This window comes from Helianthus annuus, chromosome 11, assembly GCF_002127325.2.
Source record: "Helianthus annuus cultivar XRQ/B chromosome 11, HanXRQr2.0-SUNRISE, whole genome shotgun sequence".
NCBI classification, from domain to species: domain Eukaryota; kingdom Viridiplantae; phylum Streptophyta; class Magnoliopsida; order Asterales; family Asteraceae; genus Helianthus; species Helianthus annuus.
The window spans coordinates 26,505,368-26,577,456 of record NC_035443.2 but is presented as its reverse complement, the minus strand read 5'-3'; the positions used below and the strand labels follow the sequence as shown (position 1 = coordinate 26,577,456).

The window sequence follows — 72,089 nt, the reverse complement described above, 5'->3', positions numbered from 1 at the left end:
GTTAGATCATGTGGACTCCGCCAAAAGAACAGATGATTGAAAGCCAAAAGATTCTACATCATCTGATTAGAAATAACAGTGCTTAGAAGAACATACTCCTCCCAATGGCAAAGGCATCAACATCTGCTACAACCAAAAGTCGGCTAAAAGCTAAAGTCTGTTGATTACAAGGTCTGCCAAAGTGAACCACTGATGAAGACAAAGTCTGCTGAAGAAGACGAATTCTGATGAAGCAAGGTCTATTGAGGCTCAATAGATGATAAAGCTAAACTGATGATGAATCAACAGAAGTTGTATATCAGAGTTTTCAATATAACAGTGTTTTAGTCCTAGGAGATGTTAGAGGTTGTTAGAAGTTGTTAGATGTCACTGTCTAGGTGACGTCAGCCTAGATTCCTCAGATGTTTGATTATACTATAAATAGAATAGTGCATGTACTGTTCTATTATCACTTCGCCTTGACATTTTATACGAGCAAATCAGAGTAATCTTAGGCTGAGGGGGAGTTTGTAATTCATGCATACGTGAACTATTGTATTTTACAATCTTTCTATTAAAGTATCATGATGAAAGCAAATCTTCCATTGTTTGTGATTTAAAGTTTATTCTTCCGCTACATTATTTCCATATTTGTTAACATCTTCCATTGTTCATCTTAAACATTCACAAACAATTCAAACTCGGATCTAACAATTGGTATCAGAGCTTGGCCAATCAAATTCGATTTAACAATCAATTTGATATAAAAGATCAGCTCGTTCCACTGATATCGTTTGTTCGTAGGAATTGAAAAACAGAGTAAAAATTTTATTCACGTTCAAAGTAGTTTAAACAAAAACTTTGTAAAACAATCAAAATGTCTCAAAACACACAAGATCCGCACAACACTAGTACCTTGTATAAACCACCAATGTTTGTCAGATCGGAGTATAGTATCTAGCAACGTCAGATGGGTCATGTACTTGCATAGCAAAACACCGGTTGTTGGAAATCATATCTTCGGACCACATGTTCCGATGGTGCCGAGTGCTGAAGATCCCAAGGTCCAAGCACCTACGAAACCTGAAAATTACTCCGAGCAGGATTTTCAGAAAATTGAGTTAGATGCCAAAGCATTTAGCATTGTTGCTACGACACTACCCAATGATATCTATGCTAGCCTGTTACATTGTAGCAGTGCTAAGGAGTTATGGTATGCACTGAAAGAGCAATTCAGTGGTACAGAGGAGGTTATTGAAAACAATAGAGAAGTTTTGAGCCAACAATATGAAATGTTTTGTCATGTGAAAGGAGAGTTATTAACCCAACAATTTGAGTGGTTTTGTTGTCTGATTAGTGAGTTAAAACTAGTAAACATTAAGTATGAGAATTCTACTTGGCGTCAATTTTTTATTAGTTGTTAGTGGGTGGTAACTAGTCATTAGTGGTAACATGTTGTAGTAACAACTTGTGCATTAGTAGCAAGTTGGGCAATACTACTGATGAGGTTTCTGATGATAATTTGTAGCAAATCAGAGTAATCTTAGGCTGAGGGGGAGTTTGTAATTCATGCATACGTGAACTATTGTATTTTACAATCTTTCTATTAAAGTATCATGATGAAAGCAAATCTTCCATTGTTTGTGATTTAAAGTTTATTCTTCCGCTACATTATTTCCATATTTGTTAACATCTTCCATTGTTCATCTTAAACATTCACAAACAATTCAAACTCGGATCTAACAATTGGTATCAGAGCTTGGCCAATCAAATTCGATTTAACAATCAATTTGATATAAAAGATCAGCTCGTTCCACTGATATCGTTTGTTCGTAGGAATTGAAAAACAGAGTAAAAATTTTATTCACGTTCAAAGTAGTTTAAACAAGAACTTTGTAAAACAATCAAAATGTCTCAAAACACACAAGATCCGCACAACACTAGTACCTTGTATAAACCACCAATGTTTGTCAGATCGGAGTATAGTATCTAGCAACGTCAGATGGGTCATGTACTTGCATAGCAAAACACCGGTTGTTGGAAATCATATATTCAGACCACATGTTCCGATGGTGCCGAGTGCTGAAGATCCCAAGGTCCAAGCACCTACGAAACCTGAAAATTACTCCGAGCAGGATTTTCAGAAAATTGAGTTAGATGCCAAAGCATTTAGCATTGTTGCTACGACACTACCCAATGATATCTATGCTAGCCTGTTACATTGTAGCAGTGCTAAGGAGTTATGGTATGCACTGAAAGAGCAATTCAGTGGTACAGAGGAGGTTATTGAAAACAATAAAGAAGTTTTGAACCAACAATATGAAATGTTTTGTCATGTGAAAGGAGAGTTATTAACCCAACAATTTGAGTGGTTTTGTTGTCTGATTAGTGAGTTAAAACTAGTAAATATTGAGTATGAGAATTCTACTTTGAATAGTAGATTTCTTAGATCAGTACTAGAAAAATGGGACACTATAGCCTTTGTAACCCGAAACTCTGTTGGTTTTAAGGAGATAAGTTTGACTCAACTTCATGGTGGGCTCCTCACCTATGAGAGAGAGCTTAACCAGAAAAAGAAGCTACATGAGTCAGGAAAAGTGGCTGATGACTATGCTTTTGGTAGCACAACACTTTTTGGTCAGGAAGAAACATCTGGCGGTAGTAAGGATCATAGTTATGATCATTTCATTGACATAACATCTAGTGGAGCATTCAACTCTGATTCTTACTCACCCAACTATGCTTTTACAGCAAATGGGGAAAACTAGGTTTCTGACAACTTGTCCTTTGAGCTAAATGACTTTCAACATTTTGACCCCACAGATCTGGAAAAAATGGACATTTTACATCAACTTTCATTGTTGAGTATTAGAACAAGCAAGTTTTACAAGAGAACTGGTAGGAAATTTCCATGGTTGCATGGGAATATAAAACATGGGTTAGATAAATCAAAGATTAAGTGTTATAAGTGTAATAGGCTTGCTCACTTTGCTAGAGAATGTCGGAGCCAAACCAGTGGTCCTATAGTTACACACCCAAGTCCTAGACCTCAAAACACTCAAAACAATGTTCATTATTTCCAATATACCCCTACACCTCACATGCAAAGCACTACTCACTTTGCACACCCCATATACATTGTTCTTGTTCAGTATGTCTAAACCAATATTCCTTAAATCCAATATGTTCAAGCCCCAGCCCCTCAGGTCCAAGTGCAACCTGCACCACAAGCTGCACAAACATCTGCTTAGGCAGAGGCCAGTCAACAGAGCTTCTTTACACGAGGCTTTGTTGATTAGAGCAGCTTACCTGAGGATCAAACTGATGAAAACTTTGCTCTAGTTGCTAATTCTGATAAGAAACCTAATGAATTCTGTTTTATGGCACTAGAAATAATACATGAAGGGCTTGAATCTGAGGAAGTGGAGTCCAACTCTGAGGTGGTATGTGATGATGCTGAAACATCTGTTTCAGAAGAAAAAGTTGGTGAACAACTGTTAGAAGAAAAAGTTGTTGAACAGTTGTTGGAACCTCTGGCATCCCAGACCCATGGGATGCCAGTGTATGTGATAGAGAATGTGATTGTGCCATGATGGTTGCTGCTCAGGTATCACCTCAAGTCCTCAAAGACTTGTGTTCAGGTAAATGCATTATTGTTTTTGCTAACATCAAAGAGGTGAATGAAAACCTTAGAAACAAGATCTTAAATGATAAAGTACAATTTGAGAGAATTTTTAAAGAGTTAAAATCAAAATTGTTTGAAAAAGAAAATGAAATCAGCAGTCTCAAAGATGAATCAAGCATAACCAATGATCAACTCCAAACAATGGTAGAAAGTTACCAGAGTTGCAAAAAAGGAGCTTATGTCTACCCAAATCACTAGTGAAAAATGGGTAGAATCCTGTAAAGGTTATAAGTTGATGCTTGAAAAGCAGATCAAAAGCAATGTGAAACTTGGCATAGGGTTTAGGAAAAATGACCAAGTTTCTGAAAACACTGCTGTAAATGAATCTGGCTTAGTTGAAATCATTCCCACAATTTTGGTTGATCAAGAAATAAAAGTCATAGATCCTAATGGTAAGAAAATTGTTTTGGAAAAATCTTTAATTTCCTCAACTTTTGAGGAAACTGAAAAGTACCAATTCAAACCCACTTGGTCTGATGAGTGTAACATTCTTGAAAATTTCAAGCCAATGGACTTCTCAACAATTGAGGGTTTCAAAGCACCCAAAGTCAAAATCATTCCCTTAAAAGACCTTCCAGCAGATGTTATAACATCTGTTGAAAAGGAGGCTGAAAAAGGGAAAAGGAAAGAGAAGGTCAAAAACTTGTTTTGTGATTTCTGTAAAAAGAAGAATCATGTCACTAAAAACTGTTTTCTTCTAAAAGCATATGATATTAACAAAACAAGTGTGACTGTGCCTACACCTCATTACACAATCTGTGAGAAAAAGAACCACAAAACTCAAGAGTGTGTTTATCTCAAAACTTTTGAAGTCAAAGGAAAAGAGTATAAGTCAAAAACACTGGAGAGTTCACAAAAATCAACATCCAAAAGTCAACAGACCTTTGTCCCTGTCAGAATATCTATTACCAAACAGCTGAATGCAACCTCTACTCCCAAAGAGGTTCAAGTAACAGATGCACCATCATCAAACCAATTCCCAAGTGGATATGGTTAACCACTGTACCAAAAGGTGCCACATGGTTATGAGGCCTACAAAAGGCCTTCAAAACCAAAAATGAACAGGCATCCTTATGGTTACCATCATCTGACAGGAAAAGGTCCCGATCAGATGTTATAAAAATCTGCCCAAACCACTAACAACTCTCCTGGACTTGAGGCTGACATGTCTGTGACCCCATCCAAAGCCATTTTGGCTTTGGAAACTTATCTAAACTAATATTTTACTTGATGTGCAGGGAGTTTCTGCATGCTTAGATAGTTTATGGTATGTGGATAGTGGAGGCTCCAGGCACATAACAGGATGTAGAGCACTTCTCAAAGATTTCATAAAACATGGAGGGGGTGATATATCTTTTGGTAACAATTCAAAGGGGAAGGTGTTGGGGTCAGCGACTGTACAGGCTGGGAAACTCAAGTTTGAAAATGTCAATCTTATTGCCAATCTTAAATTTAATCTTTTTAGTATGTCTCAAATGAGTGACAGGGGCTATGGGTCATTCTTCACTAAGGAAACTTGTAAGATTGTTAGGCCAGAAGTGGTTAAAAAGATTGAGGAAATCATAGCTGGGAGCAAAACACAACTTCTTGCTCAAAGGAGTGGCAATGTGTATGTAGTTGATATGTTAAAGGATAATCTAATGTCTAATGCCTGTCTGTTCTCAGCTGCCTCTACCAACAGAACTATGGCACATGAGACTTGGACACACAAATATTAAAACAATCACCACACTCTCAAAACAATGCCCCGTAAGAGGCCTTCCACCAAAACTTTTCACTTGTGATGAACATTGTGTTTCCTGTTTAAAAGGTAAACAACATAAAAGTTCATACAAGTCCATTAAAGAGTCCAAAACAAGCCAGTGTTTACAATTGTTGCACATGGACTTGTTTGGCCCTGTAAAAATCATGAGTTTGAAAAGGAAGAGATATTGTCTTGTTATTGTTGATGAATTTTCAAGGTTTACAAGGACTTACTTTTGGCACTCCAAAGATGAGACTGCAGGTATTTTGCAGGACTTTGTAAAACAAGTTCAAAAGCAATTTGATCTGCCAGTAAAAGTCTTTAGGAGTGAATTTGGAACAGAGTTTAGAAACAAGGAGTTGGATGATTTCTGTGTGTCAAAAGGGATTGTAAGGCAGTACAGCATCCCAAGAGCACAAGAACAAAATGGGGTGGTTGAAAGGGAAAACTGAACATTGGTTGAAGCTGCCAGAACAATGTTTGCAGACTCAGGTTTACCCATAACCTTTTGGGCAGAGGCTGTAAACACTGCTTGCTATGTGCTAAAACAGAGTTTTAATCAACCCCAGACCTAAAAATACTGCCTATGAAACTCTCATCAAGATCAAACCACTAATATCATACTACAAAATCTTTGGCTGCCCATACTTCATTTTAAATTTAAAAGATTCAATTTCAAAATTTGCAGCCAAAGTAGATTGTGGTTATTTTCTGGGATACTCAACCACTGCCAAGGCCTATAAAGTGTTTAACACAAGGACTAGGTGTGTGGAAGAGACCTTGAATGTAAAGTTCAATGAACTTTCTTCATTAAAAATCCCAGCAAATCGTGCTGAACTGTTTGACCTAGATAAATTTATATTTGAAGATGTGTCTGTCAAGACTAACCCTGCAGGTGCACCACAATCTTTCTATCGAGATCATGGAATTGACATTGTGATTCCACAATACAAAGTCACTTCCACCACCAGAGAAGCAGATGCTTAAAACAGCAGCCAAAACTCTGCCACTGCTGCATCAACAGTTGTTGATCAAACCTCTGCCACTTCATCAAGTCAAACCTCTGTTGACAAAAGTCCATCATTTGTGGATAAAAGTCAACACAGTTTCACACCCATTCCTCTTATTCCTCCACCTCCATCTCCAACAGATGTTGGCTCTTCGAAATTACCAACAGATGTTAGCTCAGATGATTCACATCTGCAACCTTCATCTCTCAATGCAATTATTCCATACAAGGGAGATCTTATCTTCCTTAAATCTCATCCACCAGATCAAGTTATTGGCAACATCAATGAAGGGGTTCTCACAAGAAGTCAATCCCAAAACATTTGTCTTTTTGCCGGCTTTCTATCACTCATCCAACAAGTCAAGTACCAGGAGGCACTAAAAGACAATAGTTGGGTAGAAGCCATCCAAGAGGAGCTCCAGCAGTTCAGAAGACAACAAGTATGGGAACTTGTAGCATTGCCAAAGGATGTATGTCCAATTGGCAGAAAGTGGGTCTTCAAAAACAAAACTAATGAAAGGGGAATTGTTGTCAAAAACAAAGTCAGGCTTATGGTTCAAGGCTTTAGACAAGAAGATGGCATAGATTATGATGAAACCATTGCTCCTGTAGTAAGACTTGAGGCCATCAGATTGTTCTTAGCCTTTGCTATCAACCACAACATCAAGGTGTACCAAATGGATATCAAATGTGCATTGCTATATGGTAAGATTCAGGAAGAGGTATATGTTTGCCAACCTACTGGTTTTGAAGATGCCATTTATCCTGATCATGTCTATAAGCTCAACAAAGCTTTGTATGGATTGAAATAAGCACCTAGAGCCTAGTATGAAACTCTTTCCAACTTTCTTTTATCCATTGGGTTTACAAGAGGTAAAATTGATCAAACACTGTTTTTAAAATGGAAAGGAAAGGATTTGATAATTGTCCAAATTTATGTTGATGACGTCATCTTTGGATCCACATGTACCTCCGTGTGTGAAGAGTTCAGAAAACTCATGACAGTAGAGTTTGAAATGAGTGCTATGGGTGAACTTCAATGCTTTCTTGGTCTCTAAGTTAAGCAATGGCAAAATGGAACATTCATTCATCAAAGCAAATATGTCGAAGAACTTTTAACAAAATTTGATATGAATGATTGTAAACCATGTAGTACACCAATGGCAACCACAAAGCTGGTCACTGTAGATGAGAAAGATGACTTGGTTGATCAAACACTTTATAGAAGCATGATTGGGTCTTTATTGTACCTAACTACATCTAGGCCAGACATTATGTTTGCAACATGTGTCTGTGCAAGATCCCAGTCAGCACCTAGGAAGTCAAATCTCATAGCTGTGAAAAGAATATTCAGATACATAAAAGGTGCTCCCACACTTGGTATCTGGTATCCTGCTAATGGGAATATCAAGCTTTTAGATTTACTTTGTTGAGCCCTTCATCTGATTTCAAACATGGTGAACATGTTTGGTTACCACTATTATTGAATTATTTCGATCACAACGACACCTTGTGGCGTCGGTATAAACTTGTAGCTTGGGCTAATCATGATCGAGCGTTTCATGCAAAACCATGTATGCTTTTCGTTTGACTCATCATTTAAATAGTCTTAATGCAACTATGTATTAAGACGATGATACACCAGATTTGGTTGTATTTCGGTGTATCCTTGCAATTCAATAGTTTCAACACACTATTTTCCCTCATGTTATGGTTCGAAAATTTGACAAATCATTTCCGTGCTTCTATTTCATTGAGCCTATTGATTCTAAGTTTCATTTATACAACAACCGACACAAATTTCTGTTGGTAGTAAATTCTATTGTTTCAAAATTCATTTGCAGATTGTGAACATTCAATTAGGCATCTATTGGTTGAATTCCTTTTTCGTTGGACACCCGTAAACTTAGTCACATTGGTGATTGTATTATTACACCTCGTTCACTTGGCGTCAATTTTTGAAACACATTCAGTTGAACCGTTGGGTTCTTATTATTGTAGCTTGTTCCGGTTTCCGCATTGTTCAAATAAGTCTCGATTCGATTATGCGGCCATTCACTTTGTTATTATTCATACCTACCTACGCATGACACAACTCTAAGGAGATAACATAGTCTAAATTTCGATGACAAAAGTTCTTCAACAGGGGGAAAATGTGACAACCAGTAATTTTTGGTTTATAATTACGCGTATAATGAGCATTAAGACAATAATAAGTAATGTTTTAAGACACAAACCAACTTAATTAGGCCTTTGGAGTGCTTATGAACGTCTATCAGGCTTTACAATACGCGAATGGTGAATTGCGGGGAAAACTGCTGAATATGAAACAGTAATGAACTGACACCAGACAAAATACTAACAGCACTAATAAAATACGAGTTTTACATGTATAACTTATACATATGAATGTGGTTTTGCGAAAATATCATGCTTTAGAACGTCACAAAACGCATACGTGAAAGAAAAACGCGACTGCAGGAACACACCGACAATGAAACGGAAGCATCAGACGTGTGTATCACCCTAAAACCTTAAATATTATGATATATTTAGCTTTGTAATCGAATTTTAATATCCGCAGTCGAAATCGGACTGAAAAACGGAGTAGAAACGACAACGGAAGCAGTTTACGCGATTTTAACGCAACCGACGAATGAATGCGTCAAACGTCGACTACCGACACTATTTTACAAATTTTTTTATCTTAAAATGATATTATACGACATTATACATAGTTTGGGTTTGAAAACAGACCTCGAAAATGCATTCGGGCCGCAAAAAAACACAAGGAATGGGCTAATGGGTCTTGGGCCTAACCCACCTAAACCCTAGCTATATAAAGAAATTTATAACACATTTCCCTCATTTAACCCCCACACTTTCTCTCTCTAGCCCCCACTCTCTCTCTCTCTCTCTCTCTCATTTTCCCTCTCGAAAAGAATCCAGTCACTGGAACCGGCGAGAGTCCGACGACATTCGGCAGGTGTGACACAATCTCCTTGGATATTGGTACCTGTCACTACACCAAGTGGTCAGAACTCTTCAAATTTCACTGCAAAGCTTACAGGGTCTATAAACACCTTCAACCCAAATTCATTGATGCCACATCCTCTTTGGATAAAGACATAGCCAAAAAAACCTACAACTGAATCATGGGACCGATAGACTCCATTGTTCTACAATGGGTATGGAACCATCTCTACAGACCTCTTACATACCATTCTGAAGCTTGACACTTACATTGTGTGGACAGCTTTGGCAAATTTGTTTCAAGACAACAAGGCCACTAGAAGCATCGATCTCAATAAAAATTTCTCTAATACTCGCCTTGACCAATTCCCAAATTTGTGATGGGAGAAATCAACAAATTGGGGTGGACTATGGTGAAACATTTAGCCTCGTAGTTAAACCAACAACTATACGCACCATTCTTTCTCTTGCATCATTCATCAATTGGATATCACAAATGCATTTTACATGGTAATTTGAACAAAACAGTATACATTATCAACCCATGGGGTTTCGACATCGTTAATTTTCATATTAAGTGTGTAGACTTAGAAAGTCGTTATATGGTTTAAAACAGGCACTTCGAGCATGGTATCAACGATTCACTGACTTTGTCACCACCATAGGGTTTATATAAAGTCGTTGTGAAAATTCTCTTTTTACAAGTCACCATGGAGATAACACTACTTACTTACTTATTTATGTTGACGACATCATCTTTACTACTTCAAATTTACTTTGTTGAGCCCTTCATCTGATTTCAAACACGATGAACTTGTTTGGTTACCACTATTATTGAATTATTTCGATCACAATGACACCTTGTGGCGTCGGTATAAACTTATAGCTTGGGCTAATCATGATTGAGCGTTTGATGCAAAACTATGTATGCTTTTCATTTGACTCATCATTTAAATAATGCAACTATGTATTAAGATGATGATACACCAGGTTCAATTGTATTTCGGTTTATCCTTGTAATTCAATAGTTTCAACACACTGATTTTCCCTCATGTTATGGTTCGACAATTTAACAAATCATTTTCGTGCTTCTATTTCATTGAGCCTGTTGATTCTAAGTTTCGTTTATACAACAACCAAAACAAGTTTATGTTGGTAGTAAATTCTATTGTTTCAAAATTCATTTGCAGATTGTGAACATTCATTTGGACATCTATTGGTTGAATTCCTCTTTCGTTGGACCCCTGTAAACTTAGTCAAATTGGTGATTCTATCATTACACCTTGTTCACTTCGCGTGAATTTCTGAAACACATTCAGTTGAACCGTTGGGTACTTATTGTCGTAGCATGTCCCGGTTTCCACATGGTTCAATTAAGTCTCGATTCGATTACGTGGTCATTCACTTTGTATTATTCGTACCTACCTACGCACGACACAACTCTGAGGAGATAACATAGTCTAAATTTCGATGGCGAAAGTTCTTCAACAGGGGGAGAATGTGACAACCGGTAATTTTTGGTTTATATTTACGCGTATAATGAGCATTAAGACAATAATAAGTAATGTTTTAAGACGCAAACCAACTTAATTAGGCCTTTGGAGTGCCAATGAACGTCTTCAGGCTTTACAATATGCGAATGGTGAATTGCAGGGAAAACTGTTGAACGTGAAACAGTAACGAACTAACACCGGACAAAATACTAACAACACCGACAAATACGAGCTTTACATGTATAACTTATACATATGAATGTGGTTTTGCGAAAATGTCATGCTTTGGAACGCCACAAAACGCATACGTGAAAGAAAAACGCGACTGAAGGAACGCACCGACAAAAAAACGGAAGCATCGGACGCGTGTATCACCGTAAAACCTTAAAATGATATTATACGACATTATACATAGTTCGGGTTCGAAAAATGCCTTGAAAATGCATTTAGGCCACACAAAAACACAAGGAACATGCTAATGGGCCTTGGGCCCAACCCACCTAAACCCTAGCTATATAAAGAAATTTATAACACATTTCCCTCATTTCACCCCCACACTTTCTCTCTCTAGCCCCCACTCTTTCTCTCACTTTCTCTCTCTAAAAGAATCCAGTCACCGGAACCGGCGAGAGTCCGGCGACGTTCGGCGGGTGTGATATAACAACCCTCGGTAAAACCGACACCCTCATAATAGTTCCGACACCCTAATATATCTTTAAATATCTCAACATGTCTTTATATGCATCCCGTATGTGAAAACCGAGCCCAAAGTACAAATATAACATATAAAATAAATTAAAAACAATAATTATTAAGTTGAGGCGGGCCGCATTGACCTCACCTCAACTTAACGCGGGCCGCATTAGAATGCAACCAGACTCCGCTGAAATCATAAGTTCATGCGGGCCGCGTATAAGATAGCCTAAGTTCATGCGGGCCGCGAGTGTCCTGAATTGTGGCACGACCCGGAGCTGACACGTGTCAACATCGTGTCAAGCCTAGTGGTGACCGGACCAAGCTACGCCGTTGACCCATGTTGACGCGGGCCGCGTAAGGGTTAGCCTTACTTAACGCGGGCCGCGTGAAGACGCGATTACAGCCCTATAAATAAAGGCCATCAGCCTTCAGTCCGTCTCGCTCATTTCTTTCTTTCTTTCTCAAATTTTCTGTAGTGGCGTTATTATACCCGGGCGTTATACCCCCTAAAATAGCGAGGTTCTGCTATGATGTAAGTATTGTAACCCCTGGAGACGTATTAGATACGCTGCCCGATTGATCTAGGGTTCCGTAACGGCTGTCGTGGTTCTGCCCGACGTAGTCGTTGGAATGCCGTCTCGGGGAGGGTATTACTAATGTTAAAATGGGTTATTATACTAACACACGTGCATTTGTGTAATTTATAGATATTCACCAGGAAACCCTAAAGAATAACCTAAGACAGCAATGTGAGTTGATCCACTTTTTGTTTACTGTTTTTACAAAACCTCACTAAATTAAATATATACAAAGCAGTTATTGAGTATTTGTAAAGAATACAATTATAGTGGATATGTTGGGGTTTTGTATACAAAATTGGTTACTGGCGTGGTAACATCCCATAAGTTGAGTATGACCGTACCACTGATGTTAATTGTGATGTCTTGGAAACAAATGTAATTGCGGATGTGCCCTCAGTACTGCAAATTGGTTTTTACTTAAACTTGATTAAACTGGGATTCACTCACCAGTATTTCCACTGACAAAATGTTTTTAAAACGCGTTTCAGGTAACAAAATGTGAAAGCCAAATAGAAGCCAGCTGGACAGCACTGAAGGCTTAGAAAAGTAGCAATAAAAGTTACCTAAGAATAAATTGGATGTTTTTATTAAATAAATAGGATTTATTTCTATAAAATGTGTGTACTGGAAACTTGGGTTTTACCCATACGTTTAATATTATTAAACGAGGTGGTTTACTCTGATTTAACATTTCCTAACTACGGTCCTGATGAAAATTTCCGCTGCCAAATTGAATAAATAAACGTGATACCACCGAAACTGGCTCACGGCCGCCCGTTCCCGGGAACTAGGGATCGGGGGTTGTGACATGTGACACCATTCTCCCTGGATATTGGCACCGACCACTACACCATGTGGTCAGAACTCTTCAAAATTCACTGCAAAGCATATAGGGTCTATGAACACCTTCTACCCAAATTCGTTGCTGCCAATTTAGCCCGGATTTTTGGCCACTGATCTTCACTAAGCCCTAGACAAAGAGCTATTGATCGAAATCCACAATTTCCATCAAGCTCAATATCTTGTATAGATGCGATGTAAGGATGAAAGATGGCTGGGATTTCTTCCAATAATATGTCAAAATTGCTCACATGAGAACTACGTCTCCGTGGTGATAGTTTCAAGTCAATAAAATTATATTCAATAACATCTGACTTGGTTGAACAACTACGTCCCAACAGTGATGTCTTCACGTCCATAAAATTAAATTCAACAACATTTGGCGTGGTTGAACAAGCACGTTTACAAGGATATTGTGGATCAGCTCGACTATTTTGTTGTTTCTTCAAGCTTGACCGTCCACGAGTATTCTTCTTAACGGTAGGTTCTTCATCTGAAGGTTTACTTTAATTAGCTTGACGTTTTTGCTGTTTTTTCTTCAAGCTTGGTCGTCCATGAGTATTTATGTTAAAAGTAGGTTCTTCAATTAAAGGTATACTAGGATCGGTTATGACTTTTAGATGTTGTAGCATAATTTTCTTTCCAAGCATCGACTGGTTGTTAAAGACTTGTTCAAACTTTTTCAATTCGACGTCACAAGTAATGTTTTCATTTTCCTCGTCTTTTAATGGTATCTTATCAAGTTTATGTCAACCGAATCCAAAGGAATACATTGACCTGTATACAGATTAAATCATTTTTTAGTTATATTACAATAAAAATATTTATTAAAAACGTAATCAACCGAATATATAATAAAACTGGCCTGCTACTGGAATACATTAAAGCTTCACAAGCACATGGTAATCCGTAACTTTTATGAAGTTGACAACCACAATCTAAAGGGTCTTGCTTGATCTCTTCTATTATTATATCTAACGCTTCATGGGAAACAAAACCATGTAATAGTTTCAAGATTGATAATTTGTGATGATGTTGTAGAATGTTTTACTTTTTCCAAAACTTGCTTAAATTTCCGTATCTTGTGATTCCACAATTTCATCAATACGACGAACAAACTTATATAAGGTAGGATTTGATGTCTTCAAGTATGCTTTTAGCTTTGAATGTTGGCTCTCAACTCTATTTGTTGTCTGATTTTCGAAGTGTAGGCATTTATCAGTCCAAACGGATACACACATTTCTTTGTGTTTTTTAAACCAAGTTTCCTCCAGGTAATCTAAAACACCTGTAAGATTATGAATAATAATAATAATAATAATAATAATAATAATAATAATAATAATAATAATAATAATAATAATAATAACAATAATAATAATAATAATACCTGGATATTCAATCAACAATGATTGAAATTGCTCATAATTTTTCTTGAATGATGCCAATATTTGAGATTCAATTAGTAAATTCCACTGTGAATTTATGGAGTCCCATGCATGTCGAGATTTGATACACGGCCGACACTTTTTAAATATCGCTTGAGAAATGTGCCATCTACAAAGTAATCGAGCAGCATGTGAAAAGTTCGTTGGCATGCATTCATGAAAGCGTACTCTCTGTCTGTAACTATTACACGCGGTTGCATGCCCACATCTAGTATTGACTGTAAGTGCTTTAATACCCAAACGTAGATCTCCTCCGTTTCTTTATGCATAAAGGCAAAAGCTATGGAAAATGTTTTGCTGGTAGAACTTACACCAACAATTTGAACAAAAGGCTTATCATACTTGTTTGTCTTGTATGTGACATCCATAATCATCACATGTGGAAATGCACGTAATAACTAATATGATGTTTCATGAACGAAGAATAATGATTCCAGCTCATTTGTTAAACTATTAGTAGAGGGATAAAAAGTATAACCATTATCATGTAAATGAGACATAAGAACCTCCATTGGAGTTTGCCCTTTATGGTTCATCTCTAGGATTTTGTCGCATGCATTGTATATGGTTTTAATCTTAGAGACATTATTTTTGTTCTGCTCCTTTACAATACCCATAATATCTTTTGGCTCCACATGTTTCTTTGTCAACTCCGCAACCAGTTGAAACTCATTAACTGATAACCGTTCTACGAATGGATGTCCCTCCAGAAATTCAGCAGGTGGATGATTATGTTCATTCTTTGTCACACATAACATCCAAGAGTTATTAATTTTTGAATATTGTCCTATCATTTCAAACGGACAATTGGTTTTTTTGGTGTCGGTTGCTTTAGTAGAATTTTTAAGCGATTTATAGACACCGCCAAGATCGCACATAAGAACGACTTTATAAACATAGCCCGGCCTAGCTTTTGATCTTTTAGTAATAATCACATAACCAAGAGTGTGTGCAATATTTTGAACCCATCCTATCAAATCTTCTCGAGACTTGAACTCCTGATCGGTAAAAAAATCAAACATCTTCACGAGACTTGAACTCCATATGATATAAAAATATATAAAAATTCGAAAATAGTATCTACATGCAACGTGATATCAAAGTTGTGATGTCAAACCTGATCGGTAAAAAAATCAGACATCTTTTTGTATGAGTTTTAATGTCAAATGACCGGTTTATGCAAAAGCGGTAATGGTTCTTGAATAGACCTTTGTAGTAATATCCGACTATAAAACATGCAACACTATGACTATAAACTCATAATAATTTTCATAAGTAAATAAAAATATACGACAATATTCATGTTTATATGACAACAATATAATATCACGAACGAAGATCAACAACAGAGGCATACCTTTTTTTCACTTTGTGCTTAGTACAACCAAGAATTGTATACCTCTCTTTTAACTTTGTTCATCCAAAGAAAAAAGAATTATATGTTGATGTAATTGACAGTTACATGTATTATTGTTGAAGAAAAGCCAAATTCAAAAGATGTAGAAGATCGACAGAGATAGAGATATTATAATCTTTAAAAGTTAATTTGTTTAGTATATTATCGGTAATCTTTAACAATAATATACTACACAGTAATATAAATTTAAAAGAATCTTAATCTTTTAGAAGAGCTTCTAAACAATAATATAAATTTAAAAGAATCTTATTCTTTTAAAAGATTATATATAAATTTAAAAAATGACATTATTTTAGCAAAAAAAAAGAAAATAAAATGTTGGAATTGTATTATGTGAAAATTTAAAGGGGGGGGGGGGGGTGTTATGACTAGTAAAATTAATAAAGAGGGGGGTATGTTTAGTAGCCCCATATAAGTTTATAGCATGTTAAGATACAATGGTCATGTTTTGTGGGCTGGTTGGTGACAGATTTATTGTCACTAGGTCTATCCATAATGACTAATGAGTATGAATGGCGGAAAATAAAACAAAGTTCCCTTTCAAAGAAAGAAAATATTGCTCAAGTATTAGTAATCAAACTCCCACAAAATTTGACGTTTACTTTCTTGAATTACCTACAATGGAATTTTGTTTTTAATATTTCTTGATATGTTAATGTAGGAAATAACAATGTCCAAGATTAAGTTGATCTTTGGCTTCCTTACACTTTATGCATCAATACTTCGTACCCATGCTGCAGACACCATATCTGCAAACCAAATCCTTAGGTATAACCAAACAATTACTTCGCCACAAGAAACCTTCGAACTTGGTTTCTTTAGCCCCCCTAACTCCACAAACCATTATGTGGGAATCTGGTACAAGAAAATATCCAGCGGAACCGTTGTATGGGTAGCCAACAGGAACACACCACTCACAGATACATCTGGTGAGCTGACACTCACCCTTCAGGGAGTTTTAATTCTCCGGGATGCCACCAAGGGTAATGTAGTATGGTCGTCAACAAACTCACCAACGATGTCAAAGAAAAATCCGATTGGTCAGCTTCTAGATACAGGCAACTTTATAGTTCATGAGGAAGGTGAGGGCATCAATCAAGAAGATCCCGTATGGCAAAGTTTCGACTTTATAACAGATACTTTACTTCCTGGAATGAAGCAAGGCTGGAATTTGATGACAGGGCTTGAAAGGCGCTTCACGTCATGGAGATCCCCCAATGATCCTGCTTTCGGTGAGTTTTCTTTTTGGATTGATACTAGAGGTTACCCTCAGCTGATTCTAACGAAAGGCCGGGAAATAAAGTTCAGGGTAGGTCCATGGAACGGACTCAGGTTTTCTGGAATGTCTAATTTGAGATCCAACTCTTTGTACAACTTTACTTTTGTAGTTAATCAGAGAGAAATTTATTACCAATATAATCCAATAGATACTTCAATCATTACGAGGCTGGTGTTACAACCAAGTGGTCGTATAGAGCGTTTGGTATGGATTGATAGCAAACAAGAATGGAGCCTTTATATGGCGGCTGAAATCGATCACTGCAATCAATACGCGCTATGTGGGCCATTCGGGAGGTGCAGCATTGACAAGTCACCAGTTTGTGAATGTTTGGAGGGGTTTCAGCCCACGTCCCCTGATCAGTGGAGGGATACGGATTGGTCACAAGGTTGTCAACATAGTGTCCCTTTGGATTGTAACCCAGGGGAAGGGTTCAACAAATATTTAAATCTGAAGTTACCGGACACTCGGGGGTCATGGTATAACCATACCATGACCCTTGTAGAGTGTGAGCAGATGTGTAAAAGCAATTGTTCGTGTACTGCTTACGCAAATTCGAACATATCTGGGAGGGGGAGTGGTTGCTTCCTATGGTTTGGTGGACTAATTGATATCAGAACGATTGCTGACGATGGAGACACTATTTATATACGATTGTCGGCTTCAGAGTTAGGTACTTTAAAAAGCAAATAGTATTATGTTCATTACTTGCATCATAGTTAATTATCTTTAGCTTAAGACATTATGTTTTGACACAGAGTCCATAGAAGACAGTAATAGCTCAAGTCCAGGGAGAAGACCGATACGAATTATAGTCCCCATGGCATCTGTCGTTTTGGTCATACTAATTTCAATATACTTATTTTATCATTTTAATAGGAAGAAGCAACCCATGGCTTTATAGCCTAGTGGTATCTTGGTGGTGAGATAAAACTTTGGACCAATAGGTCCTGAGTTCGATTCTCACAAAAGGGGGTTTTCCCACATTTATTGGGTTTCCTCCTAATTGGTGTATAGGCATTATGCCTAGTGGAGATGGATATGATCGGGTGGTTCTGCTGGTGGCACAATGATACTCCAGTGGTCCGTCAGTGATCCAAATTTGCCGTTCAAAAAAAAAAAAAAAAAATAGGAAGAAGCAACAACAGAAAGGTATGAATTTTGAATACTAATTACTAAATATTTCTCTATTATGAATAAGTCGGCTCAGGTTATATTTTATGTTTAACGCGACAAAAGAAACCATTATATCAGATTCAAAATGTATTTTGACTTGCATAATACATACAAAATCATATTAGTAAAATAAATCATTATGTAAATACTGAAATCATGAACTACATAAATGATTTGATGTTTGGAAAAAAAAGGTATTTTAATCAACCAATCTGGCCTTGTCGTCATAAAAAACAATCGTAAACCAGCCACCATATGTTGCCACATATATGTAGCAGTGTTACTAGTTCATACTTCATTCTATAGAAGTTGTGCTTATCCACTTCACAGGGACATCCAGTAACAAGTTTAGACATGATCCTGAAAATGAAAGTGGTGATGAAGATTTAGAGCTACCATTATTTGGCTTGTCTACCATACTTAAAGCTACTAACAACTTTTTAACGAACAACAAACTTGGTGAGGGCGGTTTTGGACCTGTTTACAAGGTATTATATCACTCCATGACCTTCTATAAAGTGAAGGTGGTGTTCATGTGCTATTACAGAATGATTCTTAGCAAAAAAAAAAAAAAAAAAAAAAAAAAAAAAAAAAAAAAAAACATGTAAAAGAATGCTTTTTTTTTGCCCTACTCCTTATAAGGTTATGTTTCAGGGTGTACTTGAAGACGGGAAAGAAATAGCAGTGAAGCAACTAGCAAAAACATCCACTCAAGGACTTCATGAGTTCAAGAATGAAGTCATCTCGATATCAAAACTACAGCATCGCAATCTTGTAAAGTTCTTAGGCTGCTGCATAGAAGGAGACGAAGTAATGCTGATTTATCAATACATGCCAAACAAAGGCCTTGATTCCTTCATATTCGGTAAATGATATAATAATAAAAACGACATAGAAAAATATCAAATCAACAAGAGCAAAAACTAAAATTCAAACTATTTATAGATAAAACCCGAAGGGGACTCCTTGATTGGCCTGCACGTTACCACATTATCATTGGAGTTGCTCGTGGGCTTCTTTATCTTCACCAGGATTCTCGGCTCAGAATCATACATAGAGATCTCAAAGTTAGCAATATTTTGCTTGACAAAGACATGAACCCAAAGATATCAGATTTTGGCACGGCTAGAACTTTTGGTGGTAATCAGATAGAAGCAAAGACAAATAGAGTGGTTGGGACATAGTAAGATTCATCAAATCCTAAACTCAATCCAATTCATTTAGCTAATCTCTTACATTTTCTTGATTCCTCATAGTGGCTACATGGCACCAGAGTATGCAGGAGGTGGTGTCTTTTCGATAAAATCAGATGTATATAGCTTTGGTGTGTTAGTACTGGAAATTGTGAGCGGGGAGAAAAACAGAGGATTCGTCCACAAAGAACATTGCAATAACCTTGTTGGACATGTAAGTTTGGGCATGTTAATTTTCGAAGTGAAAACTGCAATGAAAGGGTATAAAGCTTTTGAAACAGCTAAACATAATACATGTGTTCTTTGTTCTTGACAGGCATGGGTACTCCATAATGAAAACAGATCCTTGGAGTTAGTTGCTAAGTGCCTAGGTGAATCAATCAATGTGTCTCAGGTTTTACGATCCATCCATGTTTCTTTGTTATGTGTTCAACGTTGCCCAGAAGATAGACCGACTATGACTTCTGTGATCGTGATGTTGGGGAGTGAGGGTCCATTACCTTCACCCAAAGAACCAGGATTTTACGTTGGAAAAACTACGCAAGAGAAGACACAATCTTCAAGGTCACGTGAAACAAGTTCTAACAATGAACTAAGCATTACAGTGTTGAATGGTAGATAAAATGAAAGCTGCATGTATTAAACATTTCAGATTCATGATATGTTAATCAAGGACTAAAATCACAATATTTATGTTGCCATGCACATAGTCACAGGAAACGCTGAACTACCCGCGATCTATGTTCCAGATCGTTTGTACCGGAAACGGGTACAAAATCGTACCGATTGCCCAAGGTACGCGATCCAGATCGCCAAATTGCACCGTTCCCAACTATTAGAATTTACGCTCCGTTTCAACAAAAAAACGCGTTTCTGATTGATTGGGTCGGTGATTGGGAATGTCCAGATACACGTACCAAATATGAAAATCCAATTTACACTTCAAGTTGGAACGATATATTGGGTCTGTGTTTTTTCCCGCTGTTTTTAATGGCCGCAAATTCACACACTTGTCCAGATCGCCGGTATGTCACGAGTTTTTTTCTGCTACTTTAACGGCCACCAATTCCCACGACATTTTGAATTGAAATCTAATGAAAAATATATATTATACTTTTTGTATTTGATACGATGTACCTGACTTGGCGTCCCCAAATGAACATACCCCCAAGCGTACCAAATTTTAGAAATGCATGAACCGCGTACCAGTTTTTGTAGTGGTCACGGATGGCTCAAAACTCTAGGTTACACTGATGACACATAAATTGTTTGTGATCAAGTATCTCCACAATAAAATGCACCCTTAACATAAATAATCATATATATTTTTCTTAATATTTAACAAGATTTACCAGTTAAGACTTGATAGATCCTAATCATAAGTAAATGGGTCAAATTGTCAAACAGCCTATTCTATTCATGACCATTTTAATGTCTGAAAAAATCAATATTTCATTGATAAAGAAGAGGCAGACTTATACAGAGAAACTCTTCATAAATGGATATTCAACATCTTTAACTGTAAGTTTTGTACAAGAATTAGACATTACTAAAAAAGGGTTAAAGGAAAATAAACATAAAAAACTTAAAAAAACCGGGTTTGTAGTTATGATAAACGGGTATTTAGTTTCAGGTAATCATGTCGGATATCACCTAATCCCATACCAACAAAAAAGTTTTTTTCCAATCTCATACCCATACCCAAATACCGATCCCGGATTGGTTTCAGGCATCCTGTTGGGCTCAGGTTTTTTGTTTTTTTGGCATTCCTAGCTCCAACAATAATCAAGGATGAATGTGGATTTTGCATTTGCAACATATGCTTGGGCCGACAAATCATTATATACGACTGCATCGTCTATGGCACATTGCTTTACAAAAAATACAATGCTTAATCTTGTAACCTGTGTAGTGTAGCAGTAATATAGAAATTTGTTTAACAAATAGATATTTTCTATCTAGGTTGCAAATGTGTGACACTTAAGTGGTTGGATGAACTCCATTCAGGATTACTAGATGAAGATTCTGCTTCTGCTGGTCTCCTTCTTTCTGTATAAAAACCAGGTTGTTTCGGTTCAGGCAATGGAATTTCGCTACCTAGCATAAGAACCACCATGGTCATGTCCGGCCTGTCTTCAGGATACTTTTGCACGCATAATAAACCGACATGAATTGACCGTTTCACTTCTGAATGCACATAGGAACCCTTGATCGCCCCGTCAAGCAACTCCAACTGCTTCCCATTCTTGTACAGCCTCCAGGCCTGAGCAATGAATGTCAGTTTAATATAAAGATAAATGCAGGATAAAGGTCACTAGTTAACCCTTCAAAACTTACATGTCCAAGAAGATTGAGATCATGATTCTCATGACGAAATCCTCTATTTTTCTTTCCACTTACGATCTCTAGAACCAATACACCAAAGCTAAAGACATCAGACTTCGTTGAGTATATTCCATCAATGGTGTATTCCGGTGCCATATATCCGCTACACAAAACCAATGAACAAATTAATTAGGTTTAGTTAAGGTATTAATTAAGTTTAAGAAAGCAAATCAGCTGGCTCCGCTACCAGCTTGAGTTCGGTTCACATTTTATTAATTTGAAAACATCGTGTATAACGGTTCGGTTATTTTCTTTATAAATGGAGTATGTAGTTATGCATAGCTATAAGAAAAAAAAATGAACTACCAAAAACCATTTCAGCTGGTTTAATTAGTAATGGCTACCCAACCAACCCGACCAGTTTGGTTTGCCGTTTTATAAAACAGTTGTCAACGGATCGACCTAAAACTTTGTAAAAAATCGCTTGACTATGAGCACCCCTAACTAATGTTGATAGAAATGATATTCTTACTAGGTTCCCATTACTCTTCTTGTATTTGCTTTGGTGTCACTTCCATCCAAACTTCTTGCCAAACCAAAATCTGAAATTCTTGGATTCATATCTTTATCCAATAATATGTTGCTAGCTTTTAAATCTCTATGAATAATTCTTAGCCTTGAGTCCTGGTGAAGATAGAGAAGCCCCCTTCCAATCCCAATTATAATGGTGTAGCGCTTTGACCAGTCCATTGACTTTCTTTTTCCTTCATCTATAAGTCACATTGATGAAAAGTGAATGGTATGTTAATATATTTGAACTTGTGTAACAAAAACAAATACAAAAATCTAGAGCAAAATGTACCAAATATAAAAGAATTCAAGCTTTTATTGGGCATGTACTCATAGATCAGCATTCTCTCGTCTTCATCAATGCAGCATCCTAAAAGCTTCACAAGATTTCGGTGCTGAAGTTTAGCGATACATTTAACCTCGTTTTGGAACTCGTCTAGTCCTTGTTTTGATTTTCTTGAATGCCTTTTCACAGCAATTTCTTTCCCATCCTCCAAGATTCCCTAGAAACAAATATTTTTGCTTAAGTGGATATTAGTTGATTTGCATACTACAAATTTTGTACCCATAAAATGAAAATTAGCTTCGCGAGACGGTATATTTCCCAATAAATACGTTATAGTTAAATGGTCAAGTAACATTTAAATTGAAACAAATTCAGAAAAGAGCAAACTTATATCATTGACTTAATCAATTTCAGATCTGAGAGGTGCATGTCTAATCTTGAAAAATCTGTAGTGACCCATCTAAAAGTGTGACCATTTGAACCTATCAAACGGGCCAAAATACAAAATTTAGCTAGAAGGGAAACGGGTCAAATTGGTTGAACAAGTCAAACCGGTTAAAGACAACTGGACATCAAAAACTCATACCACTTATTGTAATATTGTAGTTTCCATTTTCAAAAATAATAGATCTTGGTAAATAAAACATGATTAGGAAGTGGTTGCGAGTCAACCCAACCCGTTAGTAAGTTCTAAAAATGGCCCGTTTTAACCCAACCCAAACCCATCTTATGAGTAGTAATATTACCTTGTAGACAGGCCCAAAACCACCTTCACCAAGCTTACAATCATCTGAAAAATTGTTTGTTGCATTTGCTATTGTGTTGAAGTCAAACAATGGCAATTCCCAATCTTCCTTCTTTTTGTCACTGGCAAAGTTGTTTTCTCGAACCATAACAACGCTGTTTACTCCTGTCGATGAAAAGATCTAACGTTGTAAGTAATCCACGTGTCGTTTGAAAAAATTAAGATTTTTAGATATAGCAGAAACATTACCGTTCTTCTTCTGCTTTCTTTTCCTGTAAACAAACAAGCATATGCCCAATAGAACGGTAGCTGACACGAGCACAGGGACAATTATAACTCTCACCCTTCTCTTTGCTTTAGCTTTCGTATCTGTTGAATAAAAATTGTAAGAATCTTTTATTTCTATCACAAGAATCCGTTGCGGAAAACTCACATTATGACATAATACCCTGCTAACCGGTAACCATTAACCAAGGGAAATATGGTAAAACGCAATTTGCGCTGCAAAGTTCTCCGTCAAAGGGGTTAAAAGCAGAAAACCAGTGAAGCTGGAATTGAACTTGAGACCTCCTCTGTTAGAGGGCCTCAAGCGCTTACAACCGTGTCACTAGGGGTGTTTATTATTTGGTTTCAAGCCGAGTAAACCGAAAACTTAACCGAACCAAATTACATATTCACTTTTCGGTTATTTTCGGTTTGGTTTTTAGTTTCAAGACAACTGTATTCGTATCAAACTGAATAACAAATAATGATTATTTAAAATTTTCATTTAGCCCAATCCAATCACAACTTTTCGGTTCCGACCGAGAAAATTTTTCAAACCAAATGAACCCCCCTATGCATAACTCCCTTGGAGGTGGATACAAGAATCTTGGCCAAAGGTGTCCTAGTCTCAGAGACTAACACGACCCGAATTGCACAATAGATTACTCATTTTGACCTGTTACCCAACCAATACAAAAATGTAATGAATTATGGTCATACCTAATTCCGAAGCCGCCATTCGTATAAAGATATCCTGCCCATCTTCTGCATAGGATCTAATATCAACCAAATCATCAAACCAAATCAAGCATCCACTTCTTGTCTTAATATCCAAAGTTGCATAAGCCGTACAATTACAATTCGTTAAACAAACTCTCTCACATTCTTCAATATTCATACTCACATTATACCAACTTCTTCTTGTATCCGGCACCTTCACACCCAATCTTTTCACAAACCCATCTCCCCCTTCACAACTCAACTCAACTCTCCTCACACACCCGTTTGACCAATCGGCCCGTCTCCATTCCTCCGGTTCCCGAGGCTCAAACCCACTCAAACACGCGCAAGCCGGTGAATCATTAATATTACAAATCCCATACGCCCCACATAACCCGTAACGGTCACAATTATCCATCTGTCCAGACACATAAAGCCGCCACTCTCCCGCCCGTTCGATCCAAATAAACCGCTGTATCCGCCCTTCCGGATTTAAAATCATCCGCGACACAACAGAATTACTTACAAGCTCATACTTATAATAAAGCTCCCTCTCGTTAAACTCGAACCCGAAGGTATATATATCATTCGGCTTCAAATTCGGCATCCCACTAAACCGCAACCCGTTCCAATACCCGGAGTTAAACTCCACTTTCGACCCTTTTCGCATTAGAATTTGCGGGTACCCATCCGAATCAAACCGATTCGTATACTCCCCTATAGAAGGGTCATCAACGCTCTTCCATGAAGTCAAATATTTATTCAAACCTTTAACAAAATCAATACCAAACTTCATGCTCGGTAGAAAAGTATCCCCAGGGTAATCAAAACTTTGCCACAAGTAGTTTTCGACCGCCAAGTCGTTTTCGTTCCTGATCACAAGATTTCCAGTGTCCAGCAGCTGTGCTACTGGAATATTGTTGTTGGCGGTTAGCGACGAATTTGATGACCATATAATATTATGTGTATGGTCAAGGAGCATTAGAGTTCCTTGATCATTGAGTGTTAAGACACCTGAGGTGTCATTAAGTGGTTTTTCTCTATTGGCAACCCATACAACTGTTGTGACTGAAATTTTGTTGTACCATATTCCGAAATACCGGTTGTTCGATCTTGTTGAGGGGCTGAAGAAGCCCATTTTGAAGAGTTCATCGTCGGAAATGATGGTTTGACCGTCGCTAATGTTTTGGTTTGGGGTGATGGTGCTTATTGATGTTGTTGAGGTTAGCAAGAGAGTTGAAATGGTGAGGAGAAATGGGAATATGGGAAGGTGTTTCATGTTTGGTTGGCGGGTTATGATTTGTTTTGTTACAAATACTTTGTTTTGTAGTTTAAAGAGTTGACTTTTAGGATTTGTGATTTGGTGGTTATCATGAATACCCTTCGAGATTGAAGTTCATATTTGCAATTATTTGGTGGGTTTTATTTGAAAGTGGCATGTAATATTTTAAAAATCGGTTTAAAGTGGTCGGTTGTACCGGTCGAATCATCTGATAGAGTTGGTTAAACTGCCCAGTACACTCGGTCGAATCGCCTGATACACTCGGTTAAATCGTTTCTGAACTAAATCCGGTATGGTATAAAAATCGGATTTTAAAACATTGGTGGCATGCATATCGGGTCAAAGTAGTTGTTTTCTAAACACGGGAAAGGAGGTAAGCCAATTTTGTTTTTCTTTTTTATTCTTGTTTACTAATTTATTTCACTACTTTAGATTTCATATATGTTTCGTGTTTTAAAAGTACTCCAACTTAGTTAAAGTATTTTGTGGATCGAAAAATCAATAAGCGTATAAATATCGAAAAATCAATAAGCGTATAAATAATACAAAAAGTGTTTTAGAAAGAACGGATTCTTTTTCCTTCAAAATGAATTGATTTTTTTGTGTTAAATCAGACCATACCAAAACCTGTATATAGAGGTTGCAGCATTACAACGATTATGTTGAATCATGCAACCCTTCATAAAAGGGTATGATAGTTGGGGTACAATAAATAACAGTTACGAATATTTCTCACTTATCAGTTATATCAGTGGAAAGCCTCAGAGTCACTACTTGTACGTACCACCGATGACATTAAGTCGCCAACGACAAGTATTTACCATCAATTGTCATTTGTCATTAATGGACATTTGCTATTGATAGTCATTTGTTACTGCTACTAATGATTAGTTACCACTTATTTCAGCTTGAATTGATCTCAATCGTTGCATTATGAACCTCAGTACAGCTCGATCCCGCCAAAGTCGTTGCATTATGAACCTCAGTAGAGGTCAGCGATCACAACATAAATAAAGTATCATATTTATTCATTTTAATAGATTTTAATAAGTAGGGGAGGATCAAATGAGAAGAAAATTATTGAAAGAAGAAAAGACATATTGGTAAAATACTATTTCATTTATAACTCATCTCGTTAATTTTTCTCTCTTTAATTAATTAGTCATCTAATCATTAATTATCCTACATATAATCTACAAAACCTACACATATCAAAATTTTCCTACATATACCTTACACATTATAGAATTTTATCATACACAGTCGAAATTTATCCTACACACATCGAAATATATTTTACACAACTCGTAATTTATCCTACACAACTAGTAATTTATTCTACACTTTAAATTAAGTTGTTTTTTTAATTTGAAAAAAAAATATATATTTTGAAAAGGAGTTACAAATTTAATTTAGTTAGTTATTAAAGGGGAAGAATACAAATTAATGATCTATGTAAGTTTATAAATATACACTTATATTAAAATTAAAAGCAAATATTAAAAGAAGTAAAATAAAACATTCTTATTGATTGAAACTTTTTCTTTTTTCTTTTTATAAAAAAATTCTTCTCATTTGAACCTTCATTTAATAAATATAACTTATAAAATAATGACAATCACTTTATCCTTGACTTTCTCAAACATAAATAGTTTATATTTACCCATATTACATATTTAATTTTTAAATTATTTATAATGTTATTTGATTTTGACTAGTCTTATTTATAATGTTATTTGATTTTGACTAGTCTGACTAATGCACCATAAAACAACCAATTCCATAACTGAATAATTATGAAAATATTGTTTTATGCTATACATGTTTCTTAGTGATAAATCATAGGAGGAAAGATACAAGCTGAATTATAACGTTACAAAATATTAGTTTATAAACATAGGTAGACGAGTTGAATATTAAAAAATATATATATAAATCATAAGTTTGTATATAATTTTTATAAGTGAAATGACTTATTACACAATAAAATAGTGAAACAAAACGAAAAGTTATATTTTCAAATATCCAAATATAATTGTATAAGTTCTCACCTCCATTTTAAGTCACTATTAAGTCCACTTATTATTTACGGTTGTAAAAGAGTAACCTTGATAAAATAAAAATAATGATAAGACTATAGGTGTTTTTAAAAATATGTTACAAGTTATAAGGTTGTGAGAAATGAAATAAAATAAAATTCTACTTTGTATATTAATGATATAATAATAGTTTGATATAGATACTAATTTAAAAAATAGGGATAATAAGACGAGACACGAATATCATCCTAGTATAGAAAATATTACATATTTAAAAAAATCATACTCTAAATAAAATATGTGTTATAGGATTAAGTCTTTAAAACTATAACTTTGAATGTTAGACAACCTCTTTAATCAACAGTCCGCATTTAAATATTCAAATTAAAAGTTATAATATTATAATGTCTTTATAATATCAAAATAATATGATTATAAGATACTACCTATTAAACTCGTGTATTACATGGGTTGAATATCGAAAAAATATAAATAATAAATTTGTATATAATCTTTATCAATCAAATGACTTATTACATAAAATAATAAAACAAAATGAAAATTTACATTTTACAGTTATCCAAATATAACTTTTTAAGTCTTATGATACAATATAGTGAGAAAGGATCCATACAAGACCTTATTCATGTACCTACGCGACATAAAGACGATGACAAGTGGCATGGGCTTGAAGGGTAGTTTAATCCTTTCTCACTTGAAACAACTTCCTCCATTAATTGCTATAACTTTTTATATGTTAATATTCAAAAAAAATACACAGTACGTATTAAGGAGCATTTCACTCTCTTTAATTCGAGCAGCCTATTCCTATTGTTTTCTTAAAAAAAATTACAGGATTTTGAATACACATTAATCCATTACGTGATTTTGAATACCCAGCACATGACTACGTAATTTTAAATACTTATTACGTGATTACACATTCAACATAAACCATTACGTTATTACACTTTAAATATAAATTCATTACTTGATTACACATTCATTATGATTTGTTATAACTAATGTTATTACAATTATGTTAATAATGTAATCACTCAGTGTGTTTCACATAAAATACTATAATGAAATCACGTAATCACGAAATGGGTATTTAAATTCACGTAGTCACTTAATAATACATAGTCAACTATTGTTACGTAATTACGTAATCACTTAATGTGGTTTCACATCCTATAATGAAATCACGTAATCAGTATTCAAAATCACGCAATCATGTGTTGGTATTCAAAGTCACGTAATACGTAATGGTTATTCAAAATCATGTAAATTTTTTTAAGAAAATTATAACAATAGGTTGCTCGAATTAAAGAGAATTAAATATCATTAATACAGTGTAATTTTGGAGTTTTTTCTCAAACTAGTGTTGGTGGATAAAATATTTACCAAAATGGTGTTCCTTGAAAACTATTCACCAAAATAGTGTTTTCAGTTGTATTTGCATTTTGTTTTTAATCTACATATAAACTTCTTTTTATATATTTCTTGTCAAATAATCGATTCTCTTTTTTTAAATATATCTTTTCTTTTTTTTTCTCAATCAATACGTTTTTTATTTCTTTGACTTATAGTTTTTTACCAATAATTCTTTTCTTTTTGTTATTTTCTCAATCAACAGTAGCTCTATACGTGAACCGAAAAATCCATAAACCGTTTAACGAAATGTCCTTCACATTCCATTCATTTAATAAATGAACGAACAGGAACACATTTTATTCATTTGATTAAACGAACGAACATGAACACGTATCTTGTCTGTTCAGTTACATTCGTAATTTACGTTCAAATGCATTCGTCTATGTCCATTCCATTAAACAAATCAATATGAAACGAATGATTAGACACAAATTTCCATTTAACCAGTCGTCTGACGTTTTATTTCTCCTATTCTTATTTTTTTCCATTTCAATTTCATTTAGGGTTTGTTTGGTATGGGGTAATGGAATGGACGAAGGAATGGAATGGACGAGGTAATGGAATGGACGAGGGAATGCAATGGATCATTACCATTCTATGTCTTGTTTGGTTACCATGTGTGAATGAAATGAATTATTATTGCGTATTGTTCGGTAGGCAAGAAAAACAGAGTAATAAAATCAGCGGTGAGTGGTGGTGGTGGTCGGTGGTAGTGATTGTGGGTGGTTATAGGCGGCGGTGGTGGGTGTCGGCGGCGGCGATGGGTGGTGGTGGTGGTGGCGAGTGGTGCGGCGGTGACGACAAGTGGTGGTGGCGGCAAGGTGGCCTTTGGCGGTGGGTGGTGGCGGTGGTGGTGGCATTGACGATGGTGGTGGGTGGCGGCGGCGGTTGGTCGCGATTGTAGGTGATAACGGTGGCGAGTGGGTGGCGGCGGCGGCGGTGGCTGTCGGGGTGAGGTGGCGGCGGGTGGCGGCGATGGTGTCGGTGGTGGGTGGTGGTGGTGGTGGTGGTGGGTTGTGGCGAAGGTGGTGGGTTATGGTGTTGATGAATGGAGCAAGAGGGGATGGAATGGAAAAAAAAACATGGGGGGTGAAATGAATGATTTTGAGGGAATGGAATGCCTTTTGGAATGGGTGATTCCATTCCATTGACCAACCAAACACCATTTTCTTCATTCCCTCGTAATCATCCATTCCATTCCACCTCTCATTCCTGTATAACAAACACTACCTTAATTCTAGGCATGTGAATTTAATTATTAAAACATTTGTAAACATGAATTTATAATATTGTTTGTTGTGATACTTTTAAAAACCCAAACCCTATGTGTTATGTATTGTTGTTGTTATGTTTGTGTTTGTTGGATTAGTTCTCAAGGATTTGTTAAAGGTGAAGAGAAACAAGAGATCTTGTTTTGTCAAAGAAAACAATACTGAATCCTAGGTATGTGAATTTAATTATTAAAACATTTGTAAACATGAATTTATAATATTGTTTGTTGTGATACTTTTAAAAACCCAAACCCTATGTGTTATGTATTGTTGGTGTTATGTTTGTGTTTGTTGGATTAGTTCTCAAGGATTTGTTAAAGGTGAAGAGAGACAAGAGATCTTGTTTTGTCAAAGAAAACAATAAATAAATAGACATTGAGTTGATTGAATAAGGATAATATAAAAGAAGGTTGATATGCTAGTTTAAGAAGAGAATGCAAATAAAAAATTAAATAGAAAACACTAGTTTGGTAAATAGTTTTCAAGAAACATCATTTTCGTAAATATTTTCTCCACCAACACTAGTTTGGTTAAAAACTCAATTTTTTAAAAATATTAACGTATGAAAGAGTTATAACTGTTTGAAAATCAATGGAGAAAGTTTTTAAGTGAGAAATGACCATAATACATTTCTCTATTTGTTTTTTCATTGTTTTAACCTTATATTTACAAAAACGCTACAACCAAGTTTTGAGCCATTGCTCTTTAGAGATAAATGGTTGAGTCTCCTACATTTCGTACAAAAATTCTCTCTTGTACATTATCGATCTCTAAACACAATAAAGTGGTCCAGCAAAGCCACGTCTCATTATCGCCATTATATTTTCCTTTCACGGGTTCCCAATGGCCAAAGATATATTAACATTCGCAAATATGAACACGAAGATAACAATTTAATAAGGTGAGACTTGTATTGTATATCAATCCTTTGACGTTGAAGAATTCAAATCAATTTAAACCACAATAGATTATCCCCTCATTCAAATATTTGACTTTTCAAATCTCCACGGTTGACTTTTGATCAATTCTCTAGTTTTATGCAACAATCATCACAAACAAAAAAGTTGCTACAATAATTACTTTGGTCTTTTGCTGAGTAGTGGATGACCTATGGTGAAGGGCATTGCATTGCTGTTTGGCATTTGTGGTTAAAATTTAATACCCACAATGCAACGTTAGTTATTTAGTACCCAACTTTAACACGGGATATGTTATTACAATGAGGGAAATTTGGCTAAAAAACTATCGCAAAGTTAGCGACCAGTTTTGTGGCTGATAAAAATCATCACAAATTGTAGTCCTTTTGTGACCGTTTTTGGTTATTCGCAACTTTTAAAAGACAAATTCAGTCCCAAATTTGATAGCCAATTTAAAAAAAATGTAAAACATGTCGTAAAATCCGACCGAAAGTACCCTGTTCCATAACCGGTCGCAAATTTAGCGACGACAACTGCGTTGCTAAAAGGGTTGGTAAAGCATTTTTGTCGCAAAACAGATAGCGAGGGAGTGATCATAAAAGGGAATATATATTCGTTTTGTGACAGTTTCGACAGTTTCTAATGCCCATTTTTGTAGCAGTGAGTGAAAAAAACGTTATATTTGTGGGCAAACAAGTTCGGAAATCCAGTGGTGGATCCAGGGGCTTCCTGGGTTCTCTCAGTTTGGAAAAAAAAGGAAAATTTTAGTGTAAGCCTTATGATTTGGAAAAAAATAGTGAGAATTAGTTTGAATCTAGAAAAAGAAACCCTCTGAAAAAATTTCTTGAATTCGCCACTGCTTCCATAGTCATTTTTCACATCTATAATGTTTGAAAGGAAACTTGACTAGGACGAGCAATCGAGACCAATTATTCTTGGGTTCGTCTTATCTTTTTTGCTTATAAGACGATAACAACCGTCCATTTCGTCTGAAGACGACTGGTCTTTGTTGAAGCTTATAAGAATCATCCATTTCGTCTGAAGACAACGGGTCTTTGTTGAATAACACCATTTTTTGTTATCATCCAAAAATGACTAGATCATAAGAATTGTTTTCATAACTATTTGACAAATGTGATGATTTTTGGTCATGTCGTGTCACATCTAGAGGTCCACCTTAGACTTTTACAAACGTTTGTCTCATCAATTCATTTACTTTTATATAGATACAAATTCAACGATTCTAGTAACACTAAAATGTAAGATTAAATATATTATGTTTTAATATTTAATTTACTAGTCATTATAATAATTTACATTATATAGATCAAAATATATAACCTATTAAATAATTAGTTTGTAATTGTTGATGGGCCTTATTACCCTTATTAACTAATTAGAGTTTCCTCTTGGATGCATATATAAGAAGACTTATGTAGAGGTTCTAAGGTTAGACACATAACCTAATTATCATAACATCAAATCGCCTCCACTCCTCAACCGATTACCCTTTATCGGTTCTCTCATCACCATCATTAGATTGCACCCTAAGGAGGAACCAGATCAAGCTGACAATCATATCAAACCTTATTGCTGCGTCTCCATCTGGATTCTCTACTGGCCTGTACTGCTGCAATCAGGTATGTTATTCATGTTTTCCATTATGCTTAAAACAGACTGATCAACATGTGGTATCATAGCATATGTTGATAAATCAGTTATGTTTTCGTATCCATTATTCTGGGATTGAAATCTGGAAAACAGAGTTTTGAAAACTTAATAAAATTTAAAAGTCTGTTTCGAGACCAAGTATCTCGAAATCACTGTTTCGGGAAAAACATAAATTCGAAACCATGTTTCGAGTTTTTCTTCATAAACAATTTCAGATCTTATGTTTTGATGTCTTATAACTGTTCCGAAATTATAACATATTAATTCACCTTTCCGAAATCATTAAAATAACAGATTTCGGATTCCAGAATTATGTTTTTTAATTTTAGGGTTCATTTATGTTCTTATGAGAAATTCGAAAATTCCCTAAGTTTTGGAATGAAATTTAGATTATTGGGTGTTTTCCTAGTTTTGATCTAAATTTTATCTCCTAAAATTTCGAAATTTGTTATAAAAAATAAATGGATATTATTTTGAAATATTTTGATAAATTTATATTAGCATTAAAATAGGAAACTAAATCCCATAATCCCTAAAAATTCGAATTTCAAACTTATCACAACTAACATCTTTTAATTAGTAGATTTCAAGTTTTAGAGGATAAGTTTCGAAATTAGGTGGTTTCGACTCGAAATCATAAGGGTTTCAGTCTTCATGACTCGAGACCACAATATCTCGACTCGAGACCATAAGGTTACAACTCGAGATCATAATGTTGCGACTCGAGACCATAAGGATACAACTCGAGACCAAGGTTGCGACTCGAGACATCATAACTTACTCGAGATCTCATAACTAAGTTGAGACTTCACTCGAGACCTCAGTCGAGATCTCACTCGAAACCTAAGACTAACTCGAAATCTCAACCTCATTATTTTAGGCTGTTTAATGTGAACTAATATTTAGCGATCCGCGCTAACAGGTGGTTTGCTATTAAATAATTGGTTTTTGTAAATACTTAGTTAACTAATCAGAATCAGATAATATTTTACAAAATCAAAATGGCTTAACTTGAATGAGCTTCTGATGTATTATTTCTGGCCAAAGCTGATTTAATACATCTATTTATCGTTCAAGTATTACGAAAGCTATGTTGAGTGTGCATTACAAACGTGAATGTCTTAATATCTGGCCAAAGCTGATTTAATTCATTCATGTATAGCATACTCAACTAGTGCATAACTAAAGTGATTGTCTTATTTCTGGCCAAAGCTGATTTGTCACGATTACTTTGCACACATGCTTAAATGATTACACTTCTGGCAAAGCTGATTTGTCTTTGTTTAAGTAGAATTTTAACTAAGTCTATTATTTTGATGTTAGTAATAGACATATCACAACTTCTTCATATAATGATCCTCACATAAATGATCCTTCATTAATCTTATTATCATTTTTGTCTGCCTAACTTTTAGCACCCATAACTTTACTCACTATAACTTTTTTCAGTAAATTAGTATCTCATCCACTCTAATTCCTAAACCTAATATGTTTTGCTTTATTTAAAGTTTCTATAAGATTAGCTCCTAAATTAAATCCTTGATTATCTCCTAAGACACGATAATCCTATTGCTCTCTTCTGATAAAGGTACTATAGATGAAAAGTAGAGCATGATGAATAGGACAAATCGAACATGATGTCTCTTATGATAATCAAGAACTCTCTAACATAAATGCTATCACTAAAGTTATTCCAAATTAAGTCTTCCCTAAGACAAATCTATCATTTCTGGAATAATCACTAGAACTCCTAAGATGCATGTTTTCATTTAAAATTCTAAATTATTAGGTTAAATGGCATTCATGAATACATCATAATGTGTAGTACCATGACCCATGAAATTAAGGGCTTACGTATGGAAATAAGCACATTTTCCAGTACATAACATATTAAGATTTTCACTTGTACAATTTGATGCCTTATAAATCAACTACAACACTTAAAAGTACCAAAGTCAAATGAGTGTGTTGGTAAGCAACATATGTACAAAGAAATAAATGTCTGAAACTGGAAAATAAGATGTTATTCACCTTACAACCACTGAAACCTTAAAAGAGGATAGTTCTAAGGTCCATAGTCAAAATACAAGTACAAAATCCCAACTCTAAGGTTCTTCAAGGGAAAATCTCACTCCATTATTCAAAAGAACAGTTGGATAAGTTAATTAGGTAGTCACTTACTAATGATATTTAAGTCTGCTAATTTTAATATTCCAATTAACACATGATTAGTTGACTCTAGTTCCATACGTTTCCTTACCAAAACTCGACAAATAACTAACATGAGAGTTATTGACAAAATAAAAAGTTAAGGCTATAAGAACCATAATAAGCAGTCTTCTAACAATGTTTTGTGATACCTTATATATATTCTGAAGATTAGTCAGAATATAGTATCATAATTAAGCAATGTTATGAAGGTTGTGAGGTTTGCATAGTCAACATAAAGTCACACTTACCATAAAGTCACACTTACCTTAAACTCTCATCTTATTTGTTCTAAATATCTGGATTGAAACATTACTAAGATGGAACTAGATGATACCTTACACTTTCACAACTTTTGTCATCATGCAAATAAGAATTTGACAAAAGGAAAATGAGACTTATAAATTTCATCCATTATAACCGAAATTCATGAGAAATCATGACATGGTTAATGAGGATGATTTTTTATCTAATCTCATTCTAAGTGATTTTAAATCATGACGTTAAAGCCCTAAAACATGACTTTGCTTAAGGAATAAGTATGGGTCCATCATAAGTCATTCATTGACATTCATGAAACTTATTCCAAATGGAATATTCAGACATAATTCATTTATCATTTAAAGACTATCAACTTGTATCTAAATTTTGTCGCATATGGCCCAATGTATTAGAATAAATCTATTCATATATATACTTAATAAGATTTCTATTAGATATGTCCCTGAGTTTTCTTATGACATCTGGACATTAAGGAAATCAAATAAATTCTAACATATATATGATAGGTTCCCACGTCACGTACCTCATTGAAACTTCTCTTGTAGCTTTTCTAGAGATATTAAAGATCAGTGAGAGCATTAAGTGTCTTAATAATAACTTGCAATAGTTTCAAGAGGTGGGGGAGTGAAAACTTTATATTACTTCAATTTACACCTCTTGTACAAGACACTGCTCCATCACGACACTGTTCCATCAAAACTTGTCTCCTTAAAATATAATGCTACACTTACAAAAGTTTCATTGTTGCATAATTGGGGGCACACTTAGATTTCTTACCTGAACTAACATAATCCTCAACAAGAGAAACTACAACGACTGACGTCATTAATTTGTTTTTCTCTATTAGAATTTGTTGGTCGTTAAATATTGACCCTAAGCATGCTGAGCTCCTAAAGATTTCTAAGGTCAGTGGGAGCAGTCAAAGTCCTTATCATGACTTGCAAGGAATACAAGAGGCGGGGGAAGAGTGTCATTAAATTTCACTCCGAATTTAACTCTGATTACACCTCTTGTACACCATACTGCACCAACTCTTACAAACTTAGAATGAAAATGATAGCAACCTAACCAAGAGCTAATCCATAAAACTGAAACTTCTAATAAACCCAATAATCAACTCAGGAGGTCATCTAGGTTTAAAAGCCTACTAACTTTGATGATTACATAACCTCCCTAACTGAAGTTGAAATGGATTTTGGAAAAGTTTACTGATCCTATCTCTTCTAATTAAGCCATCAGCGTCAATCAATCTTCTAAATGGAATAAAAACAGTTTTCTAGTAAAACTGATTTTATGTGTTCATATAACGTTTGGGATTTGATTGAATTACCTAAGAGTGTTCATAACTAAACCAAATCCTAGTATAAGCGTTAAGACACGAAGAGGCATGATTGATTGTCAAAGGTTATACTTAGGAAGAGACAAATTATCAAAGATTTCTTTGAGGATCATCACTGTTCTAGTAAAAAAAATTTCCTAACAAATGGCTAGCATATTTACATGTTCATAAAACAACCTGAAAGTTCCAAACTGAAGGTTAAAAGAACACTTTATTTGTAAGCCAATAAAATCCATGTATAGGTTAATGCAAACATCATAATGTGATGAAATCTTAACGTAATTATTTTCATCAAGAATCAAGTGGATTAATGTACCTACCTCAAGATGAGTGGGAGAAACTAAATTAAACTTGTCTATAGATGATATTCTTTTGACAAGTATATGTTACATAAGTCAAAATATTCTTAACACAAACTTTGATATAATAAATCTCAGAGATATCTCTTACATGATTGATATCATAACATACCATACCGAGATAGACCCAATAGGACATTAGTTACGTTCAATAAGTTTAACCTTAAATGGGTCCTTACATATGTAACAAACAATATTGCTCTCCTTTAAAGGATAATAGGATAAATGAGATTATTTCTTACGCTTCATTAATTAGAATCCTTATGTAAGTTCAAGTCTATACTCATTTAGATATTACTCACATTGCAACACACTAGATATGCCTAGATTAATGTGAAGCATCTAATGGAGTATTACAATATCTTTAAAAGAAACGAGAGGCTACAATTTAAAGAAGAAGTGAGAACTCAAACCGGTTTATTACTCTAACTTTGTAATATTAAAAGATGACAAAAATGTAATTTCGGGTATATCCTTATGTCAGCAGACAAAACCTATCTCATGGAGGAGTCATAATAAACTGATAATAACAACCTAAGTTATAACGACATAATATAGTCACTAAATATTGTTGGAAATTTATCAGTGAACTCATAAGTTTATTAACTCCATATAATTAATGTATTGAAGACTTATTGTGATAAAGTCAGCTACCATGTCTCCTTAAACAGTAACAGTTTGAGAGATGCTGCATTAAGTTTCGATACACAATTAATTATTCGTTTATGAACGAATTGAGGAAACTAAGTCTTTGTATCGAATACATTCATGGTATGCTTAAGGATCCTATAACTGAAGGGCTATTACTCATAAGTCTTATTAAGAGAGCTCATAGACGGGTATTAATTGATGGCCGTGCGCAACTGCATATCGTATGATGAATGACTAAATATTAGTTAATTTTCCTCATCAGTTTGATTTTGTATGTCTCTAAGAATATGTTAAACCGGTATAATGGCATATAGATAAATAAAATTACAAATCAAACAAAGGGCTTATGCGTATTTTAATCATAACGATTAAATTTTAAATTAAGGCTATAGTATGACTAATGGGGGTCCTGAGTCGCATAATGATTCAACGGCTGTATTTCTCTGCTATAGTTCTTGTTTAAGGCTAAAATGAGTGTTAACTCCTGATCAGGCTTATCTAATACTCATAGTAAATGATTACTCGGCTAAGTGGGAGAATGTAAGATTAAATATATTATGTTTTAATATTTAATCTACTAGCCATTATAATCATTTTCATCATATAGATCAAAATATATAACAACCTATTAAATAATTAGTTGGTAATTGTTGATGGGTCTTATTACCCTTATTAACTAATTAGGGTTTCCTCTTGGGTGCATATAAAAGGAGACTTATGTAGAGGTTCTAAGGTTAGACACATAACCTAATTATCATAATATCAAATCGCCTCCTCTCCTCAACCGATTACCCTTTATTGGTTCTCTCATCACCATAATTAGATTGCACCCTAAGGAGGAACCAGATCAAGCTGACAATCATGTCAAACCTTATTGTTGCGTCTCCATCTGGATTCTCTACTGGCCTGTACTGCTGCAATCAGGTATGTTGTTCATGTTTTCCATTATGCTTAAAACAGAACTGATCAACATAACATAGTCTTTGACGCATTTAAATATAAATCATACGTTTTTACTTAATCCATAACTTCATTAATTTCTTTGAAAATTTTAAAATATGAGATCGAAATCTTTGAAAAATTCATATATATCGGAGAATATATCTTACAAGTATAATAAATTATCGGTATATATTAAAGTAATTGATCTGAAATACTTACGACCATTAAAAAAACACAATATGATAAACAATCAAACCACCGATGATGACGTGGAAGCCAATGTCACAACCAAAGTAAGATGACGAGATCGATCATTTTTTTATGAGCTTAGGTTTCATCCACTCTTGACAATTGAGGTATGAGTGAACTGGAGTTTTGAACCGATTAAAATGTTTAGAAAGTGTTAAATATATCATTTTGATATCATGAATTAACGATACTGTGAACAAAGAATACATCAAAAGACTAATATAAGTTGTTTTGTCAATACTTTCTCCTCAATGATAATCAATTTTAGTGGTGCCTGATATTCATAAACCTTTAATAAAGAATATAATATATTAATGATTAATGATGGGTAGGTATTTTTCTACGAACTTTTCAACAAAGAAAAAATAATTTAAAACTTGAAAAAAAGTAAGTTAAACGCATATAGCTAACATGGTGGACGTACAATCATGTGAAAAGATACTGAAATTCTGAAATTATTCATACACTAACGTATAGAGATTATATACGTTGTGTATAGAGCTATATGCAGCGTATAGGGTTACATCTATACGTTACATATAGAGTTGTACGTAGTGTATAAGTTGCATGGAATTCAGAGCTTGTCCAGCAATCATTGGCACAGACAACCAGGGTTTATATACACTGCGTATAGAGCTATACGCAGCGTATATAACCCATCAGAATTTTGTTTGGTTATTTTGATGTATTTGTGGTATAAATTCTCACCCGGTTCCAACATTAAACCGCTTAAAAAATACAACCGTTAATGTTATACCATTATATTATATACCGTTAATTTTTTTGAAAAACGTATATATGGTTCGAATATATTATATTGTTATCGTTTAAATTAAATTATTATACCACATCTAGTGTGGTCCGAATGCTATAAACGTTTAAATATCATACCGTTAATTATTTTTAAATACTTGTGTACGGTTTGAATATATTATACATTTTCCATACTATACCGTTTAAATTAAAACCATTGAATATTTTGAAATATCCGGGTACGGTTTGAATATATTATACCGTTTCAATACTGTTTCGTTTAAATTAAATTACTATACCAAGTGTGCGGTTCGAATATTATATCGTTTAAGATTTTTATACCGTTAATCTTATTAAATTACTCGGGTACAGTTCAAATATATTCTACCGTGTTTCTATACTATACCGTTTAAAATAAAATATTATAGCAGTTTTAAATTTTATAACGTTAATCATTTTGAAATACCCGTGTACGGTTTGAAATACCCGGGTGGTAGCGGCGGTAACTGTGGTCACAGGTGGTAGCGGCGGTGGCGGTGGGTGGTGGCGGTTGATAGGGGTGGTGGAGGTTGGTGGCGACGGCGGCGGTGGTCGGAGGTGGCAGCGGTGACGGTGGGTGGCGGCGATGGCGATGGCGGTGGCAGGGACGGAGGTGGGTAGCGGTGGGAGGTGGTGGCGGGTGGTGGCGGAGGTGGGTGACGGCGGCGGATGACGGTGGAGGTGGGTGGTCGCAACGGTGGTGGGTTGTGGTGTTGTTAATGAAGGGTGAAGAGGGAATGGAATGGAAAAAAATAGGGGAAATAGATGGAATGATTTTGAGGGAATGGAATGCATTTTGGATTGGACGATTCTATTCCATTGACCAACCAAACACTCGTTTCTTCATTTCTTCACTATAGTCCATTTCATTGCACCTCTCATTTCTGTATACCAAACGGGTTCATAGTCGGATTGTTAAACATGTTACTCAATTAAACTGACCTATTTTGGGATTCTTTTTTAGATGCAAGCCCAGAAAAGTATGTTTACACCACATTTTTTAAAGAGCCCATTTTGATATCTTATTCTCTTTGATAGCATTCTCCATTTTCCCTAATCCCTCCTCGGTCCTTGCAGTAATCAAAGCTAGAATGACTTCGGTAATCTCTCAACTCAACAAGCATCATGTCTTCGTAATCGATCACAAACTCACATTCTTCGTCATACGGTACATGTATTGTTTTAGTCTACTGATTCATCATTAATGTTCGTCTGACATCTCAAAATCGATATTTTTACTGATGTCCATCGTTTAAGAAAACAAAGCCTTTAAAAGCTTGTTTACATTTGGTAAATGTTAACAATTTCCAATTTAATTATCCGGTTATTAGTGTTTGGGTGCATGAACGGCCTATGATTATCCAATTATTCAAAGGATTTGGATATTGGTAGCCCTAACGACAGCTCATTTGAGATATTGTCATGACAAAAAAATTAACTTTGATTATCCAATTAAGTAGCCCTAAGAAAGCTCATTTTAGATATTGTCACGAGAAAAATTAAGAACATAACCAACACAAGGAACAAGAGAATCCCAAACCATATCTGCTTTTGCGCCATAACAATATCACTCGAATTACGGGATTGTATGTGGATTTTTTAAGTACATCAGCATTTCGAAAACAATAATTCCAAATCATCTACTATGGCTCCATGTTCCAGTACCATATTGTAGTACCTTGTATTGATTACTTACTTTTGAGCACAATGAAAAAACCACCTAAGAAAGATTTTGTTGGTTAAAATCATGGTTGCAAAAGTCGCTAGGCACTCCCTAGTCGGTCGACAGGGGAGTTGAGAGTACTCGGTCTAGGCGGAGAGTACTCGGGGAGTACTCGGACATGTTAAATTATAAAGAAATTACTTTTTGGAGGTTAAATATATGTCAAATAGCATAAATTTACTAATATTTATAACAAAATACGTGAAAATGAAATTCATTCTTTAATATGATGGACATAGAAATTATGTTTTATTATTATTTAAGTCAAATTAGGCCTGAGTTGACCTACTAGATCCAATTCTGGCCGAGGTTGACCATGTTTGACCGACTCCGAGTAATTAGGCGGAGTTGAAGAAAGTCGGCTCGGCAACCTACCTTGTAGCGACTACTCGGAGAGCACTCGGCCTTGGAAACCTTGTTTTACAACCATGGTTAAAATTCACCATCATTTGCTTTGACCGTTATATGTTAGTTTGTTACATAGAATGTTAAGGTGTTGGTTGTTAACTATGTCTATCCCTCTTAATAGACATACGACCTTGAGTTCTTGATAAATGAAGAATCCATAGCTAGCATCCATCAATCAATGAATTCAGTAAAGAGAAATTCATGTCCTTTTACATGGCAACCAGCTAAGGCGTCTTACAGAACAGTGATGTTGGTGGAAGGCGGATGAAAACGAACAACATATCATGTAAAGGTCAAATAATTAAACTGAAAAACAACATAACGAGACACAACACACCTTCTAATTAACATTCAAGTATATCACACAGAATCTACTTACATAACACTTTTCATCATAAAACTAGCCATGAGTTTCTAATTCGGACACAACCAAAGGAAACCTTGACATGCAGTTAACAACTGCAGCTCATATATCATATCATATCCAAATCCAAACACAAATTAATGACTAAACAATTTCACCTTGGCCTTGCACACCGCAATGCCTTCTAGACATCCTTCATCATGTAAATGAACTACTGCTGCATCAAAAGACTGACAAATTAAGAGATAAGGGGTTTTACCTTTAAATGGAAGATATTCTCAGACCATTCATCTATATATGCTTCTGCCAAAAAATAGAAGTAAAAACGTAAGAAAAGATATCATTAAAGGTAAACAAACGTGCCCCCAAATACGGTAACTAGAATATCAATCGTGGTTTTAAAAAACGTGAGGCACTCTTAACGCATTTTGGGCCTGAAGGCCCAGACGCGAGGTAAGACCTAAACATACTCAAGGTGTTTGTCTACATACAACCAAAACACCAAAAGCTGCAACTGTTTTACATATCAACATTTCATCAAGTAAACCATTCAAAACTTCTTGATTCTGTTGGTCATTTTTACGTATCAGCCTCATCCACGCCCTATATCTGACCCACATGCAGGGGTGGAACCAGAGGGGGGTCAAGAGGGTCCGTTGACCCTCCGGTCACCGGAACTTTTTGAATTTTTTATTTATAAATTTTGAGTTTTTGAAGAAAAACTTAGAGATGGACCCCCTAATTTAAACCAGTATAGAATATAAGCTTATGATGACCCCCTAACTAAATCGTTCTAGTTCCGCCACTGCCCACATGTACGTGAAGCACCATTTCAAAGCCCCGAGGCGTTTTCCGATTGCATAAGGCCGCCTGAGGCTCGCTTTTTAAAACCACAGATTGTAAATTTTAGTTGATGAGAAAATGACATGAAACCAAGTTCAATGTAGTCAACACAGAGCAAATAGTCCAGATGGCCATGCTAACAGATTATGATCATCAAGACCCCATAGCTCAAGGTGACAGCAAAGCAAGGTGGTGACATATTCATTATAAGGGTGTTTGTTAGTTTTCAAGACCAATATTTACTTATGAAGGGTTTGAATTCATTTATGCTTTTAGCTCTAACAGGTAGAAAATTAACTAACAAGGAAACAGACAAATTGGCGAAACATGTCAAGTCACACATGTTTAAACTTTAAAAAGAAAATTAGATTAATATCAAAATATCAAGACATATAGTTTCGTGTATACATTTAACACAATATTTGTTTAGTACAGGTCAAAAACGTCAAACAAAAAGCAGTATGGGTCAAATACATACCAGTTTGACCTGTAACCCAACAAATGTTAAAAAGTAATCACCTATGAGGCTATGACCAGTAGTAGGTAGGTATTACACAGAAAGCCACGAAAACGAAATTTCAAGTGATCCTAAGTCAAATCCTTGATCCTTCATATAAAAGTAAAGTAGTAGCCAAAGATTTGTTATTGCTAAGAGGCCAAAAGCTATCCTATACCTACACGCTACAACCGCCCAATCCCAAAATGCAAATATGTATCAGTGAGCCATGGCTCCCGTTTACAAAGGTGTACAGATATTAGAAACAGAGTCATATTGCATTAGTGAAGACTGAGACCAAGTGATCTAGCCACCCAAAGATCACAGTTATAATATATGATGGCCCTACATGCTCCTTGAATCTTTGACCAAATCAACAGGGCAAAAGAACCGCTCACTAACCATACAAAAAGAGGTTAGCAATGGTAATAACGACAATCGACAGAACATGGGAAGGCATCCATGATGTGAATTAGTCTCCATTCTACGTGTGTGTGTGTGAAGTTATCCATGATGTGAATTAGTCTCCATTCTACGTGTGTGTGTGTGTGGGGGGGGGTGGGGGGGGGGGTCATGATTTAAAAGGTAAAAACAAAGAGGTCTGTATGTATACACTATATAGAGCCTTTGTCCAGTATATGCAGTAAATTAAAATCTACTTTTGTTAGTTTTGTTAATAAGAAACAAAACTGGGAAATGACCGTGCAACATCAAGATGTGTTCAGGAAACTATGAGCTTAACTGAAAAACCAAATTTTAATTATTATTTTGTATATGAAAATTTACCGAAAGTTCACTCCAATTCCCCCAAAATTCAAACCTAAAAATCCTTACTTTGGCTGCATATCCAGTACATAGTTGTCGATAACGAATAGCGACATATAGCGACAAGGCACCTATAGGCTACGTAGCGAATAGCGACAAATAGCGAGGCTATTTTATAGATAGCGATTACACTAGAAAAAGAATTTTGAAAATTTTTATATGTATATTACATCAAAATACCCTTGTATATATGCTATTTTACATGTATATTTAACAAAAACCTATAAATCCAGTTATTTTATAGCTATATCTAATTGCTATTTACATCCCAAAAACGCTATTGGTCGCTATGACCCATATAGCGACACTTGGTAGCATGGCTACATAGCGCGCTATAGCGGTCGCTATAGCCGCTATTGACAACTATGATCCAGTAAAGATTTTGACCTATTCTCTTCAACGTCTAGAATTTTCAGCAAACCAAAGCAATCATTATTTTTACTACGGTAAAAAAGCATATTGTCATAGATCTTTACGTGTCGGAAAAGAAAACATATGCATCAACATGGAATAGCACAATCATCCAGATATCTTCTAAGGAGTGTTGTGTGGTTAAAACTTAAAATTTTGACAAGACAACGGTTCTCGATGCCATCTCTTCACCTAGCTAAGTCACCTAAAGAGAATATGATAAACCCTTTGTTTTGCTGCTATTAACACTCATATTCCTACTTTCTACTAACTAAACACTCACTTTAACTCCTCTACTTAAACATCTTAACAGTTAATACACATAATCATCCATTGGAAAACATACAAACATACCAAACAATAAAAAACAACAAAAACAGTTAATAAAAACAATCGCTACCATTTCCGCTCCTCAACGGCATCATGAAATTCATCCCCATCCTCCTCATCCACACCCGCAGAAGCCGAAACAACAACCGGATCACCCGAAACCGCTGCCTCCTTCTCATCATACCTGACAACCACAACAGGACACACACAATGCCTGACACAATAATCACTAACACTCCCTAACCTCCCATCACTCCCCCTTTTGACCGCACCAAACCCTCTACTCCCCATAATAACCGCACTTAACCCTAACCTCTCAACCTCCAAACACAGCCTCTCCTTCATATCATGATCTTTCACAATATGGATCTTATACGGTATGTGCGCGTCCACCAGAGGCTGCGCTAGGTCAGCAGATTTAGTAGTGGTGAAAGTGTCGAAATCGTCTTCGAGTTTTGATTTTGACTCTTCGTTTTCGGCGTCAACGAGGTCAACGGAGCCCCAATCAGCGCCGTAGAGGACGGAGGTAGGGCGGACGTGGATGAGGATGACGGCGTCTCCCGGGCGGAGGTACTGGTTAACGGCCCATTTGACGGCGAAGGCGCTCTCGTCGGAGAGGTCGACGGCGATGCCGATGCGGCGTTGGGCCGCGGTGGTTGGGGTTTCGGTGGGGGGTGGGATGGTGGCTGGGCGGATGCGTGGGGAGGAGGATTTGATTTTGATGGCGGCGATTGGTGGTAGGTCGGATTCCGGTAGGGTTTTTGATGGTTGCATTGTGGGGTTAGTTAGGGTTTGTTTGCTGAAAGTTGAATTGAAAATGGGCGATTGGTGGATCGGTGATATTTGTCAAAGAGAGATGCCGGAATTTAAGTATATACTTTTAGAGCGAATTCATTCACGTCGCGTGGAAGAAACAAACAACTAAAGAATCTCACGTTTAAATACACTCTAATCGAACCTATGTCCAAGTTCGATCGACCTGATGCGTGGGAACTGGATAAAATCTGTAAACCCTCGTCCTTTATCAGGTTCGAACTTGGGATTAATGCCCTGATTCGTCAATTCACCCAAATGTCCCTCGAAAATAGCTCAAGTGAAAATCGAACCTATGTCTTCACTAGAGAGGGTAGACCTTTTGACCAGTAGACCAACATCTTAGAACATAAGAAACCAACATGCATTTGTCCCCTTCGCCTTCGACACCTTTGGCTCCCTAGCTCCAGAAGCTATACGTTTGTTGACTAGGGTCCAAAAGGTTGTCCACAGCAGCTCATCAACAGGGGGACAGAGGTTTGTCTTTAATAGGCTAGGGTTTGCTATTCAGAAAGGGGTAGCGGCGCAGCTTGTTGCTCGCTTACCTACTATATTGATGTAACTCGGCCAGTATTTCAATAATTATAAATTTATATAAAAAAAAATAAATGAAATTGCAGTATTGCTAAATTTCAACCTCTTTTCTTTTGTTAGCATTTACATATTTTCCATCAAATCTACTCTATAATTACACTAAGAGGGTGTTCGAGATTGCTTATTTTAGAAACTTATTTGATTATTGACTTTTTAAAAAGTTAAAAAGTGTTTGAGTGAAACTATTTTGTAAGGGTAAAAGTTAATAAGTCACTCCATTATGACTTATTAACTTTTCCAAAAAGTTATAATCTGTTTTGAAAAGCTAAGCCAAACATGGTCTGAAAAACTAAATTTTCTTTCTCCTTTTTTTTAATTAAATAACACTTTTTATACCTTTATCACTATTTTTTTTTCCTCTCGTTCACTCACAACAACTTTCAAAATATACTAAAAACTATATATGTGAATAGTGTCGCCTCAAATATACAGATAAACCGTAACATTTTATGTCTGCTCCACTCACAACTACTCTTTATAATATAAAGATCACTCTCACATAAATTTAATGAAAAAGATGTAAATACTCTTAATAGTAGTATTTTTTTTTAACTTACGCTCCCACTAATGATACGTTTAGATGTGTATTTTATATAGTTTGTGGCTAGAACTCTTCACTTAATTACAAGGAACTTTTTTTCAACACGTTTTTGTATCATTAAGCTAGAAGTCTTTTGGCAATTACAAATCTCGTTGATTTGAGAAGTTACTATTAAAACACTAAATGATAGGTATATTTAGCCTAACCTTTGTTATAAGTTATAAAGAAAAGCAAGTTATTCTAATTTTAATAAGTAGTTTAATTGATACAAGGAACCACACGTCATGTGCGAGCTCAATGCAACAAGATCTAAATATGTAAAAAACTAGTTAATGCCACCGCCCGCGTTGCGGGGCGATGACCGAATAATTATCAATCAATTAAAAAAACACTATTATAGTTTTGTTAGGGAAAAAAACTAAAACGATGACAAGACCGTAGTTCAGAGCTCAGGGCAAAACTGTAGCTTGTAAGGATTAATGAGCGACTTTTAGTAAGCTCCTTGACATGGAAAAAAAATAAATCCAGTCAAGTAATATAAAAAAACACTTTTATAATTTTGCTAAAAAAACTAAAACGATAGCAATACTGTAATTTGAACTGAGGGCAAAGTTGTATTTGTTGACTTGGGTAAAATCGTAATTTGCCAAAAGTTAAAGTAATGGCAATACTATAAATTTGAACCGGAGACAAAAGCGTAATATAACTTTGCACTAAGGACAAAATCGTAATTTTAAGCTGGGGACATAACTATATTTTTAATTTGAACTCGGGCAAATTCAAAATTTTGAACTGATGGCAAAATCGTAATTTTGAATAGGGGCAAAAGCATAGTTTTATTTTGAACCGGGCAAAAACATAACTTTAAACTTAAGGCGAAATAATAATTTTTGAAAGGGGCGAAAATGCGAAATCGTCATTTTGAGTTTGGGCAAAAGCAAAAATTTATTTTGAACTGGGGCCAAAATTGTAGTTGTAATCTGGGGAAAAAAAATCATAATTGTGAACCGAGGGCAAAATCGTAATTTTGAGCGAGGGACAAAAACGTAATTTTATTTTGAAGTGGGGGCGAAAACATAATTTTATTTTAAATTAAGGACGAAATCGTAATTTTAAACGAATATAAAACAATAAAACTGGTGGTCCAATAAGGGAGTGCCACACAGCTGTGTGGCACTATTCCCCTACTTGTTTTTTGTATATGTGGCTCGTCATTTTGAGTTTGGGCAAAAGCAAAAATTTATTTTGAACTGGGGCCAAAATTGTAGTTGTAATCTGGGGAAAAAATCATAATTGTGAACCGAGGGCAAAATCGTAATTTTGAGCGAGGGACAAAAACGTAATTTTATTTTGAAATGGGGGCGAAAACATAATTTTATTTTAAATTAAGGACGAAATCGTAATTTTAAACGAATATAAAACAATAAAACTGGTGGTCCAATAAGGGAGTGCCACACAGCTGTGTGGCACTATTCCCCTACTTGTTTTTTGTATATGTGGAGAATAGTAAAGGTTCCTATTTTAAAACAAGTTGATCTATGTTGTTTTGTTAGTATCCAGACACCTATATGCATTTATTATTATTATTATATTATATGTAAAAAAAGTAGTAAAGGTTCCTATTTTATAACAAGGAAGCTTTTGTTGTTTTGTTAGCATCCAGACACCTATATGCGTTTATTATTATATTACAGTAAGATACTAGTGTGATACCCCTAGCTACGTTGCGGTAATTCAGTTGTTGTCGATTCGGTTTGTTACGGTACCGACACTAAAGGATATCAATAGGGTTTGCTCGGAATTGGTGCGGTTCGTCATGGTACCGGTACAATACTGACACTTGTATAGCGTACAATACCAAAAAAAAACAATTCCATTTTTAACAAAGTTTATACCAAAATGTTAAGAAATAAAATGAAACCCAATTGCTTATTCGGTTTAAGAAAATTAACGAACACATGTTATCGTAGATACCAAAATTAGTAATAACTTAAATAGTTAAAAGCGTATACTATATATTAAAAAATATATTAAAAATAAAAACTGAAAAAGAAATATTTATTTCACTATGTAAAATAAAGGTTCAAATCATATATGCAATGTTTTAGATACCGGTATGAACCGGCCGGTGGTGATGGTGGTGGAGGTGGAGGTGGTGTGATGGTGATGGTGATGGTTGTGGTGCGGCGGTGATGGTGGTGGTGGTGGTTTTATTGAGAGAGAAAGATAAGTAAGAGAGAGATATTAGGTAGAGAGAGTGTAGAATCTGTAGAAAGAGCTATGTATGTGTGATGGATGCTATACATGTATATATGTAATAATAGTTTTAATAATAATAAATTGTTTTTTTAAGTATAGGGGTAATTTGGTCATTTAACAAAATAATTCTAACAGTGTTAAAAATTTGGACTCAAATGGTTAAGAAAAGTGATTGTAGGGACTCAGGGTGTTAAACATTTTGATTTTAGACTCAAGTAGTTAAAATCACTAAAACACATGGACTCAAAAAGTAATTTTCCTTAAATTCAATATTTATATACTTCTGATAATATAAAAATAAAATAATATATATATACAAATTAAACTAAACTAGTGGGTATCCCCGCGCTTCGCGGCGTGCTTTCAGTCGGTGTCGGTTCGATTCAGTACCGTATCGATACGGTACAAACACTCTATATAGCAATTAACACATGTTTTACGTCGATCAAAAACAAAAAAAATCAAACACCGGTACTGGTACTGATATTCTCACGCTATCGATATTGTTGCTAGGAGAAGAGATGATGACTTTCTTATAGGGATGGCAAAAAAGCCCATGCCCGACGGGTATACCCGAAACTCGAAACATACGGGCCGGGTATACCCGAAGCCCGATGGGTATGGGCCGGGTACTGGCTTAAGAAAAGAAAAAAATCGGGTACGAGTATGGGATTTAGGGATACCCGCCCGATACCCGACTTATTTACCCGAATAAAACCCGAAAGTATCATATTATAGATTTCCATATATATAAACTTAGTACATGTACTTATTACCTTCTCTATAGTCATTTGTGGATATGTATTTGGCAAGTGCTTAGTGAACAAATAACTTATTTTTGAGTACGTATATTGGATATGGAAGCTATCACCCTTTATTATGTGCAAATAACTTATTTTTGAGCACGTAGATTGGATATGGAAGCTATCACCCTTTGTTTTGTGGATGCTTATGCAATTAGGTGGTCTGATACAATTACTTAATTAAGTAACCGTTTTGATTTAGTTTGATATATGTGGTCTGAATATGATATGTATGTTATTAGTCGTATTTTCATTTGTTATAGTCATTAAAATAGTACATTATATAAATATCAAAGTAAAAATTGCACATTTTGTCCTAACGGGTATTTTTAAGAAATTAACGGGTATGCCCGATACCCACGGGTATGCCCGATACCCACGGGTATGCCCGATACCCGACGGGTAACGAACCGAGTATGGGACAAAAAAATTACAACCGGGTACAGGCTTGGGATTACTAATACCCGACCCAAACTCGGCCCATTACCATTCCTACTTTCTTAGCGATACCATGATCATAAAACAATTTATATATGATAAAAGTAAAAGGGAATGAACAGTACATAATTCGTGATTTTCTTATATTAAACAGTGATTACATAATTCATGATTTTTTTTATATTAAACAATACCTTATATAGTTAGACTATGGGGTATGGGGCGTGGGTTGGGTACAAATGCCCAAGTCACCATCCCAGGTGGGCTTGGGTTTCGGTGTAGCCTCTTGGGCGGGAGTGCTCTCATTGGCTGGGTTGGCTAGGCCATAGCGGCTAGGTTTAAATTTTAAAAAATGACTGTTTGGCCAAGCCAAACGGTTCACCCAAGTCACTATAAAACCCCCCAACCCCACCGCCTGTCCACATCGCTACCCCAAACCTTCACTCCACCTATCCGAACCCGCTACCCACACTTGATACCGGCACAACGCGATGAAGGGCTGCCAACCCGGTGAGACCCGTTACTGGCCGGAAGCTTTCGCTAGCTACCGGCACAACGTGGGGAACGCCCCGCACAATTTAAACGCGTGCCAAAACAAGTGGCGCGAGCTACGACCGAAGCTCGACCATTTTAAAGCCTACTACGATAGCGTCCCGGGCGGTGATATAAGTCACGAAGACCGGGTGGCGGTGGCCAACATCCAGTTCCGAGGCAAGGAGCAGAAGCCGTTTAACAAGCTCGCCCTGTTCGAAATCTACCCAACACTTTAGGCTTTTTTTTTAATTTTATAATCATTTTTTTGTAGAATTTTGTAATTTTTAGGAACTTTTAATAATAATTTTAGGCTTTTTTTAGTTCTGTGTGTATTTTTTAATTTTAGGTTTTTTTTTTAATTTTTATAAAACTGGCCAACCCACGTGGGCTAGCCATGCCTCGCCATACCGACCCAACACGTCACTTACCAGCGTGGGGCTCGAAATCCACGTGTCAACCCATGCCCCAACCCCCGCCCCACCATACCCCACGGTCGAAAACACCAATGCCTTTCGCGCAACGCGCGTCATTTAAAAGTAGTAGTTGTAACCTAACAAACTACTAAAACTATGTACGACTCAAGGATTTGGTTTAGACTTAAATGGGGCAAAGTCTTGTCCTTTAACTTAAAATACTCCAATTATATATAGGTATCAAAACCATATATTTTGCATTTGTCACCAAAAAGTTAGAAAAAAAAAACACGAAACCTTGGTTTTACATTGTTATTTCGGATCATTTACGAACCACTGGAGTATTATCGTGCCAACAGCGAAACCATCCGACCATATCCATCTCTATTAGGCAATAACGCCTATACATCAATTCAGGAGGAAACCCAATAAATTTGGGAAAAACTCCCTCTGTGGGAATCGAACTAAGGAACTAATGGTCCCTAAGCCTTATCTCACCCCTAAGATGATTGTTATTAATTTGGTAATTGTTCATTTAAAGCCTTTGTTAACTCATTTTTTCTTGTTTATAATTCTCGCTTTCATTTGTTGTTGTATCCTTCTCAAGTACTACTGTAATTGTATTCTTCTTATGAGTATATACATACACCTTTAACTCTTTAAGGCACACAAACATACATCTATCGACTTTAAAGCAACAAATGTTCAACTAAATGCATTCTCATCCCAAAAAAGTTGGTATGCCGGCCATAAAAAAATATATAACAGAACCTGTAGTGTTTATAAACAACAGAACCTCATTTAGTCTGACACTTCCCGTGCCGGTCATCGTCCTCATCCTACCATATTACCCTTCTCCCGTCGGACCCTAGAGCTTCGCGAACGTGAGCGATAATTCCGAACTCCGCCACCGCTATTGGTTAGTCCGCAACATCCTCATCATCGAGCTGTAGGTCTCTTCAGATCTGCCACCGCCCAACGTCACCGAAGAAGGGTGGCCGGCCTCCTTAACCTTTCTCAACTGCTCTCACTCTAGACTTGTGTGTAGGTGTAAAAAGTCATCGACTCTAAGGATAGAAGTCAGAAAACTCACTCGGTGGCCAGAAGATAAAAGTAAAAAAGTTAACTGGCGCAAACTCATGTTGCTAATCGATATATATAATAATAATTATTTTACCAATAGCAACGAGATTTTTTATGATATTTTTTTCAAAGTAAAAGAACGTAGAATTACATTACATTTTATTAAATAAAGGAAAAAAAACCTACATGTCATGCTAAAAGACACTTATTGTAGAAAGGGGAGAAGAACCAACATGACCATGCTAAAAGATACAAATTATTCTTGAAATGGTTTTTTACGATAAAATAGTTACGTAGTATTTTAATGGAATTAGAATGAGAATTCGCGCAGAAATAGAAATTTGATTTGTAATTTAGGTATACTTTTCAGCAAAATGAAATGAAATTTGGATGAAATTAAAATGCATATTCCCTTCCTTACGTTATTCAATTCCAATTCATTTTCTTGTTGAAACCAACAAAATAAGCACTCAAAATCAATATTCCAATTCCCTGCGGATTCCATTCCATTCTGTGAAACGAACACTACCTTATGGGTAAATAAATGTTGAAGAATAGAATTCAAATCTTTATACAAACTCTTCAAATTTATTTAAACTGATTACTTAGCTAAAAGTTCTACGGAAATAACACGCAACATTATTTACATAACCCCATTTAATATAATGACTTAATTATTTGCAGCCCATATTTAGAGACGTTAAGGCCCAAAATCAGAAACCCAAAAATACGAGCACCGTCTTGAAAAGCCAACTGCTCATTGTTTGGTCCAGATCTGTGTGCAGGCCCAGTAACATTAAAAAGCCCAATTAACAATTTTAAATCAAATTCAATACACGAGTGCCAGTACCACTGATACCGACCAGAAGCCCACTGCGTAGCACAGAGAAACCCCACTAAGTTCAAATGTTCAATACATTAACTAAATTTGCTATATTAAATACCAATGCAAATGCAGTGAGAAAAGATTATAGCATCAATTTACAATGTACAGCATACCTCTACTGTTTTAAGGTAGAATAAAACAACTTTACAGTTCTGAAATTGGATTGGCAAGCGCCACTCTTTCAGGAAGAACAAATGATGCACACAGCATCCATTTTCCAGGGGCGACAAGACGTACTTTATGCATTTTCACTTCAAACGCCACCTCCGATAATGCAATTCTTATCCGCTGATTTAATAAGATTAATTATTTTCTAAAACCTCTACAGATAGAGAACGTTTATTGGTAGATGTGGCAATTTTGACCCGTTTGCTTATGGTTAAAACTTAAAATGATTTGTGTTATGTTCTCTCTCTTATGGGTCAGATGGACAATAAAAAAAAGTGTACTTTTAATGCATCCAACCTTTTAAATAGCTTTATTAAAATAATTATATAAATATTGTGTTTTGTCATAATTAGCACAAATGCCCAATAATAACCTATAAAAAAATAAAAAAAAAATATTTAACTGGACAAAAAATGTTGCAGGTTAACTATTTTCAACCCACACACGCTTTAACCCGTTACCCAACTCATCCTATCCGTTAATTATGCCACCTCTACATCATAGTTGTTAATAGCGAATAACGGACAACAACGACAAGCAAGTAGCAACCTATACGAGATGTAGCAATTGCGATGAAACAGCGGGCGCTATTTTATGTTTAGCGATAAACTAGAAGAAAATTTTAGAAATATTTTATATGTATATTATATCCAAATACGGTATTTTTAGTATATTTAACAAAAAACCTAAAATCCAGCTATTGTATACGTATATTTTATCGCTATTTATAGTAAAACCAATAAGAAAAAAACAAAAAAAAAACTGAAATCCCGCTATTTGCTCGCTATGGAGGCGCCAAAATCAGATAGCAATGAATGAGCACTTCGCCACGCTATTCGTTATAGCGCTCGCTATGAGCGCTATTAACAACTATGCTCGGCATGTATGTGAAAATCGAAATATCAAACCTCATGGAAATCAAACTCCGGATCTTCCGCTTTTGAGAATCCATAGACGTGAATCATTGGCAAGGTCAACCCTTTACTCCTTTCCACATCTCTAAATATTCCCTTAAATGCATCTGTCACAAAAATTGTACTATATTATTAAATTTCCTCATGATAAGCATCAAATAACATATGATCAGCAATAATCAACGTACCAAGATACTCAGCCGCATCTTTGGGCAAATTCATGACCACTTGTGTGATGGGCCGAGAGCTTTGACTCTTAAAGATGGCATCAATAAATCTTCTTCCATCCATGTTAAAAACCTTTAAATTTGATGACGTGTATAATGGTTGGTTAAATATTCCAATAGAAATGATGTAGTAACCATCATCTTCTACAAGATGTGAAATAAACAGACATGGTTAATACATTATTCCCTTAAACACACAAGTTTCTATAGTGAAACCGCATAACATAACAGTCAGAGTAAACACGCTACTTTCACGAATTTGCCTCTTTAAATGTTCTTGTTTATGGTACGATCACAAAATGAAATGTCTGTCCTCAAAGTGTGATGGAAAAAGGTATCTGTTATAAAGTTAAAACTCGAATGAAAAAAAGGAATAGATTTGAAAGCAAACCTCAATCTTTCTTTCAAGTTTGTTGAGCACACAATTTCTTTGCATATAGTCAACTGCGTGAGGATTCAAATCATTTGCGTAAACATATTTAACTTTTTTTGCTGCAAATACAGCTAAAGGACCAACCCCAGCAAATACATCACCTGTTTCAGCAAATATAGCCATGTTCATATGATGTTTCAAGGTACCACCAACATAAAAACCACAAAAAAACTTTTGGGTAATAATTTTTTTGTGATACCAATGTAATTCTAGTCATATCAAATCAGGAAAGAAAAACATACAGACAACATCACTCCGTGTAAAGCAAGTTAGAAGCCTTTGCCTCTCGGTTGCCAGCTTTGAGCTCCAATACCTGCACGGAGTCAAAGTGTCAAAATGGTACTTTGACTTTGTAAACAATTCGGTCTTTTTTGTTAACTTGAAGGTTGTACGTACATAGATGTAAATGACTGAAATACCCTTGTACTTAACTGACTTATTGGATGGAGTTAAAATTTGGACTCAAATAGTTACAGGTTGAAAAATCAGATACTCAAATAGTTAGAAAAAAGTTAATTTTGGACTCGAGTACTTAAAACCACCAAAACTCAGGGACTAAAAAAGAAGTTAACTAAAAGAAAAACTTCGCAAAATTCACCATGACCAAAAAGAAAGTACAAAGGTGATCATTAACAATACATTATACGATCTTATCATATTTAAATAACTAAGAAAAAACAAAAATTATATAAGCCAACAAATGTGTCTAGCTGAACATTTTTCAGGGGAATTAAAGGGCTTACACTGAAGCCAAATCAACATGAAAATGAAGTCCATTCTCTACTACTCTTGTCACAAGAGAATGATTTCCAGCCAAAACTTCAAGCTGCATCGTTCTAAATTCATTATCGATGGCATCAATCTTATTCACAACTGTTTGTATCTTTGGCTTGTTTTTGTCCAAAACAACCTGACAAACAACGGAAATATTAATACTCAGCAAATGTCTTCAAAAGCGATATTTTCTTGATGGCTTAATTTAAATACCTTAGCTATAAGATTCTTATATGGAAGATGTTCATCCCTCAAGTTCAAGTGAATGATATGCCCAACGGTCTCAAAGGAAGAAGGGACAATCATATGCTCTGGAAGCAAAGCCTCTAAAACCTGCAAAATTCGCAAAAATGTAACTCACGTATAAACATGGTTAAAAAGAAATATATAAGCTTTACTGAGTGCTGAAGATACCTCATTCATCTGCCAGTAACCGTAAAACAATGTCAGCTTGCATCTCACAAGTTCAAATACTGATCCCTTTAAGCAAGCCTGAAAGAAACACATAAACTTATAATTAAACAAGAAACACAACACTCTTAACAACATTTATCGGTCAAAACTGGCTGTAGTCGGTAACCAATGTGTAGTGATAACACATATGTTCGCAAAGAATACGACTGTGTCCACAATTATGAGTACCTTTTCACTAAGAATATGTTCAAAGACAAATAATCAACTAACGAATCATGTCAACGTCGTTAAGCTTAATTGAATACCTTAATAGCCTCAGGCAATTCATCAAACGACTTATACGCATATCTCTCATCCAACAACAACAATCTCGTCGATCCTTTCCACTTCCCTAATCTACACACACTGTCTCCAATCAACCCGCTCAAATCCTCTTTCTCATCCCCACTCTCTTCATCCACAACCTCTTCTACCAAATAACACTCATTCCTTTTCCCATCTCTACCCTCTTCCGTCTCGGTTTTCGCTTTCGACTTCCTCTTCGGCCTCGACAACCTCGCCAAATTCCTAAACTTCTCATAACCTCTCGAATTAAACGTTTTCACAAGCTTCTCTCTATACAAAACCGGACTCAACCTCTCCCCGTCTCCTTCCGCCTTTCCGTAAATCCTCCGGTTCAACGAGTCCAACGGTTCGATTTCATCGTCACTCGAATTGAAATACTTCTGCAGTTCTGCATCAATTTCGTCTCCGGAAACCCTAGCAATGTTCCGAATTCGAGGCCAGTTTAATAGGTGACCTCGGAGTTGACTTTCTAGAGCGTAACAGCGATCGGCGTTGACTCTAATTGCAGAAATGTTGAATATGCGAGTGAAGTGGTTTTCGTTGAATGAGTTTTGATCATCTTGTTGTGATTGTGATGAGTTAGGGTTGGTTGATGGATTGTGGCCTTTGGATAGTGAAGGTCCGTACGGTAGGGTTTCGTCTAGGGTTATAGAGATAGAGGCGGCGACGGGAGCGGCGGCGATGCGGCGAATGGAGGCGACGGAGATGCGGCGGGTGGAGACGACGGTGCAGGGTTTGAGGAGTGGAGATAGAGGAATGGAGAGAGAGGGCGATGGCCGGAGAATAAACATCCGAATCGGATTTGATTTTCCGGGAAGGGTTTGAGTTGGGTTCTAACTGAATACAACGATTTTAGTTCAGTTTTAACATTTCAAATTTGAAGTAGGAGTAAAATGGGATGGTTGGAAATCTATGAAGAAAATAAGAAACAATAGGTGAAATAAAATGGATAATTGTGATTTGTGAGTGAACGAGAAAAAGAATGTTTGATTGGTTGATGAAACGGAATTACTCGTTCTAAAATACATTTCATTCCTTTAAAACTAGTTTAATACCCGTCCGTTGGACGGGTTACGCTAACAACGTAACAAACAAATATAATGTATATTGAGAGTGTTTGAGATTGCTTCTCCTTTTCTTCTTTTCCATCTCTTTTTTGAAAAAGTTATAACTATCTAACTTTTCTTTTTTTTCTTTTCAAACAAAAAAAAAAAACGCATTCTCAACACATTACCCAAACACTATAAAAAATGACTTATTAACTTTTAAGAAGTCAAAAACTTAAAAGAAGCTCAAAATAAGCAATCCCAAACACCCACATTAAGTGTACACAAATATAAACAATATTATAAACGAAAGCACGACACGACAATAATCACATTTATAAAACTATTGTAAAAAAAAATACATATTGCATAGCATACACGTAGTACTCGTGTACCACAATTAAGTGTTAATGTTTCATTTTGGTCGTATTCATGCGAAAATTGTGCTTTAAAGATTTTAAAATAGTACTGAACAAATATCACCTAGAAACAAAATAAAAAAAACAAATTTAAATTGTGTATAAGCCTGATTAATAGCAATTTTCTTTTAAAAATAAAAGTATTTCCAATATTTACTTTTAAAATGTTTATGTAGAGTAAAATATGAGTTAAGGTGTTGTAAACCGAACTTTTGTATTTTACTCACAAATAATTTCCCTTAATAATTATTTACAATGTTTAGTTTCTGAAGTAACATTACCTTTCTATTGAATCCAGCTTTTTTATTTAAAAGTTGTTATTACATATAAAATGTTAGGATGGTTACGTTTATATTGGGTGCAACTTTTTTGAGTTAAAAACTGTTATTGTCATTAAATATGAAATGTTAGGATGGTATAATAAGAAGGGCTATTTATGAGTAACTTGAAAAGTTAGTGGTAGCATAGGAAAACAAATGTTATATTGGTGTGTACTCCAACATATCACTTCTTCATTATTTACATTGCACCCTCTCACTCGCTCTTGTTTCATTCCCAAAAAACTTAGGGTTTTTTCTTTTTTACCGATTTTTATACAATATCCTCCATCGACCTTCATTCTGTATAGTTTCGTAGATCTGCCGTCGTTCTAGCTGAAAATCTTACTAGAGTTGCATTATTACATCTCATCCAACCCCCTCTCTCTTGCTCGTAGCTTTATACCCGAAAAAGTATGTTTTTTGCCGATTTTGTGTACGATATTCCTCGATTAGCTTTAAATCCATATAGCTTTTTCTGCCTTCGTCAACGTTGCCGCTTCTGAACTCGATTGAGGGGTGGTGGCAAGGTACGTGTTCTATTGTTCCATATAATAGGTTATTGATGTACGATTTGGTATGTTATGTTCATTTGCAGATTTAAGTTAGTCTAATTGTTTCGCATTCTTTTAGGGTTTTCGTTGAATCATTTTGGGAATATCGCTAACTTGATAACGACACACGAATTCAAAAAAGTATTTCATCGCAGTTTGAAAAGGAAAGCGCTTTCAGAATGTTGAAAAGGGGAAAAAGAAAATTAGGTCAGTTCCCTTAATAATTATTCTTTCTAGTTTTTACTTAATAATAATTGTTCATTTATTGTATCCCTTTGTTGTATTTTCAGTTAAGGTGTTAACATATCAAAGGTTTTTGTAAATATTCCAATAAGAGAATTCAAAATGGCTATGATGGTTTACTAATCTATAATGGAGGTGTTAACATATGAGAGGTTTTTGTAGAAGAATTCAAAACGGTTATGATTGTGTTCTTTAAAGACAAGATTAACATATGAAAGGTTTTTGTAAACACTTTGCTCAGTTTTAAAATGTTTTAAAGAGATATAGGAAGGTATACTAAATTACTAATAGGTATTTTGTCATAATAATCATATTAATAGTTAACTTTTTATACATATAATTGTTTTATTTTTTATTAACAAATAGATAGGTATATGTTTTTATAATTATAATAACAATAATACATTCATATAATAATAGCAACAACAACAATAATAATAATACATTTACTACATAAAAACATTTTAGAATAATGATTTATATAATATAATTACTGAATCAAACATTGAGGTACTTATTCTAATGTATTGTATAGGAATTATTTTATGTTTAGTTTTCTATTGTATAAACTAAGCTTTTAGTGGGCTAAACAGATGGAATTGCGCACTTGATAGCGGAGTGGGCTAGTGGCCTGTATAATATGATGACTGTAGTTGGCCTTGTAAGGAGATTGAGCTAGTGCAAGTTCACGCCAAACAATGAGTTAAGTCACAACAGGGTCAGTTACTTAGTCTTAAATTTGTGTTATTTTACATTATTTCTTTTGTTTTTGTTTTTATTTTTATTGTTTTACAGGTGTATCAACTTGTGTTGTTGATAAGGGATTGGGCTAGTGGACTGGATAATATTTGATGGACTGAAGTTGGGCTAGTGCAACTTCAGTATACTTCTATATTAGTGTAAGTCTTTTAATTCTTGCTATATTTTAATTATTCTACATATGTGTTTATGTTGACATGTGCTATTATATATCTTAAAAAAAGCTAATAATCTCTAGTAAATACCATTATTTTTTTTTCAGATTTTTTAAAATTTCGTTATGTTATATGGTATAAAGTTATTTCTTATACATATAAGTATTTAATTTTTTTATTAGATTAAGAAAACATGTATATAAAATTTGTGTGTTTTTTTTTTAAAATAAGATTTTTACAAAAGGTGGTACCTTTTCTTATTACCAGTTTACTATATTATATTATATAGTTATATATATAAATGTTTCAATGATTATGTAACGTGTTAAGTATCTAAGTTTTTCTGAGTTGTTGTGTTGGTGTGTTTACGCATGCGTGTTAAGATTAATAATATCACTGTGTAACAGCCCTCGTACAACAAATAAAACGCAAAAGCTTAAATACTTGCCGATGAAGAATAACTAAGATTAATAATATCACTGTGTTGTAGCCCTCGTACAACTTAATTAATATTTGTATCTAAATTAAACAAAATAAAGTGTTAATTAGATTATTGATTAACTATTTACTTATTGTTTTTTTTAACTATATGTTTATACCTTGTAAACTATTTAAATATAAAAAACCTTTTTCATTATCATATCTATATCGATTAACAGTTAATAACCACCACTCCTTTGTGTACTAACCCACACCCCACGTTCAATAAAATAAAAATAGGTTCAACTGTTTATAAAAACTGCCATATATATATATGTTTATATAGAATACTTGTTCAATATAAAAATACATGAATGAAAGCTACTTGAATTTAAGTTTATAAATCTGTTAACAAAGGTGTGCATTTTTATTAGTATTGTTGGAAACTGGGAATATTTGACTGCTTATTGTAGTAGCATAAAGATTAGTATAACATAATATTTATTTGTAACTTTTGAAAAATGTTAAGCTTGCGGTGAGCATTCTAATGAAAAAACTTGAGCTTTTTTAACAAAAAATAAAACTTTTTTTAACATACAAATGCTATAAATGAAACATTAACCTTTAAGACACACATTAACTTTTAAGACACACATATTTAAGTGTTTAGACTTTTTGTTTTATTTTTTATTGTTTTGGGTGTTAAGTTTAAAAGAGTAGGGCTGTTAGTACATTCTTTAGAATTATGTTTATATGAAGTAACCATTGAGTTTTCCAGATGCGTATTATAAAGAGGTTCTTTAAACACTTTCAAAATAAGCATTAAGATTATAAAAACATAAAAGAACCTAAGCAAGAACTAAAATATCTATGTATCTAAAAACATAATAATAATATCTATGTATCTAAAACACATTATGATAAAAAGAGAAGTGTTACCTGTAGTTAAAGAAAATCTAGAAATCTTTATATACCTGTAATGATTACGGTCAACATTAGAAATGACAATGTTTGTAAAACACATAAACAATAAAAAGAGAAGCCTTGCTAACCGTGTAGAATATACATTTTAATGGATCTAGGTGAACCCTAGGTTAACAGCGGAATAAATACAAACATGCTTAGCTCTTTTTATCATAGGCGTAATATCCTTTTCCAGATCTTCGGTTTCACTATTAATGTGTATCACCTCATCCCACTTCCAATTCTTTAATGCATTTGTCCTTTTGTTGATTCTTTCAAACTTGCAAACCTAAAAAAACATTTCAGTCATGAGAACATCAGTATGATAATAGGATGTGTTTACTTTTGCCGATTCATAGAAAGGTTTATACATGATTGGTTGTTGGGTATCCACAATACTCGATGGAATACTTATGTCATTGTGAGAACCATCCAATGCCTCAAACTCCATGTCATCAATTTCCTGTTTTTTACAAAATAATATATGAGAACGGGACAAATAATAACAATAATATCATAGGTATAAAAAATATAATCTAAAGTTGACTATAAAATTGTACTTAACTTAGCCGATTCATATGTAGGTTTACACATGATTGGGTGAACGAAGATATTGTCCATGGATGCAACCTCAAAGAAGAAAAAAAGAAATAAGAAAGGTGGAGTTGACAAAAAGTCGCAATTGCAAAAATAACATATGTTAACAATAAACTACAAATAACTAATGTAAAATAAGATTTAACCTTGACTTGCAGGTCTGACGTTCCATCATATAGTGCCTTTTCGACTACAACTGGTGACTACACAAAGAAATATGAATTAGAAAGTAAGGTATGTATATAATTGCAGATTAAAATGGATTACAAAGTACCTTGTCTGATCTGAATTGGTCGTTGTTGATTATTTCAGCACTGTATTGAAGCTTCTGCGGTTTACATAAATTTAGTATTTACAAAAAAAAAGGCCAATTGAAATAACTATGTTAACCTGATTCATTTGCATGCCACAGTTTCTAGCAGGCTGTACATCATTCATAACTGAAGGCTTTGATGGTGACTGGTTCATGCTTGCTGTTTTCAGAAAAGAAAAACACTAAATGATTTTGTAAGTCTCCTCGTTATATAAAAAGAAAAAAAATAAACTGCAGGTTCAACTACCCATTTTTTTAGGAATTGGGTTGGTTAAACCCTAAAATAAGGAATAACCACCAGAGAATATTAATAATAACAATAAGCTACAAATAATTATTGTAAAATAATGAATTTAACTTTTACTTGCAGGTCAGGTGCTTCGTCATAATGTGCCTCTTCGACTACAACTGGTGACTACATAAAGAAGTATATGAATTAAGAAGTATGGTATGTGTTAATTGCAGATTAAAATGGAATACAAAGTACCTTGTCTGATCTCAGCTGGTCGTTGTTGATTATTTCAACACTGTTTTGAAGCTTCTGCAATTTACATAAATTTAGTTTTTACAAAAAAAAAAAAAAAATAAAGGCAGGTTGAAATAACTGTGTTAACCTGCTTCATTTACATGTTACAGTTTCCTGCAGGCTGATCTTCATGCATAACTGATGGCTTTGGTGATGACTGGTCCATGCTTGAGTATTTCAGACAAAAATGAGAAATGATTAAGCCGGCTTCTCGGTTATATAGAAGAAAAGTAAACTGTAGGTACCACTACCCTTTATTTTAGGAATTGGGTGGTTAAACCCATAACTTCATATTAATCGTGGTTGTTTGGTTTTTTGAAAAAACAATTGTAATCTTGTAGGTAAACTGCATAATAGTGGGTGCTAAAGTTTTGCTAAAAGCCTGAAAAATTGGCATAAATGTAGGAATTTTGGAAAGAAGGGCTGAACTTCTATCAACTGCCCAATTTAGAATGTTCAACCGAAAACCCCACTACCCATGGTTATAGGATGCTAAAATTGTGGAGATCATGGGCAAGAGTTGTGGAGATCATGGCAGCAAAGGTGGACCTACCAAAACTGTCAGAAAACTTCCATCAACCGCCACAAGAGCGGTTATTTTTGAGAGTTTAAACGGCTGAGATTTCATCTCAGCATGATCTGACGGTGGATATCGATTTAGAAAGTAGTTAGACTTAATGGGTTTAATGTATATATATAATTCACTTCTTCTATTTTTTTCCTATTCAATTCTCTTTTTCACACTTCATTAACAATACCACCATCGCCATCCATTCAATTCTCTTTTTCACACTTCATTAACAACACCACCATCGCCACCACCCACCCACCGCTGTTGCCTCTCGTCACAATCACCCACCTCCGCCGCCACCCATCGTCGTCAGCATCACCGCCGCCACCACCACCACCGTCGTCGCCTCCACCGACACCACCACGACCACTGCCACCCACCTTCGCTGTGACACCCCAGGAAAACCAGGAAACAACACAACACCACTAGCTTCCTCAGTAACCACGTGCTAAATTTCGGGACAAAATTTCTTTCAAGTTGGGGATAATGTGACAACTCGAGTTTCCAAGATTCCATCTTCGCATTTAATTGCATGTAATTGTTTAAGTTGTTTGTTTACACGACTTGTTTGTTTCATAACTGTACACGTTAGCAATATCTTAAAGCGTATTGTGGATGATATGTTATATCTGATGTGTATTTAGTGTGTTATTAAGTGTGTTGTATAAAATTGGTGTGCATCATAATTGAGTATGAGTTAATAGTATATTTGGTATTATTGTTCACTGTTTAAATTGGAACCATAGCCGAAAACACTTTCCCCCTCACCCACGAAAACACTTCAGGACGAAAACACACAAGTGTTTTCGTCAATAAGCTGGGTCGACGAAATCAAATGGGCTTTAGGCCCAGTAGTGGATCACTTATATGATATTCCCAACCTTTACGTGATAACTTTTAATCGGCAAAAACCCTAGAGCACCTCTCTAACTGTGACGGCAACTGCAAGCCTACGGAGCCTTCGTTTTCGATCAATCCATTAGCTTTCCATCTCGGTTAGTTTGTACCGTGGTTTATTGTGTATAACTTTCGATAGATCGTTACATGTCTGCGTATGTGTATATATCTGGTTATAATATATATATATATATATGTGATTGGTATAATAATGATGATGATTATGCATATTGATTGTTGAAGTTCTGTGAGATTTTGTTATACAAATTGGTAGTTAAAGATGGGGTCTTGATTATGATTGGTTGTATGAAGTTAACTAACAGATTGTGATTTCATGTGAAAGCATATGTGATTAATTAAATGATTTGCTGATGGATTGTTAATCTTAATCTCTCAATGATTTGGCAAGTTATATGTGCACACATATTGGTTTAGCTGGGTTGAATGATTGTATGAGGAATTGATGTAACTGTTAGAATCATGGGGACTCGTAACTGATGTTGATGATGATGTATTCCGACGAAAACACCCCCACCTCGATGAAAATATATCCCGACGAAATCCAAAGGGATTTCGTCACTGAAGGGATTTCGGCCCAAAGGGTTTTCGGCTCAAGGGATTTCGCCAAACATATGTTTTCGGCACATGTAGTTTTCGTAGCACAGTAACATTGTTAACTTATCAAGCCTGTTAAGTCATTAACTCTATTAGTTATTAACTCAGTTAGTTGAATTGCTTTGTTAGTTTATTATTCCTGTTAAGTGTGTTAACTCTGTTTAGTTTATTAACTTTGTTAAATGTGTTAACCTTGTTAAACCAGTTAACCCTGTCATACACACTAATGAATAACCATGTTATAGCAAACTATGAAAGACACTGATGTGAATGTGAAGCACGAATTGCATGAAATTGATTAATTGCTTACGTGATACATGAGGTTAACTGCCAAGCACTATGTGATGTTAGATTTACATGCGAGCCATTACGAACGAGACTGATTGTATATACGTGCGTACTATAGGTCGTGACTGATTATTTGTGAGCGTGTATTTCTTTAGCGTACCAAGCAAACCAAGGTGAGTTCACACTCTTACCAAGGCATGGGATTCCCGGGGTTGGGAATGGGGTTGAATAATTACTTGTACTTTCATTGCTACTGGAATATGTACCACTGACCTCGCTAGGTGTAGGACACCTACAGAGACAGCTAGACTAGTAAAACACGGGAAGCCCTACTAATCTTAGCACACATGCCTAGGAGGCCGCAATACAAACATTGATCTTCGCACACATGCCTAGGAGGCCGCGATACAAACATTAATCTTCGCACATATGCCTAGAGGCCGCGATACGAATACTAATCTTCGCAAACATGTCTAGGAGACCGCGATACAAATACAACTAGTCTAGGATACATGGGAAACCCCCACTAAGCTTCGCAACATGTCTGGGAGACCGCGATACGGATTAATACGATACATGGTTTACAACACGAACATACGATTTTTACGAAACGAATACTGTAACTAAACAACCAACTGTGAACTCGCTCAACTTTGTTGTTGACTCGTTGTTACATGCCTTGCAGGTCGTTAGGTACTCATGGAGCTTGCACAGGGAGGAGTAGACGTTGTGGGACATGGATCGTGGATGCCATGTTAATCAATTATGACATTCAAACTTATTACTTATGTTGGGTTTTTACATTTATGCTTCCGCTACACACTTGATTATGTTTTGGTTTTTGAACACCTTTCGTATTGATGACTGACTGTTACTTATTACTTTTAATGTTCAATATGATTGGTGGCTTGATCCTGGTCATGTCACGCCTCCATGCGGTGATACTCCGCGTGTGGAAGTTGGGGGTGCGATAGATTGGTATCAGAGCCATTGGTTATAGTGAACTTGGTTTTAATAAGGGGAAAAAGTTTTTGTTAAAACCAGACTATAACCTGTACAGTGCTCAACGATCCACAACGACGCTTCGCTCCACGTGCAAGACTCAACACTATAGGTACTGCTAAGCATGTTTACATTGCCTACTTGCTAGATTACATAGAACTTTGCTCATGGTATGCTTAGATAAACGTAACAACTATTGCTTGAGAACACTTGTGTGCTTACTCTCTTTTGTCATCGCATTTTTCGAAAACCTCTCTCAATTATGTTGCCTTTGATATGAAGATCATGGCTGGACGCATTAACATGACTCAAGCCCAGTTGACGGCTCTGATTAACGAACAAGTTACTGCAGCACTTGCAGCCGCACAGGCAGGAGGTCAACACGCTCAGCCACCTGTTTGCACTTTCAAGACTTTCATGGACTGTCGTCCTAGCACATTCAGTGGCACTGAAGGAGCGATTGGACTCTTCCATTGGTTTGAAAAGCTCGAGTCCGTATTTGAGATGTGTGAATGCCCTGAGGCTCGCAGGGTGAAGTACGCCACTGGTACTCTAGAAGGCATTGCGCTGACTTGGTGGAATGCGCAAGTTCAGATGTTAGGGTTGGCAGCTGCTAACGCCACCCCTTGGAACGATTTCAAGGAACTAGTCAAGCGAGAATACTGTACACGAGATGACATCCACAAGTTGGAGGTGGAGTTCTTCAATCTGAAAATGACGGGGTCAGAGATTGAGGCGTATACGAAAAGGTCAAACGAGCTGGCCATCTTGTGTCCAACTATGGTGGACCCTCCTATCAAGCGAATTGAGTTGTATCTCAAAGGGTTAGTACCAGAAATTCAAAGTCATGTGACATCGGCCAACCTTGCTACTATTCAGGATATTACTCGTCTTGCTCATCGCCTCACAGATCAGGCAGTGGAACAGAACAAGCTGCCAAAACGTATCAGTGCTACTAATGCTACTACTTCCGCTACTCCCAGTGACAACAAGCGGAAATGGGATGGGGATTCCAGCAAGGGTTCAGCTATAGCTCAGTCTCAGGCACATCAGCGAAAGACTGATAACTACTAGAGCCCTGGTCAGCAATTTTCTGGTAGTTAGAGACAGGGTGGATATCGAGGAAACCTCCCAAGGTGCAATACTTGCAACAAGCACCACAATGGCCAGTGCAACAAGGGTCGTTGTCAGCGGTGTCTGAAGATGGGTCATGAGGCTAAAGATTGCAGGAGCTCACGACCTGCGAATCAGAACCAGCAACAACAACCACCAGCTCCACGAAACCAGCAGCAACAACAACAACAACAGCGAGGCAATAGGGGATGCTTTCAGTGTGGTGCTGAAGGCCACTTCAAGCGAGATTGCCCCCAGTTAAACCAGAATCAGAACAACAACAATAATCAGGGCAATGGGAACAACAACGGGGGAAACAATGATGGAAATAATGGTGCCAGGGGTCATGCATTTGTGTTGGGTCAGGGTGATGCAAGGAATGATCCTAACGTGGTAATGGGTAAGTTTCTTCTCGACGACTTTTATGTTACTGTATTATTTGATTCGGGTGCGGATACCAGTTATATGTCTCTGAAAGTTAGTCAAATGCTCAAGCGCACACCAACACTTTTGAACACTAAACATGTCGTAGAGTTAGCTAACGGTAAAATTCTAGAGGCCACACACATAGTTCAGGGTTGTAATCTTATCCTCGCTGGTCAGACTTTCTCTATCGATCTCATTCCCATAGCTCTAGGTAGTTTCGACATCGTCATTGGAATGGATTGGTTATCCCAACAACAAGCAGAGATCCTATGTAAGGAGAAGATTGTTCGTATTCCCCGTTCGGGCAAGGAACCTCTCGAAGTTCAAGGCGACAAAAGTGGTGCCGTGGTTGGCATCATCTCCTTCCTGAAGGCCCAGAAGTGTTTACGAAAGGGCCATCTGCCATTTTGGCACTTGTTACTGACTCATCAACGAAAGAGAAGAGATTAGAGGATATTCCAGTAGTACGCAACTTTCCTCAAGTGTTTCCAGAGGATTTACCTGGGCTACTGCCTCATCGCCAGGTCGAGTTCCAAATCGAGTTAGCTCCTGGAGCAGCACTAATAGCTCGTGCACCGTATCGCTTAGCTCCAACTGAACTGGAATAACTGTCTAAGCAACTGCAAGAACTCTTGGATAAGGGTTTCATTCGTCCTAGCTCTTCACCTTGGGGAGCTCCAGTGTTATTTGTGAAAAAGAAAGACAGTACCTTCAGGATGTGTATTGACTACCGCGAACTCAACAAGGTGACCGTAAAGAATCGCTACCCTCTGCCACGTATTGATGATTTATTCGATCAGCTACAAGGATCGAGCTACTATTCAAAGATAGATCTGAGGTCAGGGTACCATCAACTGAGAGTCCGGGATGAGGACGTCTCCAAAACAACATTCAAAACACGCTACGGCCACTACGAGTTTCTAGTTATGCCATTCGGGTTAACAAACGCACCTGCAGTCTTCATGGATCTTATGAACAGAGTGTGCAAGCCCTACCTGGATAAGTGTTGGTGCATATATATGTCGACTTCGTCTTGTATCGAGTCTTAGTCTTAGAGTGTTAGAACAGGGCACATTGTACGAGATTTCCCAAGAAAGTTGATTTCCTATATATGAACATGTCATTATGTGGGAAATCAGAAAGTTGATTTCCCATATATGGACATGTCACTATGTGGGAAATCACAATGTCACTATGTGGGAAATCAAAAGATTACATGTGATTTCGCTTTTATGTACATGGGTGATTTCGCTTATATGGACATGTGTCCTATGAGCGAAATCCCATGACTATATATAGGTGCATGATGAGCGAAATCATTAGTGAAGTCTTGTTTTCCGGTACCAAATTGCTGCCGAAGTGCCGATTGACCTGTAATCAGTGTGAAATCAATATACAAGGCAAGATTTAGTAGAACAAACTGTTTTTCGTGTTCGTTTCTTGTTATTCCGCACCTGAAACTGATTAGAACACCTCCGATTGACTCGTTCGGGTCAGCACGCGATCCTACAAGTGGTATCAGAGCTCAGGACGAGGAGTTCTGCATATATCAGCTTGTTTTCATCTCTATTTCTAACTTCTACACCTTCTTTCATCAGTTCGGGAAGATTTCATGGTTAAAATCGGACTAAATTTTCACAGATCATAGAAAATTGGACAATAACAAACCCTTGAAAGTTTGAGACTGAAATTCAGAGTAAAAATGGACCAAATTGATGTACGAAGTGATTTCGCTTTTATGGACAATTGTTGATTTCGCTGATAAGGTCACCAATATAACCTAATTTCGCTCATATGTCCACCCAATAACCATGATTTCGCTCATAAGTCCACCATAAACCTTTAATTTTGCTCATAGGACCACCCAAACCATTGATTTCGCTCATAGGACCACCCAAACCATTGATTTCGCTCATAGGAACACCAAAGACCTCTGATTTCACTCATAGGACCACCCAGGACCTTTAATTTCGCTCCAACACAAGACTGACCATTTGAAATCTGTACCTTCCTATTTGAAAACGACAACCACTTGAATTGTATTTCACGTGATAAGTGCAACGAATTGTGTGATACTTTAATCGAAGTGTGTCAGATGGTTTTGTTCAAGAATTGAACGTGATTATTAAAGTTTTCGGTCAAGCTCTTTCACGAGTTGTCGGTTTAGTAGTAATCACTATTGTCGGCCACAATCAAGTGTTGGTCCAATGGGAATTAAGTAGTAATCACTATTGTCGGTCAAGTTTAGTGGATTTTGAGGTCAACTCAGAAGAAAAATGATCATTATTATTTACACATGATGTCATTGGTTTACTTTGATTTGGTCAAAATGTTTATTCATCAGAGTTGTTGGACATATTTTATCCGGCCCATGTGATTCATATAGTGGTCCAATCAGATTTAAATTGAAAGTCAAGTTTGGTAATATCATTTACAGAGTTGTCGGCCATCTATTATGGGCATGTGATCATTTAGTATATCGATAAAGCCCATGTGAACAACATTCTACCGGCCCAATCATATTCCGTATAGTATATATAGTTGTCGGCCACCATTCAGTTGTGTATGTGAGTTTTGTTGGCAAATTGATAATTGAATTGATAACACACATTCTTGGTCGAATCAGATTTTATTGTTAACGGACATATTAAAGTGCACGACCCAAATCACTCAAGAGGCCCAATTAACAAGTGAAGTATAGAGTTGTGTTCATTCAAAGCCCATATTTCTTAGTTCATCCGATCAAGTTCATTCCTTCAGTGATCTTTACTTCAACAATATTGGAACGAGTCTGCAAATCTTCGACACGAGTCTTAGATTGTGTTCATCAACACACTTTTACATTTTCATTCCGTTAAACTGATCGGTTGTTTGTTTACTCATTCAGGTGATTGGAGGTATTTTACAAGGTGTTTCCCGAAGTATCTCAAATTTTCAAAATCATGGCCGAAGAGTTCTACAATGCTTTTGCGACACCAGTTGCACCTGTCACTGCTGCTGAGAATGTATACAGTGAGAATGAGACGGGTACTCATCAGAAACCACCAAAGTTGATGTATATTGAAGATTTTCAGGGATGGAAAAACCGGTTTGAGAACTGGGTTCAAGCTTACAGATTCGATGCTTGGTGTTCACTGCTGAAAGACTATGAGAGACCCAAGAATGAGCGTGGATTGGAAATGGGTTTCAATGATTTTATAGAAACTGACAAGCTAAAATATACTAGTGAAAAGATGACGATCAACATTTTACAGCAAGCAGTTAAAGAAGACATCTTCGTCTTACTTCAACATAACGGAACTGCTAGATCAATCTAGGAGGCTTTAATTCAGAAATTCAGAGGGAGTGCTGATATGATTAAAAACAAGAAGGCCTTATTGAAAAAGTCATTTGACATGTTTACTGCTTTTGATCATGAAACAACCAAGTAAACCATTGATCGATACTGTCATCTGGTTCTAGAAATGGGAAGATTGGATATTCAGAAAGATGATGATGAGTGGGTTGATAAGTTAGCAGAGGCTTTACCCCAACAGAAGTGGGGAACGTATCTGATGATTGTGAAACTCATGAGAAAGACTGAGAGTATGAACTTGGCACAGTTTATCCAGAAGATTGAGGAACAGGAGCTGGATATTCAGAAGACTGCTATATTGACAAATCCAAATGCCAAGCAAGATGTCAGTCTGTATTACAGAGGGAACAAGTTTGAGGCCACTCCCAGTCAAAGTCCAAAGATTAGTACTGCATTCAGTGCTGATGGTTCTGCAAGTCCAAATGCAAGTACTACAACTCAAAGTGGTGGATCTACTTCATCATTCTCAAGCTTTGATCCAAACAGCAACACACCTAGCCCTCAGAAGCAAAATTCTACTAATCTGCAGTGTAAGGTGACCTTGAACATTCAGAATGGTCAAAATCTTTCTCCTGAGGTGGCAAAGCAACACATGGCATCTCTTGTCGC

At 35.8% G+C, this 72,089-nt stretch overlaps 4 protein-coding genes and 1 long non-coding RNA gene across 13 annotated transcripts; 2 read left to right on the top strand and 3 right to left on the bottom strand.

Moving 5' to 3' along the window:
- The first annotated feature begins 16,462 nt into the window (after window positions 1-16,462).
- LOC110887960 (G-type lectin S-receptor-like serine/threonine-protein kinase At4g27290) lies at window positions 16,463-20,202 on the top strand. Its single transcript, XM_035979827.1, has 8 exons — window positions 16,463-17,817; window positions 17,903-18,047; window positions 18,446-18,461; window positions 18,608-18,808; window positions 18,975-19,185; window positions 19,266-19,503; window positions 19,577-19,727; window positions 19,830-20,202. Exons 1-8 carry the CDS (start codon window positions 16,536-16,538, stop codon window positions 20,133-20,135), a joined length of 2,550 nt encoding a protein of 849 aa, XP_035835720.1. The 5' UTR covers window positions 16,463-16,535; the 3' UTR covers window positions 20,136-20,202.
- A 1,120-nt stretch (window positions 20,203-21,322) lies between these two features.
- LOC110889908 (G-type lectin S-receptor-like serine/threonine-protein kinase At4g27290) lies at window positions 21,323-25,765 on the bottom strand. The gene is made up of 7 exons (XM_022137483.2): window positions 24,424-25,765; window positions 23,689-23,808; window positions 23,441-23,604; window positions 22,701-22,911; window positions 22,371-22,608; window positions 21,851-22,001; window positions 21,323-21,776 (listed from the first exon to the last, which is right to left on the bottom strand). Exons 1-7 carry the CDS (start codon window positions 25,700-25,702, stop codon window positions 21,468-21,470), a joined length of 2,472 nt encoding a protein of 823 aa, XP_021993175.1. The 5' UTR covers window positions 25,703-25,765; the 3' UTR covers window positions 21,323-21,467.
- Window positions 25,766-42,316: 16,551 nt separating this feature from the next.
- On the bottom strand, window positions 42,317-46,183 carry LOC110889907 (universal stress protein PHOS34). Its single transcript, XM_022137482.2, has 2 exons — window positions 45,333-46,183; window positions 42,317-42,660 (listed from the first exon to the last, which is right to left on the bottom strand). Coding segments are annotated over exons 1-2 (705 nt in total). The 5' UTR covers window positions 46,037-46,183; the 3' UTR covers window positions 42,317-42,659.
- A 7,104-nt stretch (window positions 46,184-53,287) lies between these two features.
- LOC110889906 (tRNA (guanine(37)-N1)-methyltransferase 1) lies at window positions 53,288-57,915 on the bottom strand. Of its 4 annotated transcripts, none has more exons than XM_022137479.2 (10): window positions 56,862-57,915; window positions 56,557-56,634; window positions 56,356-56,475; window positions 56,112-56,278; window positions 55,611-55,681; window positions 55,327-55,469; window positions 54,897-55,008; window positions 54,703-54,815; window positions 53,740-53,914; window positions 53,288-53,613 (listed from the first exon to the last, which is right to left on the bottom strand). In XM_022137479.2, exons 1-9 carry the CDS (start codon window positions 57,690-57,692, stop codon window positions 53,771-53,773), a joined length of 1,779 nt encoding a protein of 592 aa, XP_021993171.1. In that variant the 5' UTR covers window positions 57,693-57,915; the 3' UTR covers window positions 53,288-53,613; window positions 53,740-53,770. The 4 variants fall into 4 exon arrangements, with proteins under 4 accessions (XP_021993171.1, XP_021993172.1, XP_035835561.1 ...); XM_022137480.2 differs by having other exon boundaries at window positions 53,288-53,515; XM_035979668.1 differs by having other exon boundaries at window positions 53,309-53,914.
- A 963-nt stretch (window positions 57,916-58,878) lies between these two features.
- Window positions 58,879-64,421, top strand: LOC110889905. 6 transcript variants are annotated; one of them, XR_002564044.2, is made up of 10 exons: window positions 58,879-59,213; window positions 59,317-59,444; window positions 60,074-60,198; window positions 60,276-60,379; window positions 62,362-62,436; window positions 62,533-62,608; window positions 62,787-62,881; window positions 63,058-63,130; window positions 63,334-63,450; window positions 63,555-64,421. It is a non-coding gene; the product is annotated as an uncharacterized LOC110889905 (long non-coding RNA). The 6 variants fall into 6 exon arrangements; XR_002564043.2 differs by having other exon boundaries at window positions 63,058-63,135; XR_002564040.2 differs by having other exon boundaries at window positions 58,880-59,213; window positions 60,074-60,182; window positions 63,058-63,135; window positions 63,324-63,450.
- Window positions 64,422-72,089: the final 7,668 nt, after the last annotated feature.

What these genes read in the sequence shown, in the direction of transcription:
- LOC110889906 (XM_022137479.2), bottom strand. Translation starts at nt 57,692, where the DNA reads ATGTTTATTCTCCGGCCATCGCCCTCTCTCTCCATTCCTCTATCTCCA. An exon ending in GTTACTGGCAGATGAATGAG is followed by an intron (nt 56,476 to 56,556) that starts GTATCTTCAGCA and finishes CGAATTTTGCAG; the next exon opens with GTTTTAGAGGCTTTGCTTCC. An exon ending in CGGAGTTTGATTTCCATGAG is followed by an intron (nt 53,915 to 54,702) that starts GTTTGATATTTC and finishes TTATTAAATCAG; the next exon opens with CGGATAAGAATTGCATTATC.
- LOC110889908 (XM_022137483.2), bottom strand. Translation starts at nt 25,702, where the DNA reads ATGAAACACCTTCCCATATTCCCATTTCTCCTCACCATTTCAACTCTC. An exon ending in AATGGCGGCTTCGGAATTAG is followed by an intron (nt 23,809 to 24,423) that starts GTATGACCATAA and finishes TTTATTCAACAG; the next exon opens with ATACGAAAGCTAAAGCAAAG. An exon ending in AGAAGAGTAATGGGAACCTA is followed by an intron (nt 22,002 to 22,370) that starts GTAAGAATATCA and finishes GGTTTTGTGTAG; the next exon opens with CGGATATATGGCACCGGAAT.
- LOC110889907 (XM_022137482.2), bottom strand. Translation starts at nt 46,036, where the DNA reads ATGCAACCATCAAAAACCCTACCGGAATCCGACCTACCACCAATCGCC.
- LOC110887960 (XM_035979827.1), top strand. Translation starts at nt 16,536, where the DNA reads ATGTCCAAGATTAAGTTGATCTTTGGCTTCCTTACACTTTATGCATCA. An exon ending in CCTTGATTCCTTCATATTCG is followed by an intron (nt 19,186 to 19,265) that starts GTAAATGATATA and finishes AACTATTTATAG; the next exon opens with ATAAAACCCGAAGGGGACTC. An exon ending in AATAGAGTGGTTGGGACATA is followed by an intron (nt 19,504 to 19,576) that starts GTAAGATTCATC and finishes GATTCCTCATAG; the next exon opens with TGGCTACATGGCACCAGAGT.